This window comes from Polistes fuscatus, unplaced genomic scaffold (genome assembly GCF_010416935.1).
Source record: "Polistes fuscatus isolate 324 unplaced genomic scaffold, CU_Pfus_HIC Scaffold67, whole genome shotgun sequence".
Taxonomy (NCBI): Eukaryota; Metazoa; Arthropoda; class Insecta; order Hymenoptera; family Vespidae; genus Polistes; species Polistes fuscatus.
Genome location: NW_025113148.1, coordinates 9074 through 81162, shown reverse-complemented (window position 1 = coordinate 81162; position 72089 = coordinate 9074). Strand labels below are relative to the sequence as shown.

General features: G+C 43.8%; 3 protein-coding genes across 3 annotated transcripts; all 3 read left to right on the top strand.

The window, feature by feature from the left end:
• The first annotated feature begins 41548 nt into the window (after nt 1-41548).
• Nucleotides 41549-42688, top strand: LOC122523804. The gene has a single exon (XM_043645679.1). It carries the CDS (start codon nt 41549-41551, stop codon nt 42686-42688), a length of 1140 nt encoding a protein of 379 aa, XP_043501614.1.
• A 1341-nt stretch (nt 42689-44029) lies between these two features.
• LOC122523803 lies at nt 44030-44584 on the top strand. Its single transcript, XM_043645678.1, has one exon. The coding sequence runs from the start codon at nt 44030-44032 to the stop codon at nt 44582-44584; it is 555 nt and encodes a 184-aa protein (XP_043501613.1).
• Nucleotides 44585-46288: 1704 nt separating this feature from the next.
• LOC122523802 lies at nt 46289-46918 on the top strand. Its single transcript, XM_043645677.1, has one exon. The coding sequence runs from the start codon at nt 46289-46291 to the stop codon at nt 46916-46918; it is 630 nt and encodes a 209-aa protein (XP_043501612.1).
• The last annotated feature ends 25171 nt before the right edge of the window (nt 46919-72089 follow it).

Sequence of the window (72089 nt, the reverse complement as noted above, 5' to 3'; positions counted from 1 at the left end):
TCCAAAAAGCACCTTATAATTTCAATTTTTGCTCTATTTTTGTTCATTTGAAAACGTTTACATTCCTCATAGAAGGTCTCTATCTACTGTTTCGCATTTGGATTATTCCCAGTGAATTTTTCTAGTACAAATTCCTTTGCAACCGTTCCAAAATTATGAATTTCAATTCTTGACCTTTGATCTGAATCGTTACATATAGATTCTATGATGTTTGTTTTCTTTTCTAAATTTTCTTCTTCTTCTAGGTAACCGTCGTTAAAATGTAAGTATAACTCTGTATCTAAATATGTTCTTGATATGTTTTCGGTCAAGGATATCCATATTTTTCTTGTTTGATGTCTTTTTGTTAATACGTTTTTTATTTTTGAATACTTGCTAGTTTTCATAATTTCTCTGTGCTTACTTACAGGTTGGTATTAAGATAGTATTTTAAAAGTTTGTCCGTCCGGTGTTCCTATTGATGTTTTGCATATCTTGTATGATTTCCCGTCTGCCGTTGCTTTAACCACAAAATCAAATCTCAATTTTTCCATTTTCCGCAATAAATGTAGAAAATGTTGTTTTATAATGATCTTTATACTTTAACTAATTAATTAAAATGTAATTGCGTTTCTCTATAACAACAAAAGAAACAACATTTAAAGCTTTTATTTTTTGTATCTTCTGTATTCCAAAGCGAATTATAATCTCTCTCTCCCGAAAGGTATGTACATACTTATATAGCTAAATCTCAGTTGCCCGTCTCGACCTCTGATAAGCTTGTCGGTTATGTGGAAAATATAAATTAAAGAAAAGCATTTTGATATGTGTGACGTGGTTTCCTTCAAATACATTTCTTGTTATATAAATATAATAATTTTCAAAAAAACTACAATTGCTAAACGATGATCTGATAAACCGCAAGCATAAATAACAATTAGATTTATACACTCTTTTTTACACATTTAATACAATGCTAACACTTTTTAATTTAAAAAACAATAGCTGGGTAAAAAATGGTAGTTGTATTTTGCTTGCACTAACGCTTTATACACTAATATGCACATTGTTACTCATTAACTTTTTTTATAATAAAACTGATTTTCAAAAAATCTTAATTTACTAAAATATTATTTTATATACCGCAATCATAAATAACACTCAGATTTGTTCACTCTATTCAACACATTTACTACACCGCTAAAACTTTTTAATTTAAAAAACAATCGCTGGGTATAAAAAGTTAGTTGTATTCAACTCGCACTAACGCTTTATTTATTAATATGCACTTTGGTACGCATTAACTTTTTTATAATAAAACTGAATTTCAAAAAAAAATTGATTTACAAAAATATTATCTGATAGACCGCAGTAATAAATAACACTCAGATTTATACACTCTATTAAAAAAATTCAATACATTGCTTAAACTTTTTAATTTAAAATACAATGGCAGGGTATAAAAAGTTAGTTGTATTCAACTCGCACTAACGCTTTTTATATTATTATGCACTTTGTTATTCATTCACTTTTTTTATAATAAAGTAAATTTCAAAAAAATATTTTAATTCAAATTTGATTAGCTAAAAGATTATCCTATAGACCGCATGCATAAATAACACTTAAATTTGTACATTCTTTTCAACAAGTTCAATAAACCGCTAACAAATTTTAATTTAAAAAACAATGGCTGTGTATAAAAATGTAAATTGTATTCAACTCGCATTAAAGCTTCATATATTAGTATGCACTTTGTTACGCATTAACTTTTTTTATAATAAAACTGATTTTCAAAAAAACCTAATTTACTAAAATATTATCTTATATACCGCAATCATAAATAACACTCAGATTTGTACACTCTATTTAACACATTTAATACACCGCTAAAACTTTTTAATTTAAAAAACAATAGCTGTGTATAAAAAGTCTGTTGTATTCAACTTGTACTAACGCTTTTTATATTAATATGTACTTTGTTACGCATTCACTTTTTTTATAATAAAACTAAATTTCAAAAAAACTTGATTTGCTAAAAGATTATCTAATAGAGCGCAAGCATCAATAACACTCAAATTAATACATTCTTTTCAACAAATGTAAACGTCTTATGCAGGTTCGTGCACGTTGGCGCCTGCACTAGTGTGAGTGCGTGCGGATGTTTATTTAGGATATCGGTATTCTTAAGATTAAGTGTGGGGAACCGAGGCTGTATGCGTCACCCATGGAGGGGGGCCGATGCTCCGTTGTTCGACGGAAAAGTAAAAAAGGGCAGTCGGGATTCGGAGTGAGTAGTAGGAAGTAGCAGTTAGTTAATCTTATGTTCTTATGTGCTGGGTAGTAGGAAGTAGCAGTTAGTTAATCTTATGTTCTTATGTGCTGAGTAGTAGGAAGTAGCAGTTAGTTAATCTTATGTTCTTATGTGCTGAGGAGTAGGAAGTAGCAGTTAGTTAGTCTTATGTTCTTATGTGTTTGGGAGTTTACAAATTTCAGAAGTGGGATTCAAACTTGCTAAATTAGAAATTCGCGATTCACGCGTGTGTTATGAAAAGTGGGATAAGATTCACGTTCAGTTTCGAGTTAAGATTTAAGGTCAAGTTTAAGATCCTCTAAGTTTTATGGACGTACGGTAATTTTACGATTTATTGTGTTACGCGTCGTGTGTTAATAAGAGGTCTGTTAGTGAATTCGGGATCAAAGGATACTGGACGAAAACATTAAGATGAGTACACTGAAAGTGAACCAGCTTAAGGACATGCTCAGTGCAAAGAATTTAAGTACGACCGGAAATAAGACCGAGTTGGTTAAGCGGTTATTAGAGGCAGGAACGCCTGCTGCAGATTTATGTTTAACGTCGGGAGGCACTTGTGAAGAATCGGACGAGCAGACCGAAGTCATGTCGGTACAAGGTTTGAATTACGTACTACCCCCTAACCCCGCATCTAAGGAAATGGAATTGTTACGGCGGGAACGGGATTTAGCTGAGCGAGAAGCTGATCTCTTCTAAGGCCCTAGTTTGTAGCCGACTAAGAGGAAAGGCCTTAAAATGGTATCACTCGCGAGTGGATTGCGTTGATTTGAGTAGCAACGACCTTTTGCGCGAGCTTAGGAAGATGTTTGGGCAGCAAGTTGATCCCCTAATTTTACGGCGCAAACTCGAGGCGGGAGTGTGGAAGCCTACCGACAGTTTTACGGATTATATGCATGACAAGGTGACATTAGCTAATCGCATCCCGATTGATGAAAAAGAAATAATTAGCTACGTGATCGACGGTATCCCAAGCAAGGAGTTACGCACTCAGGCCAAGGTGCAATGTTATGCATCGTTGGAATCTATGATAACAGCATTCGCAAGTGTGTCGGCACCGAGGGAGACGCTTCATCGGCGGCCGACGGGAGAAGGAAAAAGAAAACCGATCGACCATAAGAGGCCGTCGGAGGAAAATTATGCCAGATGCTTCAACTGTGGAGAGACAGGACATTTTGCGGGGAACTGCCCCCGTCCGAAGAGGGAAAGAGGTAGCTGCTACAAGTGCGGTAAACATGGACATCTTAGACCGGAATGCCCGGAGAAGGGTGGCGAGGTCCACAGCGTCACCAGGAACGTGACCACCGATGAAGACTACATCAGGAAGATAACTTATGATGTCGATTCAGGCAATATACACTACATCTTAGTTTTAGACACCTTATTGGATTCCGGCAGCCCCGTGAGTTTCATAAAGAAAGGGCTAGTGATGGGACCGATCAACTCTGCGCCGGAACTCGGAAGTGAATATTATGGTATTAATCATAGTCGTCTGCAAGTACACAGCTCGATACAAGTTAGTTTAAAATTAGATGACGGTGAAAGGGTTGACACTCGTCTGTTGGTAGTACCGGATACTACAATGGTGAACTCCGTTATTTTAGGTCGCGACGCATTAAAAAGATGTGGATTAGTTTTTAGCAGGAAAGATAAGCGCTCCGAGGAAGAGGTAGTGATAGATCAGGTTATGAATATAGAAATAGATGATTCCACTGATAATCAAATTACCGATTTAGACATTAATCCCAAAATCGCGGTGGAAAAACAAAATGAATTAAAGGAAATCTTAAAGGTAAATTACTTAGATGCACCTCGTCCGGAAAAGCCTAGAATAAGCATGGAGCCGAAATTAACATTACAAGAGCATAAGCCATTTCATTTATCTTTCCGTCGCTTATCGTTTGTCGAGAAAAACCAAGTTTGAGAAATAATAGGAGATTTACTAGAAAGAGGGAAAATTCGACCGAGCGAATCAGATTACGCGTCCCCTATTGTGTTAGTCAAAAAGAAAAACGGTAAGAATGGGATGTACGTCGATTACCGCGCGTTAAATAAAGTCACAATAAGCGAACGCGATTTAAAAGCAATTAGGAATAAGGCAGAAGATAGAATGGCTGAGAAGCAAAATTATAACAAGAGGTATTATGATAAACGCCATCATAAGATACGGTCAGAATTTAATGTTGGTGATTATGTGGTGGTAAGGAATTTTGATAGCATTGTAGGGATTGGAAAAAAACTGATACCAAAATTTAGGGGTCCGTACGAAGTTATAAAAAAATTACGAAATGATAGATATGTAGTTGCTGATATAAGAGGCTTCCAAATATCTCAAAGACCGTCCCAGGGAACATGGGAATATTGTAACATGCGTCTCTGGCGAGGAACAGAACAGGCCAAAGAATAGAGAGAGAAGAGAACAATCTCGAGTTTATATTTAGTATACTTTATCCTTATGATTAAAACTCAATTGTATTATGTTTCATTTCATTTCCTTTTTAAGATTATCACCGATATCGCATCTCGCTTCATGTTTGTAAGAATGAATATTATTTTAGTTATTGATTAGATCAAACAAAAAAAAAAAAAAAGAGCGGAAAAAGGAGAGAGTAATATTGTATCCGAGTAATTGTATTTCTTATGTATAGATTATCTTATATTTTTACTCTTTCAGATTATTACTTTTCTTTATGCGTTAATTTTTAATCGTATTCTTGTGTTTGTATTCATGTACTTCTTATGTATGTATCAACTTTATGTTCATGTTCATTTTACGTTGCGCCTTTATGTATGTGTGATGGTCTACTGACCGAGGGCGGTCACCGTCAGGACTGGCCGATTGTAAACGTCTTATGCAGGTTCGTGCACGTTGGCGCCTGCACTAGTGTGAGTGCGTGCGGATGTTTATTTAGGATATCGGTATTCTTAAGATTAAGTGTGGGGAACTGAGGCTGTATGCGTCACCCATGGAGGGGGGCCGATGCTCCGTTGTTCGACGGAAAAGTAAAAAAGGGCAGTCGGGATACGGAGTGAGTAGTAGGAAGTAGCAGTTAGTTAATCTTATGTTCTTGTGTGCTAGGTTGTAGGAAGTAGCAGTTAGTTAATCTTATGTTCTTATGTGCTGAGTAGTAGGAAGTAGCAGTTAGTTAATCTTATGTTCTTATGTGCTGAGGAGTAGGAAGTAGCAGTTAGTTAGTCTTATGTTCTTATGTGTTTGGGAGTTTACACAAATTCAATAAGTGGCTAATAATTTTCTATTTAAAATACAATAGCTGGGTATAAAAAGTTAGTTTTATTCAACTCGCACAAACGCTTTTTATATTAATATGCCCTTTGTTGCGCATTCACGTTTTTTATAATAAAACTAAAATTAAAAACAACTTCCATTTCTTAGAGATGAACTGATAGAACGCAATCAAGAATAACACTCAGATTTGTACACTCTATTCAACACATTCAATACCCGGCTAACAATTTTTAATTTAAAACACAATTGCTGTGTATAAAAAGTTTGTTTTATTCAACTCCCATTAACGCTTTGTTTATTAATATGCACTTTGGTATGCATTAACTTTTTTATAATAAAACTGAATTTCAAAAAAAGTTGATTTACAAAAATATTATCTGATAGACCGCAGTAATAAATAACACTCAGATTTATACACTCTATTAAAAAAATTCAATACATTGCTTAAACTTTTTAATTTAAAATACAATGGCTGGGTATAAATTGGTAGTTGTATTCCGCCCGCACTAATGCCTTTTATATTAATAAGCACTTTTTTACGCATTCACTTTTTATATAATACAACAGAATTTCAAACAAGTTTGATTGGCTTAAAGATGATCTGATAGACCGCAAGCATAAGTAACACCTAAATTTACTCTTCTTTCAGAACAATCAATAAATCGTTAAAACGATTATTAAAAAAAAATTAGGCTAATCATAGAAAGATAACCATAATTTGCACGCTTTATCGCTTCTTATATTATTATGCACTTTGTAACTCAATCCAATTTTATAATAAAATTGAAATTAAAAAAAACTTTTATTGCTAAATGATGATTTTATAGACTGCAAGCGTAAATTACACTTAGATTTGTACACTTTTTTAAACACAGTCAATACACCGCAAACAATTTTTAATTTAAAGAACAATAGCTGGCTATAAAATAGTAGTTGTATTCTGCTCGCACTAACGACTTTTATATTAATATGCACTTTGTTTTGCATTTAATGTTTCTATCACACAACTGAATTTTAATGAAACTTGTTTTACTATAAAATGATCTGATAGACCACAAGCATAAAAAAAACTCTGATTTACTCCGTTTTCAGAACAATCAATTAATTAATTAATGACCTCTAATTCACACACGACGCGTAACAAAATAAATCGTAAAATTGCCGAACGTCCATAAAACTTAGAGGATCTTAAACTTGACCTTAAGTCTTAACTCGAAACTGAACGTGAATCTTGTCCCACTTCTGAAATTTGTAAACTCTACAGCACATAAGATTTCATAAGGCCGTTACTTCTAATAGCGGATTATTCCTAATAATTGTAATAACCCGTTACCGTAAGATACATTAGACTCATAAGAAGGGTCATCATAACTAACATAAGAACCGACAAAACTGAACTAAACTCCTTCACTCTCCTCTATAACTCTTCTATAACTCCTCTATAACTCCTCTGGCCGTATTCCCCGACTGCCCTTTTATACCTTTTCATCGAACGACGAAGCATCGGCCTCCCCCACGGGTGACGCATACAGCCTCTGTTCCCCACACTTAATCTTAAGAATTTCGATATCCTAAACAAACATCCGCACGCACTCACACCAGTGCAGTCGCCAACGTGCACGAACCTGCTTAAGACGTTTACACATTTGTTGCCTGAAGATAATCTTGTTTATATAGTGCAAGTTCATAATGTTTCAGACTAGATTTAATTATAATCGCTGTACCTCCATGTGCTTTTCCACTTGGATGATTTGTGCAGTAAACCTTAAAGCCAAAAATTTTGAAATAAGTTTTGTCAGTAATGTGTGTCTTAGATACCAGCATTATTTGACTGTCCATTTACTGGAGCCGGTGCATCTACATCCGTGAACTCAATTAGAATTGCGTACCTATTTGCTGTTAGTAACACTCCTTGCATTTCATGATTTTTATTAAAGATATCATCCTCTGCTTTTGGTCTTTTCTTGCTATAAGGAGTAGTCAGCCAACTGGATCCAGTAGTTATTTGCCACGGCGGTAGCCTGAATGTTTGCATATCCTAGTCAAGGGTATGCGAAAGGTTTAAATTCATTGACGTTACCGAGTCAAAAGATTTCAAATTTAACGGCTATCTAACGACCTTATTCAAACTATTAAATGTGTATAGAAAGAAGAATAAGAGAGAAAAGAGTGATAAGTAGAGGATTAAAGGGTAAAAGGAGGAGCAATTGGATTAGAGAAGGAAGGGTAAAGTAAAGGAAAAAGTTTAAGAGGTCTGGAAGGATAAAGAGAGTGTAGAGAGGAGAAAAAGGGTAAAAGAAGGAGGACGCCTAATAGAGTGGTTAGGATAGAGGATAAAGCGTTGGTAGAAGAGTCGATAAAGAAGATTTCTGTCAGACCAAGGAGATTTATTATGATGAACGGTAATACAAGCGGAAATATCAAAACAAGAAGTAAGGCAGACAAAAAGGAGATGGAAACAGTCGAGGTTATGCTTCGAAGGAGAACCAGGATAGTAGAGAGATGAATGAGAAGCGGGCAGAATAAAAGAAAATAGAAAGTTTGATTAGCATTTTAGAAAAAGGGAAGAGGAATGGAAAGAGGAAAAGAAATTGGGGGAGAGAAAGGCAACAATGGATGGAGGAAAGAAATCACTGGAGCAGAGAATATACAGGCTGGAATGGGTTAAGGAAAGAGGTGAGAGAGAAGAGAAGGAATAATATAGTGATAAGGGGTACAAACATGGAGAAGGAAAATTTGGAAAAAAAGGTGGAGGAGTTTATCGAAAAGAATATTAAAGTAAAGGTTAAAGTGGAGAAAGCGACAGAAGTAAGAGTGAGTAAGGGGCAGAGGGAGAAAAAATTAGTGGTAGTAAAGCTGGAGAATAAGGAAATGGGGATCAGGTAATGAGGAATAAGAAAGTACTTAGAAAGAGGTGTATATAGATAGGGACATGACGATAAAGGAAAGGGAGATCCAAAGGATGATTTTAGATAAGGCAAGAGACAGAGGTGTAAAGGAAAAGAGCTAGAGTAGGTTATATGAGGATTAATAGAGGAGAGATGGATGAGGTATGGAGTGGAGGGAGGAGTTTGTGGAGGAGGGAAAGGAGAGAAGGAAGGATTGAGGAACAGGAAGTTAGAAAGGAGGAGAGGGAGGAAAAAAAGAATGAGTATGTGTGTGTGGAATATAGCGGGGGGTGTTAAGTAGGACAAAGAAGTGTGGAGTATCTGAGTGGCTTGAGGTGGTAATATAGTAGAGACTTAGTTGGAGAAAGATAAATGGGCAGGGTTAGAAGGGAAATTGCCAGGAAAGTTTGGAGTGGAAATGTGTAGCAGCAACAAGAAATCAATAAAAGGCAGAGCAAAAGGAGGAATATAGTAAGGAAGTAGTAAAGAGGTGATGGTAGGAAATTGAGGTTTGGAGTGAGAATATAAGTTATGCAGGAAGACAGCAAGGAGGACAGATTGGAAAATAGTAGGAGTGTACAGCCAAGATAGTAAGGACAATGGAAATTATAAGAGGAAAAGTAAAGTCAAAGGAAAAAGGAATGTGTTTTGTGTGGTGAGATTGGAAGCAAGAACGGTAATGAGGGAGGATGGGTAGAGGAAAAGGATAGGGAAGTAAGAGGAGTGTAAAGTAGACAGTCAAAAGATGAACAATAAATGAGGAAGGAGAAGACTTGTAAAGGAAATAGCAGAAGAAGGATGGTGGCATAGTAAATGGGCAGAAGAAGAGGAAGGAGAGTCACATATATTGGTAGCAGAGGTGGAATCGGGTGATGATTAGCAAATTGGGAATCAGGAGGCTTTGACCAGATAAGGAAATGAGAATAGGGCATAGAACGGAGGCAGATCATATGCCGTTAGAGGTATACTTAAGGAAGAAGTAAAATTAAAGGTAGGGAAGAGAAGGTAGAAAAGGAGATAGAAAGAAGAATTGTGGTCCAGGGAGTTGATGAGCAGTATCATGAAAGTGTAAGGTTGGGTGGGAAAAGCAAGAGAGCTAGAGGGAAGGTGGGAAGAGATAAGGAAGGGTAAATAGAAGAGTAGTACCTAAAATGAAGAGCGAGTCAAGGCCATGGAAGTTGGGAGATAGAAATGGTATGGATAAGGAATGGAAAGGAAAAAGAGGGAATAAGGAAAATTCTGAAGTCATGGGGAAAAAGGAAGTACAAAGAGTTTTTATTAGGCAAAAAAAGAGAGAGTACAGGAATTGGTGTGACGCAAAAAGGAAAAGGTTGAAAGTTTTAGAAGAGGAAAGTTAAAAAATGCAACAGGTGAAGGAGAGGTATGGAGGTATATTAATAGGTTCAGAAAGAAGCGGAAAGAAGAGATAAGCAAAAAGATCAGGATAGAACATTGGAGAAAACATTTCATGGAAAAGTTAGGAGGAAAGGAAAGAAGGGGAGAGAACAGAGGGGAAGGAGGAGGGAAGAGGTAGAACAGCAGATAGAGGAGCAAGAAGAATTGGTCAAGGAAGAATTTTTGAGACAGGTCAATAAACTTAAGTTAGGAAAGGCACCGGGGGAGGATAAGTTAGAAAATGAAGTGTGGAAATATATGCCAAAAGAAGTGGAGACAGCGCTGTGGGAGTTGTTGAGGAAAATATGGAAAGAGGGGGAAATACCGGAACAGTGGAGAAGAGGGACAATGTGCATGATTTATAAAAAGGGGATAAAGATAGTATAGAAAATTACAGAGGAGTAACTTTAACTTGTACAGCATATAAAATATATGCTAAGACAGCGCTGTGGGAGTTGTGAGGAAAATATGGAAGCGGGGGAAATACCGGACAACAGTGGGAGGAAGAGGGACCAAACTGTGCATGATTTATAAAAAAGCGGGATAAAGTCGTATAGAAAATTACAGAGGAGTAACTTTAACTTGTACAGCATATAAATTATATGCTAGTCTGCTGAATAAAATGCTGAAAACGAAGGTGAGGGGTAAATTAGCGGAGAGCCAGTTTTTTTAGAGAGACGAGAGGCGTAGTAGAGGGCGGAAAGCAATAATCGTAATGAAGAATGCGTGGAGCATAGGAGAAAGGATATTAAAAAAAGCTACAGAAGAAGAAAGAAATTTTTTACAGCGTTAGTGGCGAGTGTAGCATTATTTGGAGCAGAAATATGGGGAGGGAGGAAGATGAGAGGCTGGAAAGTGTACAAAGAAGCTATATGAGATGGACCTTAGGGTTAGATATTAATACGCCAATTATATAGTGGAAGGAAGATATGTAAATATGAAAAAATGAGAATTAAAGCATTAGGAAGAGCGTTAAAATTCGAAGAGAAGATAAGGGATTCGGATATAAATTGGTGAAGGAATGTATAAGAGAAAGGGATAGAGATAGAGAAAGAGAGAAAATAGGGAAGAGTCAAAGATGAGGGTCGGAATAATAAGAAGAGAGAGAATAAAGGAATCAAGATATATGAGAGGTATGGAGTTCAAAGAGGAGGTAAGAGAAAAGATATTATTGAACTTAGAAAGGAAATTCAAGGAAGAGAGAAGAGATAAGATAGGTAATTCAAGGTATAATGAATATCAAGTATAAGAGTAGAGGAAGAACCAGAATATTTGAAAAAGGATATGTCAATGAGGGATAGGAAAATAATAGCAAGATTCAGATGCGGGAATAAATGCAAAAGCAGAGAGTTTTGGAAAGAGGAGGAAAAGAAGAGGTGTAGATTGTGCAATAAAGGAGAGGAAGATTACATGCACATACTGGGAACATGTGGAAGATTACATGCACATACTGGAACATGTGAAGTAACGAGAAGTGAGGTTGGAATAGAAGAGATACTGAGCAGGGAGGCGAAGGGGGCGGAAGTATTAAAAACGAGTGATAGGAAAGAGAAGGAAGCGGAGAGGGTTTGAGAGAAAAGTGTAAGAATTTTGTTTGTTTTTATATTAAGTCAGTTTTTAAGTTGTTAGTAGTAAGTTGTTATGTTGGTAATCTAGTGTATCTAGGATGTTTTAGGTAATATGTTCATAGTTTAATGGAAAAGTATTATAAGATAGTAGAAGGGAGATTGTAAAGGAAGTCCTCCAAACCCGGAAAGGGGCGGCGTAAGAAACATAAATAAATAAATAAAGTAGGATAAGAGATTAAGAACAAAATATAAACCACGTCCGTATTGATTCGCGGTGTATTGATCGCGACTATTTAAAAAAAACCATAGCTGGGTAAAAAAAGGTACTTGTAATCTGCTCGCAACTAACGCCTTTTATATTAATATGCACTTTGTTACGCATCACTTTTTTTATCATAAAACATTAACTTTCATAAAAACGTTAATTTGCTAAAAGATGATCTGATACAATTCAAGCATAAAAAAACACTTAGATTTGTACACTCTATTAAAAAAATTCAATACATTGCTAAAACTTTTTAATTTAAAAAACAAAGGCTTTGTAAAATAGGTAGTAGTATTCTGTTCGCACTAACGCCTTTTATTAATATGGGCTTTGTTACAAAACACTTTTTTAAAATACAACCGAATTTTTAAAAAACATTATTTGCTAGAACATGGTCTGTTAGACAGCAAGCAAAAAAAACACTTAGATTTACACTTTTGTCTTAACTATCAATAAAACGTAAAAACGATTATTAAAAAAAAAATGGCTAAAATAGAAAGATAACTATAACTTGCTCGCACTAACGCTTTTATTATTAATTTGCAATTTTTTACGCATTTAATTTTTTTATAAGACTGAAATTCATGATATCTTTCATTGCTAAAAGATGATCTCATAGACTGCGAGCGTAAATAACCACTTAGATTTGTACACTCTTTTCAACACATTCTATACACCCCTAAAACTTTTAAATTTAAAAACCATGGCTGGAAATAAAAAGGTAGTTTTATTCAATTCGCACTAACGCATTTTATATTAATATGCACTTTGTTACGCAAACACTTTTTTTATAATACAACCTAATTTTAAAAAACATTATTTGCTATAAGATGATCTGATAGACAGCAAGCAAAAAGAACACTTAGATTTACACTTTTGTCAGAATATTCAATAAAACGTTAAATGATTATTAAAAAAATGGCTAATAATAGAAAGATAATTATAACTTGCTCGCACAAACGCTTTTTATATTAATTTGCAATTTTTTACGCATTTAATTTTATATTACAACTGAAACTCAAAAAACTTTTATTTCTATAAGATGATCTAATATACTGCAAGCAAATAACACTTAGATTTGTACACTCTTTTCTACTCATTCACACACCGTTAAAATATTTGAATTTTTAAACAAAAGGTTTAGCATAAAAAGATGCTCATTTCTACTTGAACCAGCGCTTTTTTATATTATACGTACTATACTACACATTCAATAACTTGTTATATAAATAATTTTCAGAAAATTCTACCAATTGTAAATGTTGAAGAAAATATGAAAAAGTGAGATGGACTCAGAGCACTTTGCAATAGACAGGTTTAATTTTAAATGTTTCAGTTACAAACAGGTAGTTTTCACATGTTACTGTAAGTGTGACGGTGTGAAAAGTCGGCTTTTAGTAGAGTGAGACGGCTAAAGAGAGTTTCTGGATTGTATTAATCCTCAGAGCAAGGCTTTGAGAGATTGTCTTAATCACTTTGAGTGGTCAAACAAATGGTATAAGATCAACATGAGCAAACTGTGATTTCTTTCCGGTGAGCACGTTAAATGCGTAGAAAACTTCGATTGTAATGGCTGCCGGATTAGCCGGCGTTACGGCGAGTCTTCTGTAGTCGCTGGGGAACGAGGCCTGTCTTCATCGCGCGACAACTTTCGAGTGGCGCCGTCCGTCGGGAACGCATGTTCCCAAACATTCCGCCCGCTATCAGTAACGGGGTTGATGATTAGTCAGGAGTCTCCTTGTGGAGCCACCGGTAGTACGGCGAGCTTGGCGATTAGCCGGGTTAGCGTGGTGGTTGCAGTTTTTACAGACACCACCATTGTGTGTCTATCTCTCCTAGCAACAGCTTGAGTACTCTGGCCATTGGCCACTTTCCTGGAGGCAACCGCTTATCCAGTGAGTAGGACTACAGAGCCTACGTTTATGTTTTTGTGAGGGTGTTGTTTCTTGGAAATGGCTTGCAATCGTTGCAAGTACTTAGTTCACAACAAGCCCAGAACTGCTTCATCCGTTGATGGATAAATTGCAATTGGGACAGCTGGTTGACCGTGACGTCTTGGAATGATTACTCGGCTACCGCATTGAAAGCGGTTCCAATGAAAAAAAATGCCTTGGTGTTAGCGCTGTCGTGTCCTCTGGGTCATTGCTGAGCAGTTCATGAGGTCTTGAGTTGAGAATTGCTCTATCTGAGCAAGGAGCGTGGACCTCGTACGTAAGTAGGGTGTCTCCGACCGTGCGCTCGGCGTGAAACTTAATGATTTGACCGCTGCTTCCCACTTACTGCCCATGTGGAGTACGGTATGAGGGTTAAAATGCCACTGGATTTTGTCTTGCGCTAGTGCGGCAAATTTCGTGATGTCCAGGTTAGCTAGCAGCGAAGCAGTTTTTAGTTGCGCACCCGTTCCCAAGAAAAAATTTGTTCCATAGTCGAAATAGAGTGCGAACGTGATCCTGAGTCTGGAGGTTAACCGCTTGTACGTTGCGATGAATCCTTCAGCTGTGTAGTCCGGAGACCACTTCAAGGTGAGTAGCGATGTTGTGAGACAAACGAACCCGCAGATCCAACCTTTATAGGTTTTGACCCGCGGCCTTTTCAAGTTTTGAGCGTGAGTGGTCCATCGTAGTTGATGCCCTTGTAGAGAAAGTACGTGATGGTGTTACTCGCGCCAGAGGTAGTTGGTCCATAAATTGCAGGGCACGAATCCCTCTATAGCGAGCGCACATCACACCTGAGAACATGGGACTTGACTGGGGCTCTACCACCGATGATTAAGTAGAGTTGCCCGACAAACGCCAGAGTTGACTGAGTTCCTCCATGCATCGTCTGCTTGTGAGCGTGAGCGATGATGACTTCTCAGAGCCTAGAGATCTGGGAAGGATTGCAGGATGTTTTGTTTCCTAAGAGATTTCTGATCTTTTGAGACAACCGTTCACTCTGAGCACACCTTCATTGTCAATAAAGGCGGTGTGGCTGAGTGGGTGTGAGCTTTGCAGGTATTGTCTATTAAGCAGGCGAGTTATTCTTAGAAGAATGCTTACGTTGCGATGAATCCTTCAGCTGTGTAGTCGGAGACCACTTCAAGGTGAGTAGCCGATGTTGTGAGACAAACGAACCCGCAGATCCAACCTTTATAGGTTTTGACCCGCGGCCTTTTCAAGTTTGAGCGTGAGTGGTCCATCGTGTTGATGCCCTTGTCGGAGAAGGTACGTGATGGTGTTACTCGCGCCAGAGGTAGTTGGTCCATAAATTGCAGGGCACGAATCCCTCTATAGCGAGCGCACATCACACACCTGAGAACATGGGACTTGACTGGGGCTCTACCACCGATGATTAAGTAGAGTTGCCCGACAACGCCAGAGTTGACTGAGTTCCTCCATGCATCGTCTGCTTGTGAGCGTGAGCGATGATGACTTCTCAGAGCCTAGAGATCTGGGGAAGGATTGCAGGATGTTTTGTTTCCTAAGAGATTTCTGATCTTTTGAGACACCGTTCACTCTGAGCACAGCTTCATTGTCTAAAGGCGGTGATTTGGCTGAGTGGGTGTGAGCTTTGCAGGTATATTGTCTATTAAGCAGGGCGAGTTATTCTTAGAAGAATGCTGCTTGTATTGCCTTGACCCAAAAGAGTCGCGAGTCTTCCAGGCTGACAGCTGAGATGAGAACTGCTCTGGGGTTGAGTCGATCCTCCTTGAGAGTCTCTTGATGGCTCTACTACAGAGAGAGGTGACCCTGAGCTGCTGTTGAGAGTTGAGAGCTGTAGATGAGGTCTTATTAATATTCTGGAGGGGATCGTACTGCGTGATGTGTACGCTTGCACGAGCTTTTGAGCATATATGTCATCCAGAGCCTCGTCATCTGGAGAAGGCCATGAGGCTTCTGGTTGAGTCATCCATGATGGTCCCGTCCACCATATAGGGTGTTTTTGAGCTGATCTGTGGTTATTCCTCGCGACGCACAATCAGCGGGGTTCGAAGTGCCTGGTATATGCCTACAATAACACTCTCGGTGAGTACTTGGATTTGGTTACGCGATTGCGCACATAATCCTTCCACCTTGGGATGATCCTTATCTATGTGAGTGTTACTTAAGAATCGATCCACAATGTACATTTGTTATGCTCATGTTTAAAGTAGCGTAAAAATGCTTGATTAGCGTGGAGAGTAGCAGCGCTGCTGTGAGCTCTAACCTCGGAATTGTTAGCCGTTTAAGTTGAGCAACTTTTGTTTTAGAGCAGATAAGTGAGACGTTGGCGACATTGGACGCTGAGCTGACAGCCAGATACGTAACGGCTCCTATTGCGAATTGCGATGCATCAGCGAAACCGTGCAGTTCAACCGCTGAATCAGCGAACGTGTTGAACAACTGCGGGATGGAGAGTCTAGCCAGACTAGTGAGCTCCTGTCTGATGCTGAGTCATTGAGTTATGAGTAGTTCTGGAAGTAAGTCGTCCCAGTTAAGAGTGTGTACCCAAAGTATTTGGAGGAACATCTTAGCTTTGATGACAATTGGTGCGGCGAATTCCAATGAATCACAGATTTGTTCTACTTCTGATAAGATGAGGCGCTATGAGAATCTGTTGGAGTGAGTTGCTGAGATGGTTAAGATGTTGAACGTATCTTTTAAGATGACCATCGTATCCCTAGGATTTCTGTGTCGCAATCGTCGAATGAGATGCCTGAGTCCTTGCCATGATCAGAAGAGAGCTCTGCTAATAGCTGTTTTGATGTAGAATGCAACTTAGCCAGTGGGAAGCCGCCTGGCACAGCTGTATGAGTTAATAAGCGGTCTGAATCAGCTTTTCCAATGTATCCGCTCCTCCGAAAATGTCGTCGAAGTATCGCACGTGAGTGATTGGTTCCACCTCGAGCGGGTAACTTGAGCCTTCTTCTTCCGCAATTTAAAGCAGCGTCCTTACTGTTAAGAACGAAGCTGCCTTGGTTCAATACGTAACCGTAGCGAGTTAGAAGTGAAATTCATTGAGCTGCTCGTCTACCTACAATATCAGTTGGAGATCCTAATCATCTGGGTGAATCTTAATTTGCCGATAAATCTTTGTGATGTCCGTTACGAACAGGTACTTGCGGCGGCGTATTCAGATGAGAAGATCGAATATATTAAGCATTAAATTTGGACCAGCGTGCATTAGGTCATTGAGAGAGTAGCCCGTGGAGCTTGCGCTTGAGCCGTTGAAGACCACTCGGAGCTTAGTGGTTGAACTTTCTGGCTTGAAAACGCCGTGATGCTGCAGTTAATAGTGTGGCCTTCTGCACGTTGAGTTGTCGTCGAGCTTGGTCATGTGACTAGCCTTCTCCTACTCTCGCATGAACTGAGTGTACTGTTACTGATACTGACGATCTCTGCGAAGCCGTATGAGAGTTCTTTGAAGACATGCGTGAACCGTGTGCTTAGAGTCGCCAAAGAGTTTCAGGGACGAGTTGAGAGGTATTCTGACGATGTAAGGCCCTGTCAGGTCTCTTGCATGAGTAGTCTGGAAATGGTGTTAACACTCCAGTTCTTCTGGTGAGAGTTAAGCGTCAGTTGTCGTCATAACCTCTTCTTGATCTCAAAACTTGGTTAATAAGTCTTTCAGGTAGGAATTCGTTGTTTGTGAGATGCTATGATGTGCCTTCTTTTCCAGCATGACCGGTGCATGATTTGGGCCGATGACTAGCCACCCGAAGATAGACAGTTGAGCAATGGTGGCTTCAGCTGAATGCCTGATGATGGTAGGCCTGATAAGCTGTCCGTAGAAGTCTGCTCCAATGATCACGTCTACTGCTCTAGGGGTGAGAAACTCTGGGTCAGCGAGGTGTAAGCCCCTCAGGTGAGGCCATTAAAGTTCGTGAGAGATCTCGCCAGATGACAGGATGTTGGTGACCGTCTTCAGAAAATGAGCTGAGATTTTTACTGAGAGTGGTCTATATCTGGAGTGAAGGTCGAAGGTGACTACACCTCTAGTTTGAGATGTCCTTCTTACTTCAACTCCGTAGACGTCCAGCGTTGATTGTCGCTGCTCAAGATTCAATTGTCTGGTGAGACTTTCGGAGATGAACTAGATTTCTGACCCAAGAATTATGAACACGCGTACCTGATGTGACGAGGTCGATGAGAAGACTGTGGCTGTTGCTGTTCCCAGCAACGTGAGATGACTGAAATGTGTGAGTGGACACGTCGCTGTGCGATCGTGATTATTGACGATCCGTTCTAACATGCAGTTGAGGGCTAAGCATCTGCTATCGACGGAGCCCGGTAGAAGTTCCGGCTCAACGGACCAGCTGTCGCCTTATCCCCCAGAGAAGTCTGAGTGCGGTCTGGAGGTTTGCCGAAGATGCTTGAGACGTCGGCCTCATGAAGCATAGTGTGATGCGAGCCGTTGCAGGTCCTGCAATGCCTAAGGCTGTTGTATTTTCGCACGTTGTGCCTACCAAGGCAATTGCAGTAAATGCTTCATTCCTTCACGATCCATACCCGCTGATCGATTGAGTAGTCTCGCAGATTCGGGCACATCTCAATATAGTGATTCTGCCCACAGCAATCACACGGATAAGCGGAACGCGGCTCTGCTGACTGAGCTGCCTGTTGAGTCGACTGAGTAGCTGGCTTTGGTGAGTTGGCTCGGGACTGTTGAGAAGCCTGATGAGCTCTGACGCGCCTGGGCATAGTTGCCTTCGCAATGTTAAGTTGAGCAGTCGCTTGGGTCGCATTTTCCTCGATGTTCTTCCACGTACGCGCCCGGGCCATAAAAAACACTGTGAGCTTACAAAGAGGTAGAAGCTCATCGGCAGATGTGAGCGATGTTTAGCCTAAGTTGTCTAGTTCACAATTTTTACCAGCTTTGTGAGTGAGCTGGCTTGCTACTTCTGCATGGGCTTGAGGTTGTGTAGCCGTTCGAGATGAGATTTGATGATAAGACGTTTTTTCTCAAATCGAGTATTAAGCATTGACCACGCTACTATATACAAAGAAGGGTCTGGCGTGAGGTTGATGATGAGCACTGAAGCGTCACCCTTTATTGCTGCCTTGAGATATTGGAACTTCTCAAGATCGCTTAGATATGAGCGATTCCCGATGACTGAGAGGAACATTGCCTTAAAGTCTGGCCATTTGCGAATATCTCCACTGAAACTAAGCACTGTCAACTCGGGTAGGCGTTAGCGGATTCGAGCTCCAAATTTAGTTTAGGCGGCTGGCTGAGTAGGCTGCGTAAGCTGCTCCTTGAGACGTCCTAGTAAGCGCTTGACCTTAAGCACAGACTTGCTTTCGGTGAGACTGACCTTCCGGGTAAAGTATGAGTGATCCAAATGAGCAAAGGGCCAGTGGGACACCAACCAAGAGTGCTCTGTCCGAAAAGCCTGGTGCAGCTCTTTAAACTGGTCCAACATAATTGTCACTTTGGTCAACGCAATATCAGCTGCTGGCTTGGTGGCTTAGCTGAGCATACCCTCAATTGATTTAACTAGCTCATTTAAAGCATGAACTCGTAAGAATAGCTAACCGCTGAGCTTTGACGGCGACTAGCTTCGAGTTATCGCCCTAGACCTTGAGCTTGGTTTGAGATGTCGAGCAGATACGTCGATTGATTCTGCGACCCTGCTAGCGACGGTATTGAATCGGCTGAGCCCTTGAGGGCTGCATATTGATCGCGCATGAGAGGCATGTTCAACGATTGAATGAGCCGGTACGGCAGTTATTTTTATAAGCAGTCTAATGAGCAGGCTATGCCAAAAGCACGCACGCACCACACGCGCGGGAGAGTCAGACCTGTGACGCGCACGAGAGAGAGAGAGAGAGACAGCACTATACCTCGTATCGCACGAACGCAAGAGAGAGTTAGAGAGAGACGGCACTACACGCACTTCACACTGCTTTGAATTATTAGCAATTGTATATGCTCGATCTGGCTCGAAGGACTAAATGTTGAGGCAAATAAAAAAAGTGAGATGGACGCTGAGCACTTTACAATAGATAGGTTTAATTTTAAATATTTCAGTTACAAATAGATAGTTGTCAAGTGTTACCGTAAGTGAGAAAGGTGAGAAGTCGGTTTTTAATAAACTGAGACGGCTTAAGAGAGGTTCTGGATTTTAATAATCCCCTGAGCAAGGATTTGAGAGATGGTATTAATCACTTAAGTGGTAAAACAAATGGTATGAGATCAACAATTAGCAAACTGAGATTTCTTTTCGGAGAGCACGTTCTACGCCACCTGTCGGGTGGCGCCATCCGTTTGGAACGTTTGTTCCCAAACAATACTACACATACAAATTTCATATTATAAAAATAATTTTCCAGAAATCTACTATTTCCTAATGTTTAGGAATAAGTATTCGCAAAGAACAGCGCTAATCTACCGTTGTCGCACTAGGAAAACGCTTCGTTTCCGAGCGCCTTTTTTGACGACTCGCCGTAACGCCGGCTTTTTCAGCAGCCGTTACCCAGCAGCCATTATAGTTGAAATTCTCAAATGGTTACGACGTAATTTTCAAAGACTCTCTGATTCTTACTTGCGATCTCGTTCCGTTTCTCTGACCACTCAAGTGATTAATATAATCACTTATCGTCTACTATCGGGATTAATATAATCCTAATTATCTTTAAATCGTTTCACGTACAGTAACACTTGTCGACCACCTATTTGTAACGGAATTATATAAAATTCTAATCTGCAATTATAAAGTTCTCAGCGTTCATTTCAATTTTTATTTTATTTCCTCAACACTTAAAGATGATCCAAGGGACAACAAGAATAAACTGTACTAAGATTTGTAAACTTTTCTCAGAACATAAAATACACTCCTAAAACTTTTTCAGGTAAAAAAATATAGCTTTGGATACAAAGATGTTAATATTAAGCTCGCACAAATGCCTTCTATATTATTGAGCACTTTGCTACGCATTCCAATTTTTTATAGTACAACTGATTTAGAAGAAAACTGACATTTCTAAAAGATAATCAGATTATTTGCAAGAATAAATTAAACTTCAATTTTTACACTCTTTTGAAATCATTCAATAAACCGTTGAAACTATTTAATTTTCCAACTAATGGCTTAGTATACGAAGATGCTTATATTGTGCTCGAACTACAGCTTTTTAAATTAGTATTCACTTTACTACGCATTCACATTTCTTATATTAAAACTAATTTTCAAAAAACTATCATTAATGAAAATGATCTGATAGACTGCAGGCATAAGTTACACTTAGACGTGCAAACTCTTCTCCGAACATTCAATACACTCTTAAAACTTTTTATTTAAAAATTTAAAGCTTAGCATAAAAAGATTTTCATATTATGCTCGCACTAATATCTTCTATATTATTAAGCACTTTGCTACGCATTCACATTTTTTATAGTAAAACTGATTTCCAAAAAAACTGGCATTACTAAAAGATGATCTCATAGATCGCAAAAATAAATTAAACTTAGATTTTTACACTCTTTTAAAATCATTCAATACACCGTTAAAACTATTTAATTTTCCGAACAATAGCTTAGCATAAAAAGATATTTACATTCTGTTTGCATTATTTCCTTTTTGAAGTTATACTTCTTTTTGCGCGCTTGGGAAAATGTGATGGGAGCGATTCTTTTCTGAGCGACACCACGAAGTATGTTGATATTTACGATGCGCGGCAAAGCGATTTAAAATTTACCGTATAGAGTCGTTCCTTCTCTTTTTCTTCCTGTTTTTTTTCTCAAGTGGGTAACCCATCCAAGTACTAATTGTACTTAGCGCTGCTTGCTTTAAATGATCGAGCGGGAACTAGTGCTATCATCGCGCCATTGTCGTTGACGCATAAGGTAATTCGATATATCTCCCTTACATTCAGTATGGACTGATATCTATATTTTGATATTTATGTTTTTTTTTTTGTTTATGTATATAATATATCGATCGATTGAAAATATGATTCTTTCCTTTTTTTTGTTAAATAAATAAATATATAATAATAATTAGTAGCTTATCTTCTTATACTTCCCCTTTTCCCCCTTTCTACCTGGTCACATATATATATATATATATAAGACTATTTATTGTGTAGGTCGAATACAGTTAAAAACAAAATTGTGTTTTTGTAACGAGAAGATTTAAACTTTTATTTTCAAACTTATGTGACTAATATTTACATTTCTTACCTGTAACGAGAAGAAACGACATTTAGTGTTCGTTATAAACCGTATCGTCCCTACTGTTCAAGTAGACGCTCGCGACTGATCTCGCAACTCTTATCTATTCCCCCTCTCTTTTACTACAGCTGACTTGTATGTCAGGTACGTACCAACGATTTTGACTAACGCGGTAAATTAATTAAAGAATATTTCTTTACATCTTCCCTCCCGAAGGAGAAAATGTTTACATTTTCTTATAAATAATGTACAAATAATATAACTATTTTATAACTAAATCAGCAATTAACAAAAACCCTTTTTTTTCTTTTTTTTTCCTTTTTTTGATTTCCCGTTATTGCTGCAATTAATTTTGATATATGGAATAAATTTAACCTTTTTCTTTTCCGTCCCATATTAATTTCAAATATTTAGTTCGAAAATTTTCGCAATCTGATGTACATTTTCTTTATCTCCTACATTTTCCCTATCTTTTCTTGTTAAACACGTACGCGTATCCACTCTGTTAGCGAGCTTTAACTTATCTTCGAATTGATTGAAAGTAATCTTAAAAGAATCTTTACGAGTTTATGCGTTAACATTTTTCTCCCAGATAAATTTTGTATCATTTGTTTCGTTATTGAAATTAGATTTAATGGAAGATATAATTTTACCTTCTTCCAAAAAATCATTACTATGTATTTTAATTGATTCATTTAAAAATCATTTGTTTTTTTTCAGAACATTTATAGCTTTAAATTCGTTTATTTTACCTTTCCTTTCGCAAGGAGTACTTTCACGATCTTTCGAGTTCCTATCATACTTTCTATGTTTGGAATATTTCCTATCATCAGTTTTATAATTCGTTCTTTCATTAATTTTACTTCTACTTCTTTCATGTAATACAGATTTAGTGTCATGTAAACTGGAATATTCGTTTCCTCTACTTTTCGACGAATGAAAATCCGTAGTACCATATTTTTCATTAGGTCTACTTTTATCTAAATAAGATCTGTCGGAAGTTATTGAAACATTGTCTTCTTTCACTATCTCTGTATTTATTTCTGTAATTCTTGTTGTATCGATCATCATAATGTTTATATTTTCTGTCAGAGTGTTTCAAAACATGCGATCTATTTCGTTTATGACTATCTTTATTTTTTTCACGATAATGTTCGATACTGTTCGATTAAAGGTCGGGGTGAATACAGTTTTAACGAAGTAGTACAAAATATGGATCATATATTTTAACAAAATACAAGAAAATAGAACAAAATACAAGTAAAAAACTCCCTTTATATATATATAGTTGCACTTAAGACCTAAACACTTACTGACTTCAGGCTTATTATAAATTATTCGTACTTATATGCATCTATCTGTATATCACTCTTTATGTATCTTTTTATATAACTCTTCCTATATAACTCCTTATTCCGGTCTGGTGTTCGTCTTTTATACCCCGCATATAGTGGGAGGGGAAGGACTCTCTTTATCCTACAGAGCGTTTCTTATTAAATCACAGATTCCCTATTGGTCATCGATATTTCTTTCTTTTAACGCCTGTAACGTCTTAGCGAGAGAGTATCTTCCACAGCTATCGGAATTTTACCCGTTCAAACTTGCATTTGTTTACATAAAGGGGAACAAGCATGAGACCCTTTCTTTTGAGGAGACCGAATATCTTTGAATTATTTCTGTCGCCTGTAACCTGAGCTTTTAGAAAATATTACCTATTTATTTTGGTTTATATGTAGATTATCAACACCTTTAGAATTTTTTATCCCCATAGAATTCCAATACAAATAATTTTATCTCGTGCGGTAGGCTGCTCGGTTCGGCGTAATGTGACAGGTACTACCTTTGGAATAATTGTTATGATCATTGCTAGATTTTTTATAATATTCTTTTTCTTTTCTATAAGATGTGCTATGTGATCTTGAATCTTTATCATACTTCCTATTACTCTTAACATTTCTTTCTGTATAAGAATTCCTATTAAATTTATTTTTTGTACTCGCCATTTTAAATCAGAAACATACATTTTTATCAGAAATATTAGTTTTATCAAGAAAATTACATACAACTTCTTTATTTTCTGAAATTTTATCATCCACATTTGAATTCAGTATACTAGGGTATAAATGATTTTCTTTGTCATCGATATTAATATGTGTATTTTGTTTCTTTTCTTCTTCTTCTTCTTCTTCCATTATCTTCTTACGGCAACGTTCTAAATATATAGTAGTACTAGCAGTATGAGGTACTGGTAACTTTTTAGAATGATACCTTGTATTACAAAATTGATTATTTAAATGCTCGTAATCTTCTGCCTGATCCTCATTGAATTGATTAAAATTAACGCTTTTAAAATGTAGAAAATTTGTTTCAGAAGAATTACTGGCAACCGGATCATATTTATCGTTATTTGAATTAAAATTTGCTAACTTCGGCATATAAGTTTTCTCATTCGCAATGTACGTTTTCACATGATTATATTCGTGTACGTTTTTTTCAGATAATTGCTGCACTGATTTGTTACAATCTTTCACATTTTTATTAAAATGACCCCTCCTAAAAGTCATATCGTCAACTTGCTTCCTAAGCTCTGCTATCATTCTATCTTTACGTGAAATTTCAGAATTTGCTGTTTTAAGTAGAGAAGATAATTTAACCTTTAAAGTTTTCCTAACTTTTTGGGCGTTTTCTAGTTGTAATTTAAGTTCGCTAACTTCTTTTATTAATTTTTCACATTTTTCAAAAATATTTTCATTATCTTTAAAATCTGTTTTATCATTGTAACTAGGCAAGTCTTCATAAATGTCGATATCTTCGCTAATCTTTTGGTTTTTTTTTCCTCCACTTGACTGACTGTTAAATTTTCATCTTGCATCAAACGGAATTCTATGATGCAATCGAGTCCGATAAGAAATTCATTTTCGAACTTTTCTTCGTCTACTATGTAAACCTTCATTTGTTTTTCCATATTAAAAATTTTTATACTTAAAGTGATGAAACCACTAGCTCTTCTTATGCCATTGATCGTTTTAATCTTGTATTTTATGGACTCATTAGATTTTCCATTTTTGATAATTAACAGCTTTGAACTGATTAACGAAACATCCGCACCAGAGTCATAAATTCCATTAACCTCCATTTTATTATCCAATAATACTTTTACTTTTATCAGTAGCAGCAATACTAGTTTTTTTGGCTCTTTAACTTCCAGTATGAGTTATTAACTAATTTTATTGGATTCTATCTTCCTCTTTATCCGTTTTTGTTCTGAACCAGCAAACGCTTTCGGGGTGGTATCTATTTTTTTTACCCATTAATTCGCATACTTTACAGGGATTTTCTTTTTCTACTTTATTTTTGTAAGTTTGAGGTTGATTTTTTTTTCCACTGAAGTCCCCTTTTTCTACCAAGTATTCCAGACTTTTGATCCTGTTTAACAGATCTTTCGTTCCTTTGATTTCGTTTCGGTCGATCCTATCCGTGATGTAGTCTGGCAAACTAGTGGCGATCAATAATACCATAATTTCCGCATTCATATTTTTATCTACTTCCAGAAGTATTTCTTCTTTTTTTAATGCATAGTCCAGTAATGAGCTACCTATATATTTAAAATTTATAGCATATTTTGCTATTGACCATCCCTTATCTGAGTAAGTATCAACGAAATCTTTTTTCCAATCTGCCCAACTCGAATTTATGAAGTGTATCATTAACATCGAACTGTACCCGTCAACGCAAGAACCTTCTAGGAACAATCTCAGAATTTCTATTTTTGCTCATCTCGTTGCACATCCAGGCGTTCGCATTCTCTTTCGAATAGATCTATCCATTGGGTAACATTGCTCTTTTTGTTGGGTAATTTTTCTAGAATGAACGTTTCGGAAGATGACTTAATTGTCCACTTCTGTTCAGTCGTTGTTTGGTGATCACTACTTAAAGTTTGTTTCAGATCTTCTTTTGATAGGCCGTTTGAATTATTAGTCTTCGGTTCTTCCCATCTTTCTTCTAATAAAATTTCCCCGAACTGGATATTACCCCCTTCATCAATGTATTCAGCCCGCAATTCAGAGTGCAATGTAATCCACGCGTTTCTCTTCTGATTCCTTTTTAAGTTTATGTTTTTAACTTTCCTAAAAGTATCGGTCTTCATTAATTCCGTGTGTAAGTTCACATCCGGCAATTCTTCTGGCAGGTCAGAAGTTTCGCCGTCTGGTGTTGTAATGGAAGTTACTAATAGCTCGTTTGATCTCAATTCTGTTGCTGCTTTCATGATAAATTCGAAACGTAATTTCTCCATTTTTCTTCAGTCTCTTTTTGAATTTAAACGGAAAAAAATGTCGTTTTATAAGACTATTAATGGTGTAGGTCGAGTACAGTTAAAAACAAGTCTGTGTTTCTCTAACGAGAAGATTTAAACTTTTATTTTCAAATTTATATGACTAATATTTACATTTCTTACCTGTAACGAGAAGAAACGACATTTAGTGTTCGTTATAAACCGTATCATCCCTACTGTTCAAGTAAACGCTCGCGACTGATCTCGCAACTTTTATCTATTCCCCCTCTCTTTTACTACAGCTTACTTGTATGTCAGGTACGTACAAACGATTTTTACTAACGCAGTAAATTATAATAATTAAAGAATATTTCTTTAAATATATAATATGTTTGTGGGGTTTTGAATTGTTTAAGAAGTGTAGATATGAATGTGTGAATGGTATGAGTGTGAAAGTGATTGAAAGAAATGAAAGAATGCACCTGGTCGAGACAAAGGAAGAGCGTTAGATAGGAATGTTAGTTTAGGTTTAAGGTTACATCATCTGGACTTGTCGCTTTTGTATCGCTACATTGAAGTCTCCCGAACGTTCTTGAAAATGTGAAATAGAGGAAAAGCCTTTGCGCGTTGCTTGGAATGATCGGGAAGTTTTCAGGGAGATGACGAGAAACAACAGGAGACGATGTAGGGGATGTAGGATATAAGTAGGCGACGGGAAGGACAGTGCGTGGCGTTTTTCTGAGAGTTGAATAACATTTTGAGGAGTGATAAGTGTAACGGGAGGTACGAAAGGCAACGGGGAACGGCGAAGGATTACGATAGGCGACGACGAGTCGGATTCGGGTGTTCCTTGCGGTTGATTTCGGTACGTGGGGAGTTACACTTATTATTAGATTATTAGATTATTAGATTATAGATACTTACCATTTTATTTCGTACAAACATTATACCTTGTTAAGTATTTAATAACCCTTTCCCCTACGACCGAATTTCCCACTGTTCGGGCCTAAAGCGACACCAGTCGGTCGCGCGCAGCGACATAAACACAAGCTTGGCTCAGCGTTCGAAACTGTACTAATCATAAACTTCCTATGATTTGTATATACACGTGCGCGGTACAATTAACTTTGCAAGATGTTTGATAGATAATTATGGTTAGTTGGTTATTAAACAAAAAAGACTTATTGTTGCAAATTGAATAATCCATTATTAATAACATTTTTATTTTATTACAAAAATTTAGTAATCTTTAATACTATGATATCTCTCAAAATATGTTAGTACATGTAATGCAATTTTACTTTTTTTGCATTCTCACGTTGTCTCACTGCGTTTTTTATGCTTTGTGCAAACTATACATCTTCGTTTTAGGTGTTTGTTCGACGGCGTTGGATCTATATGTTTAGGACAATGACTTTACTGTTAAGCTTACAATCTTAGTGGTAAATTTTCACTTGACAACTGTCCTTTACGGTTGTAGTTCGGTAATGGTGTATTTTCCAATAATAATTCGGCTATTTTAATCTTATATTCTGCATATCCCTGTCTTTTTTCAATATTTATCATGTTATGCAAAATGAAACAGTTAAATAAAGCCATGTCAAACAGGTAAAAGAAAATTTTGCGATACCCCTTCATACACTTTCTCATCAGAGAAAAGTACGCTAACATTTGATCTTGTCGATCAACTACTACCATTCCTTTGTTGTATTCGATGATACACTTTGGTTTCCAAGTAGGAATGTTTTGCTTTTTAATTTGCTCAGTCATTTCTACTGTTGTATTTTTTGTAGATAAAATAAAAACGTCTCGTTTATCTTTCCATTTTATTGCCAGTAATCCATTGCAGCTTCTCATTTTATATTCCCCTATTTTTAATTTTTTTTTCAAGAAATCTTTTGGCATATTTTTTCTGTTTGCGCGCAATGTTCCAATGACATTAGTTTTACTGTTGAGTAGAGTTACAAATAGATTTGGTAAAGAATACCAATTGTCCAAATATAATGTGTGTCCTTTGTGTAAAATTTGCCTTGATAATTCTTTAACCACAGTTTCAGATGCATTTTCTGTAGTATGTATTTTCTCACAGCCGGATTGTATTGTTTATAGGATAAGCGTCCTTTAAATTTTATCAATGATTCGTCAATTGTAATGTTCTCTTGCATAGTATATATTTCTTGGAATTTTTGAATAAAATAATTTATTACGGGTTTTATTTTGCTTAATTTATCACTTCTGTTGACCACCTTATTATTTGCAAAATGCAAAAATCTACTTATTTTTAAAAATCTTTTGTACGGCATCGTTTGTCTAAATATTGGGGTTTCAATAACGGATCTCTTAGACCAATACATTTGAACTGAAGATTTCTTCACATCACCCATAATTATACATAGGGCAATATATATTTTTAGTTCATCACAGTCAATAGGAAACCAAGCTTCATCTATTTTTCTTCTTTTATTTCCATTGTTTATCACTTGTTGCGCGTATAGATTTGTCTCCGTCACAAGATTTTCCCAAAATATACTATTAAAAATTATATTAAAAACGCCCACTTCCTTCTTGCTTGTACTCAACTGATCTAATGTTGCCTCTTTTATTCCGGGAATTTCCATATATTGCCATATTTTTGGTTGGTTCTCGTTTTTTTTCCAGACCCACAACTCAGGTGGTTGATAATAATCTTCATTATCGGATTCAATGCTAATCACTAGTTACTTAGTAGTTTTTCGTACTAAACGTACAATGTTACTACCATTGTCGCTACTACTGGTAGCAATGTCATCACTATACTCGATACTAATTTTTCTTTTGGAAGACATAATGGGTGATTTTATAATACTTCTTACATAAGATGTAACGTCAAATGCGAATAAGAAGAAACTGAACGTCGCGTCCCTGGAATGTCTCTGTGACCTATTATATTCATGTAGTGTTCGAGAAATTACTAGTTTTGATAGAGATGCGTGAAGAGAAAGATCGGAGAGTACTAAGAACAAGGATAAGAGACGGACGAGATAGGCAAGTGGACTGTATTATGTTAATTTCTGGTAGAGTTTGTATGTAACGAGATTTATTAAAAATTTGTGAACAAAAGAAATAGAGATAACAAAATTATACTATGACTTAATTGTATATGGATAGAAATTAATGAAACGAGTAATACAAGAATGAGAGGTCAGAGGTTAATAGATTACCTGATATGTCGTTAATGAAAGATAGTGTAAAGAGATGATCAGTGAGAAAGACCCAACACAAGGCTGGCCTCGATGAGAAAAAAGAGAAAGAGTTAGATGAGATGGAACGATGAGAGATGGAACAGTGAGAGATGTAGTCTAGGAGATGATGCACAATTCTTTTTGATTTCGAAATGTACGTCCGCACAGATTAACTTATTAAATGATTCTACCTAGACCACGCCACTTTTCGGTTCGAGTCGAGGAACAGAGCGGAAGAGAGAAAAGGACGATACACCAATTAGCGCATTCCACGCTAGGAAGAGAGAACAACAAAACCAATAAGAGAATAACACGCAGAGGATGACGCCACAAGGGACCAATGATCTATTTACACGTTAAGTGGCGTGATCCCTTGATCAATAAGAACAATCGATGTGTCTTCTTTTCGATGATAACAGACAGCGTCTTAATCATGCTATCCGAGAGATGCTGTCATCTAGTTTGAGAGGCGCAATTTTCGAACATGTAGGATAAGAAAAAATGAACGCAAGAAACATGAAGATATGAATATTCGAAAACGATCGTAGCTAACAACAAGATTTAAGATTGTAAGATCAGATTGTATCTAATATTCTGAAATGTTTTGTTTTTTTCGCCCAATAGACTTACGACGCCTCTGAGGCGTCTTATTCGTTTTTGGTCCTAAAACCTTGCGACGCCTCTAAAGCGTCTTATTCGTTTTTGGTCCGATAACCTTGCGACGCCTCTGAGGCGTCTTATTCGTTTTTTGTCCGATAACCTTGTGACGCCTCTGAGGCGTCTTTGTAAGCTAAAGGGTTAATAAATACTTTACTGTTACCATTATAAATATATCTCATCAATATACATAAATCTTACATTTTTGGGTGCTCGTCCGGGATAGAATCGAAGTAACGAGCTTGTGAGTATCTATAAGTCTAAGGCAGTGAAAGTGAGTAAGTTCATCATGGAGTCGGGAAGGTCATTTCAAGAAAATCTGGCAAATGCGACAATTGTAGGGGCTGAACCAGATATTAGTGAAATGAGATATCTGGACTTGAGAGCCAAATTGAGGGAGATGGGCTAACGGTCGACAGGTAAAAAGAAGGAACTTGCGGAACGCCTGCGGGCAGCTAGGGAAAAGAAGCTTCGGCAAAACGATGATGACGATGATGATGATGATTCCGAAGAGGAAGAAGCGGAAAGCAGTGAGGATGAAATTTCAACGAAGGCAATGCAGATGTTAACTTTTAAAGATGTGGAAGAGTCGCTCCAAGCATTTAGTGGTAACGATACGCTTAGTGTTAAGCGTTGGATGAGAGATTTCGAAGATATGGCAGAAGTATGCCAATGGGACAGTACTCGGAAAATTATATATTGTAGACGGCTATTGCGAGGATCGGCGAGATCGTTCGTGCGATACGAGAAATGTGGTAAGTCGTGGAAACAGCTTAAGAAGGCATTGTTGAACGAATTTGCGGAAGTGACAAGTGCATATAAGGTCCAAGAGTTACTTAGGAAACGAACGAAGAAGGCTGGAGAATCCTATCAAGAATACATCTACACGATGTGCGAAATTGCTGCTCAAGGAGGACTAGAAAAGACAAGTACAATACAGTACATTGTGAATGGTATAGAAGATGAGCCGTTTAATAAAATGATCTTATACGGGGCAACGACGATTAGCGAGCTAAAACAGAAGTTTACGTTCTATGAGGCAATTAAAGAAGAACTGCGGAAAAAATCGAAGACGCCGAAGGTGCATAAGAGCAAGGAAACGGAGGAACTACTACGTGGATCATCTACGAGGGCCGGCGGTGGAAGCTGTTACAATTGAGGATAGTCGGGTCATCGGAGACGAGAGTGTCCATTTAGGACAAAGAGCGGTAAATGCTATCAGTGCGATGAATTTGGCCATGTATCAAAAGATTGTCAGAAGAACATCAAGCCTCAGGAGACGCCGAAGCAAGTGTGTAGTGTGAGTAAGGAAGCCGAAGAAAAGTGTGTTAAAGAAGTGCAATTAGGAGACAGTAGTGTTACAGCGTTGATAGATACAGGTAGCGATCTTAGTCTAATTACAGCGGACCAATATTTTAAGATCGGCGCTCCCGAATCGGGTAAGGAAATTTTGCGATTTCGAGGCGTGGGTTCTGACTTAATTAGTACGTATGGCGAAATAGAAGCGACGGTCACTATTGATAAGATGGTGTATCCGATTAGGTTGCATGTAGTTTCTGGTACTTTATTGGGTTATGATTTGCTTATCGGTAACGATTTTTTGAGAAGGGTAAGCGTAGTAATTGACGCAGGTGAAGTCTCTATCCGCGATACAAAGGAAAGTGCGGTGACGAACGATGATGTGCACGAAATTTTTAAAATGAATGTAATTAACGAACGTAACGAAATATATCTATCTCATGTTGCGAACGAAAAGCATAAGGGAAAAATAGAAACTTTAATAACGAATTATCGACCAGTGGAAGTCCGCGAAGAAGGTTTGGAAAAGAATATTGTTTTAAAAGACGAAGAACCGGTGTACGCGTGTCCGAGAGGGTTATCGCCAAAAGAAACGGACGAGGTAGATACTAATCGCAGGGGCGTACTAAGTTTTTTCGGACCAACGGGGTAATTTCGAAAGTTTGTGCTACGGTATTCGGTTATTGCGAGACCGTTGTCTAATCTACCGAGAAAAGAAATAGAATTTAAGTTCAGGCGCGAAGAGGAAGAATCTTTCAAGAAAATTAAAGAGATATTGTGTAGTAAACCGGTACTGCGACTATACAGGGTAAACGTCGAAACAGGGCTTCACACGGATGCGTCTAGTAAGGGATACTGGGCGAGCTTGATGCAGCGTGACAATACCTATGATATGTTTCACGCGGTATATTATGCGAGGGGAAAGACTACTACGGCCGAAGAAAAATATTCTAGTTATGAGTTGGAGGTACTCGCGATCATTAAGTCATTGCGGAAATTTTGAGTGTATCTATTAGGAATAGATTTTAAAATAGTTACAGATTGTCGTGCATACACACTCACCATGCGAAAAAGGGATATGTGCGTGCGTGTAGCGAGATGGGCTTTGCTTCTCGAGGAATTCCGATATACGATCGAACATCGGACAAGTAAGCAAATGGTGCACGCTGACGCGCTAAGTTGTAATCCTTTGTCGACAATTATGTTCATTCTCGAGGACGGAGGCAGGCTCATAGCCAAATTAAGGCGGGTACAGCATGAAGACGAAAGTCTGCGTAGAATAATGTTTAGTGTTAAGGAAAATAGATTAAGCGATTATGTCATAAAGAACGAAATTTTGTATAAGAATGTGAATGGTGACGTGTTAGTGATAGTACCGAGGGCATTACAGGTGCAAATCGTTAGCCGAGCACATGAACAGGGACATTTTGCGGTAGATAAACCTGTAATGCTAGTGAAGATGGATTACTGGTTCGAGGGAATGGGCAATGTTGCGGAGAGGGTGGTGCGAAGCTGCGTCAAGTGTATTCTAGCTGAGAAAAAGAATGGAAAATTGGAAGGATGGCTGCATCCTATTGACAAGGGAGAGGTTCTCCTCCACACTTTTCATATGGACCACCTAGGGCCTATCCCCTCCACTAGGAAGAGTTGCAAGTATATCTTTGTGGTGGTGGATGGATTCTCGAAGTTTGTTTGGCTGTATGCGACTAAGTCTACGGACACGGCTTAGGTGTTACGACACCTACAGAAGCAGGCACATGTGTTTGGAAATCCGCAGAGAATCATCTCCGACAGGGGGACTGCTTTCACCTCGAATGATTTCGCGAAGTATTGCGAGGAGGAGGGTATCGAGCACATTAGAATCGCTACCGGAATGCCGAGGGGTAACGGGCAGGTAGAAAGGGTTAACCGTACTCTTATACCGTTATTGACAAAAATGGCTTCACCGAAACCGGAGGACTGGTATCGCTATCTCGAACTGGCACAGCGATATTTAAATGCTACACCAAATAAGAGCATCAAGACGACACCGTTCAGGTTGTTGTTCGGTACATACATGAGGATCAGGGAGGATCCGGCCATACGCAAGATGATAGAGGACGAGTGGAGACAGATGCTTGAGGCAGATCGGGAGGAGTGTCGAAGCTATGCTAAAGAAGCCATCTTGAAAGCTCAGGCAGAAAACCGAAGGTCATTCAACAGAAAGAGAACTGTCGCAACGCGGTATGGTGAGGGTGATCTGGTTGTGATCTGACGGACACAATTTTGACCCAGTTTAAAGTTATATCCGAAGTATTTGGGGCCATATAACCAACCTCTATCTGCGAATGTTTGCAAAAAATTATTTTTCTATGTTGTCCACTCAGAGTTTAATGAATGTCTAATTAACATTGAGTGGAACCAATCCTTTATCGTATCATCTAAAAATAATCTTAAAATTTCAATTTTTTCAGCATCATTTTTTATGTCTAATCTGTTGCATTCACTTTCAATATTTGTAACCATTGGATCGCATTCATTTTCTTTCCTTCATATTTATCCAGCACAAATTTTTCACATAATTCATTTAAATTTTTCTTTTTATTCTCCTGTGTAGGTTCATTTTTGTATAACTTTTGAAGAAATTTCATTAGGTTTTCGTTTATATGTGTTGCAGGAATAATTTTTGTGCTTTGTTCTATGTTAGAAACATCTTCTAACAAAAAATCATTGTATATCATATTTCCACTTTCATCTCTATAGAGTTTTAAAATTTCATCGTCTAATGTTATCCAAACATTTCTTCCTTGGCCACGTTTTTCTAGTGATTTCTTAATACTTTTAAATTCGTTTAGTTTCGATAATTCTAGGTGTTATTTATAAGACTGGTAACATTGTGGCATCAAGAATTTTTTTTCATCTACATCTGTTATTGTTTTGATTATAATAACGTTAGATTTTTGATCTGTATAAGCCGTCAGTTCAAATTAAAAATGTAGCTTCGCCATGTCTCCTTTGTTTTCCACAAACATACTAATTGTTTAATTATAATATGTTTGTAATCCTTAATTTGTTGAGAGTAAGAACCACAATTAGATTCGTCTAAAATAAGAGTTATTTATTTAAACATAATAGATTAGATTAATAATTTTACAACATTTACACGTGATCAACTAACCTAAAATAAGAGAATCAACAATTAAAAGTTCATGCTTCCGTTTCCCTATTAATTGATGCTAATCTTAATACGTTTTCAATTAAATTTAATTTACAAGACTTTTCTACTAAACTTCTAAAACGCTCTTGCCAGATTTAAAGACTGTCACACCTGCAAGATTTAAACACCAACTGTCACTCCTGTTAGATTTTGTTTATCCGATGTATAGCGCCACATCCAAACAGCTAATCATTCAATGTACCGGCACATGTATACATAGCTTACATATATATGTAAAGAAATATTCTTTAATTAATTTACCATGTTAGTCAAAATCGTCGGTACATACAACTGACATACAAGTCAGCTGTTGTAAAAGAGAGGGGGAATAGATAAAAGTTGCGAGATCAGTCGCGAGCGTTTACTTGAGCAGTAGGGACGATACGGTTTATAACGAAACTAAATGTCGTTTCTTCTCGTTACAGGTAAGAAATGTAAATATTAGTAACATAATTTTGAAAATAAAAGTCTAAATCTTCTCGTTAGAGAAACACAATTTTGTTTTTAACTGTACTCGACCTACACCATAAATAGTCTTATAAAACGACATTTTGTCCGTTAAAATTCAAAAAGAGACTACAGAAAAATGGAGAAATTACGTTTCGAATTTATCATGAAAGCAGCTACAGACAAGAAATCGAACGCGCTATTAGTAACTTCCATTACAACACCAGAGGGCGAAACTTTTGACTTGCCAGAAGAATTGAAGGATGTGAACTTACACACGGAATTAATGAAGACCGATACTTTTAGGAAAGTTAAAAACATAAACTTAAAAATGAATCAGAAGAGAAACGCGTGGATCACATTGAACTCTGAATTGCGGGCTGAATATATTGATGAATAAGTAATATCCAGTTCAGGGAAATATTATTAGAAGAAAGATGGAAAGAACAGAAGACTAATAATTTAAACGGCCTATCAAAAGAAGATCTGAAACAAACTTTAAGTAGTGGTCCCCAAACAACGACTGAACAAAAAAGGACAATTAAGTCATCTTCCGAAACGTTCATTCTAGAAAAATTACCCAACAAAAAGAGCAATGTTACCCAATGGAAAGATCTATTCGAAAGAGAATGCGAACGCCTGGATGTGCAACGAGATGAGGAAAAATAGAAATTCTGAGATTGTTCTTAGAAGGTTCTTGCGTTGACTGGTACAGTTCGATGTTGATGAAACACTCCATAAATTCGAGTTGGGCAGATTGAAAAAAAGATTTCATTGATACTTACTCAGATAAGGGATGGTCAATAGTAAAATATGCTATAAATTTTAAATATATGTAAGGACAGTAGTTTTAGCTATATTAAATTTAGCGCGTAAATAGTTAGATAAGTTAGATCTCTGGATTAAGATAGGTTAAGGAATAAAACAGGTGACGTCAGTGCTACAAAGAAAGCAGGAGTGAAATGATGTAGAGATTAAGAGATATATGTAAGAAAATTAATCAAGAAATAGCGGTGTGGATATTAGCATTGAATGTTGTTTTATAATATTTTATTTATTGTGTAGGTTATGGGTAGATAATAGGTAGAATTGTTTCTCTGTAATAACAAAGATTTTATTTTATTTTGAACAAAATAATAATGTAACAACTTAGACTAATTATTAATCCTACCTGTAATAACAAAGAAACAACATTCAATGCTAATATCCACACCGTTGTTTCCTGATTAATTTTCTTACAGATATCTCTTAATCTCTGTATCTTTTCACTCCTGCTTTCTTTGTAGCACTGACGTCACCTGTTTTATTCCTTAACCTATCTTAATCCAGAGATCTAACTTATCTACCTATTTACGCGCTAAATTCAATATAGCTAAAACAAAATTCTCATTGGAATTCACAACAGAAAAAAAAAAGGGAAAAAAGAAATAAGAATAAAGATGAAGCAGTTGCAATTTACTTTTACGATTAAAGGGACAGATGATCAGAAAAAGAATGTGCTCTGTATAACCTCAATCTGCACATCGAATGGCCACGTATATGCAATTCCGGATAAGTATCAACCAGTTACACAACACAAAGAAATTATGGCACAAACGATATTCAATCAGATAAAAAATTCGTTAAGGAGAAGGCACCAAATAAGGAAAATATGGATCAATTTAACAGAAGAATTAGCGAAGGTTTACTTAGACGAAGGAGGGAATCCACACATAAAGGGATTGTTCCTAGAAGAGATACTGGAGAAACCGGAGGATAGGTCACAAACTTCAGAACAACCACTGATGAAAATGTTAGAAAAATTGTTTGAAAAGAGCCAAATACAGTCGGAAAGTACAGGAAAATGGGCAGAACAATTCATTATTGGGTTATTTGATGGAAGAAATTTAGACGCAGATCAATGGATCACGAGTTTCGAAGAAGAGTGTGAACGATTTGACATCTCTGAGGACTATAAAAAAATTGAAATCTTGAAATCATTCATGGATAAAAACGCCGCAGATTGGTACAGTTGTACATTGTTAAAACTTACGATTGAAGCAAGCTGGGAAGAGTGAAAAAGAATCTTCTGCAGAACATTCGTCAGCAAAGGTTGGTCTAGGATAAGATATTCTCTGTCGTTTAGATATCAAACGGGTCCTCTGCTTAATTATGCGATAAAGAAAGAGAAACTTTTATTAGAAGCAGGAAGATCGATGGGCGATGGAACGTTAATTGATTTAAATGCAACTTGCCTGCCAAATTTTGTAGCTGATAGGATTGATAGAGAAAAATTAAGAAAGACAGAAGATTTATATAATGAAATAACGAAATTAGAATATCTAGTTCTCAAGAGCAACCCTTGAATAAAAAGGAATAAGAATTACGATAACATAGAAAAGACAGGAAGAACACCTTGCGAAACTTGTAAAAAGAAGGCAAAGACGTACGCTTCCACCTTGCAGCCGAATGCTGGTTTAAAGATAAGAAATACGAAACGAAGCATACCAATAATACAGTATTAGTAGTAAAACTAAGTGATGAAGATCCAAAAAACTATTACCTCCATCATAATTCGAACTTAAAATAACACTGAACAACACGTTCGATGTAACCGCTATTTATGATTCAGGCTCAAACATCTAACTAATAAATGCAAGACTAGTACACTTGAAATATAGGAGAACTAATTTGAGACAAAAAGTTAATTTAAGAACGACTAACGGTGTGTATAAATTAGATGAATTAATAAAAAATCAAAGCAAAGATATTGAACATAGAAGAAGATAAAGACGTATTCATAATTAATGATGAAAATTTCAAATATGACTTTCTAATAGGATTAGATTGCATAAAAAAATTTAAACTAACACAGAATGAAAAATTAGAGATAGAACAAGAAAAATCCCATTTAATGGAGAAACAAGAATACCAAATGAACTTCCATGAACATGTAGATTTAGATAGTTTCCAAGTCTTAACAAATCACTTAAATCATTATGAAGAAAAAATAATAGAGAATCTTATAGACAAATATAAAAATATATTTGCCAGAGATAAATATGATATAGGCGTAGTAAAAGACTATGAAGACAGAATAGATTTTATATTAGATAAATACTGTAGCAAGAGGCATTACCGATGCACAATTGAAGACAAAAAAGAAATAGAGGAACAGATCTCAGAATTACTTAAAAGAAATCTAATAGAAGATTCATATAGTCCTTTTGCTGCTCCAGTTACATTGGCATACAAAAGAGATGAGAATAAAAAATCAAAACTATGCATAGATTTCAGAGACTTGAATAAAATAGTAGTTCCCCAATCACAACCATTCCCATTAATTGAAGATTTAGTAGTGAAAACAAGGGACTGCAAATATTTTTCAAAATAGGACATAAACTTAGCATTTTGGTCTATTCTTTTTCGAATTGAAGATAGAGGAAAAACAAGATTTGTTTCCCAAGAAGGTCAATTTCAATGGACGTGCCTTCCGTTCGGACTCAAGACGTCGCAAGCCATTTTTCAGAGAATATTAGGCAACATAATAAGAAAACATAGGCTGTCAGACTTCACGGTAAACTACATCGATGATATACTGATTTTTTCAAAATCTTAAAAAACATGTAGAGCATCTGTCACAATTATTAAGAGCAATAATGGAAGAAAGGTTCAGATTAAAACTCTCTAAATGCACATTTGCATTAGATTCCGTGCAATACCTAGGTCACATCATAAAACACAACTCAATTTCGCCAATAAAAGATAATCTAATTTCAATAAAAAAGTTTCTAATACCGAAAAATCAGAAGAATATCAGACAGTTCTTAGGGAAGATTAATTTCTATAACCAATACGTTCCGAAAATTTCACTAATTTTGGAACCCTTACATAACTTACTAAGAAAGAGACAAAAATTCATTTGGTCCTAAGAATGCCAAGAAGCCTTCGAATATATGAAAGATTTCCTCTGCACTCAACCAACATTAGCCATTTTTTATCCCGGTCTACCGATATATATACACGGATGCAAGTTTACAAGGTATAGGAGCTGTGTTAAAACAACCACAACTAAACGATGTTCAAGAGATGGAAAAACCAGTAGCATATTTTTCAAAAAAACTCAATGAAGCACAAAAAAGAAAAAAAGCTATTTACTTGGAATGCATAGCAATAAAAGAATCAACGAAATATTGGCTACATTGGCTTATAGGTAGACACTTTAAACTATTCTCAGATCACAAACCATTGGAAAAGATGAATATTAAAGCTAGAAAAAATGAAGAATTCGGCGATCTCACCTACTATTTATCACAATATGATTTTGAAATAATATATCACCCAGGTAAAGATAACTTAGAAGCAGACTGCTTAAGCAAAAACCCAGTATTAGAGTGTCAGGGTTGCGTCAGGGTTGCGTCAGGGTTGCGTCACGGTCCCCCCCGTGGGTAGGGGGTAGTAGAATACTCCACAGTATTCCCTGCTTGTCGTGAGAGGCGACTAAAAGGGATGGTATGAATGGTGTATGATTGCTCTCCGTATGGCTATTCCTATCTTTAATTCTTTCTATCCCCTCTTTTCTTCTCTTTTCTTCTCTCTTACTTCCTTCTTTTCCTTTCGTTTCCGCTGGCTTGTGCCATTTATCAAAAAATATGAAATGAGTACAAGTTCAGCGAAAACCCAGTGTGGAAGGGATACTCACACAACGGCGGTGATTGGTGGTGAGAGAGCAGGCCACCCATCGTCGACATCCGGCAACTGCTATGAGTCTGGGGTAGGCGACCTGGCCCCGACTCTGGATAGAGCTTTGGGAAGTTATTCGCGGGTTGGCGACCTGGCCCGCGAACGGACAAATATGCCAGGAAGAGAAGATATGGAATCCGACGCACCATCAGTCGGATCCTTCAGAAAAAGGGCGAGGCCGATCGCTTACACCTCGTCATCAGAGGACGAGGTGGTAGATCTAACGAGTATGGAGGGAGTTATAGCGGAGAAGCCATCAGTTTCCAATTTGGAATCAGGGAGACTGATTGACCTAATTCTAGACCATGTTGCCGAGGCTGAAATCAAAAGAAAGACCTGTGGCAACATTAAGGGAGAAATATCCGGGAAAATGAAGAGTTGTCACCTGGGAATAATAGAGGTTGCTAGGGAGCTGCAGGCTCGGAACAGGTTGAGTTGCAGTTCTGATATCCGCGAGACGTTGGAGCAGTTACGCTCCGAGACTAGAGCCACAAATAATCGGCTCAAACAAGTCGAGGAAGGTGTTCGCGTCTTAGACGCGAACTTAAGCGTAAGGATGCGCTCCTCGAGAGAGTTTCAAAGAAAAATCATTATAATACCGAAAACCCTCCAACGATGGAAGTAGCAGCATCAAATAAGCGGGCCCAGTCTTTCGCTGAGGAAAGACTGGTTGCAGCAAGGAGGGAGAATAAATTGGACGGCAAGGCGACGATAAAAATCTTAGCCGAATTATCCAAATCTATTACATCTATTCAACAGGAATTGAAGGCGATGAAAGAAGAACGGGGCTTTTACGCCCAGGTCGCGGCCCGACCACGAGTTGCCCCCTCGCCGGTGACACCGACGCCACTGGCCCACATCCCAGACAGGGATGGGTTTATAGAAGTTAGAAGGAGGGGCAGGGCTCCTGTGCCTGCTGGGGGACTCCTCCCTGTGCGAGCGAGAGTTGGAAGGATAGCTCCTTCTGCTCGACCTCGCGTGGGGGAGGGGGTCTCTGCCACGGGAGAACCAAAAAGAAATAAGAAGAAGAAAAAAAAGAGTAAATCAAGAAGAATCAGGGAAACGGCGGCAGTCTCCCTGACCTGTGAGGAAGGGGCCTCATATTTGAAGGCCCTTCAAAAGATTGAGGAGAACGTCAAGCTTGACGACATTGGCGTCAGCGGCTTGTCGTATTGGAGGGGCCTGACGGGCTCCTTCATTTGGGAAGTCAGGGGCAAGGACGCCAATGCGAAAGCGGACAGAGTCGCAGAGGCGATGAAGGGGGGTCCTCCCTGAGGCGAAGATCGCGAGGCCTCAGAGGACTGCCCCAATTAGATTGGTGGGGGCCTACCCGACTACCACCCTGACAGCGGTCAGGTGCGGGTTGCTGGGGGGTAGATCGGGTAAAGACCCAAATTTAATATCAATGGGAGAAATTCGCCTGGGCAGGGGCAGCCGTTACGAGGCCACTGTTGTGGCTCCGACGGCTCTAGCCCAGGCGGCTATTGAGAAAGGTACAATCGTAGTGGGGTGGGGGAAGGTGCGGGGTTTCCCCATTAGGCCTAGGCCTCTAAGGTGCCACAGGTGCTAAGCAAGGGGTCACGTGGCAGCCGCTTGCCCAGCTCCCAGTGCAAGACTTGATGTTTGCTTCCGGTGCGGAGAGCCGGGACATGTGGCACGCATGTGCGAAGACAAACCGAAATGTCCGGTCTGTGCGAAAGCGGGGCGTTCCCAGACGTCGCATAGGGCGGGCTCCTGGGAGTGCCCACTAGTTCCTCCTATCAGAGGGAAGGACAAAATTCTGGAGGCAGCCAGCCGACGGGTCGGCGATAAGGGTAGTGCGAGCGTCGGGGCCGACTCGGGCGCTGCCCCTATTGTAAATATTGGTGTAAATAACAATAACAATAATAGTATGGAGGTGGAGCAGGCAGACCCTGCCCCTCCATGCAGCCTTGAAATGGTTCTAAACTAATATGACGATGATCCAAATTAACCTCAATCACGCGCGTAGGGCCCAGGATTTACTGGGCCAGCGAATGAGGGAGGTTAAGGCGGACATCGCCATAGTGTCGGAGCAGTGGTGGGTCCACCCTGGGGATGAGAAATGGCTCTCATCCCTAGGTGGGTCGCCCCTCGCCGCGATTCTTGTGAGCAAAGGCGGAGGAACCTGTAGCCTAGTGCGCATGGGTTTGTTTTTTGTGGCCGCTAAATGGGGGGACTCGCTGGTAGTTTCAGTCTACTTTCCCCCCAGCGAGGATATTAGCAAATTCTGTAGACTCCTTGATGTGCTTGAAGAGCTCTTAGGATCATTTCCTGCTCTTTCAGCGTTGGTTGCCGGAGACTTCAGTGCCCGGTCCCATAGATGGGATCCGGAAGGCAGAAGCAACCTAAGGGGTGAGTTGCTCTGCACGTGGGCCAATAGGTCGAACCTAAGCCTGGGCAACCAGGTTGGCCACCCCACGTGCGTTCGGCCGCAAGGGTCGAGCGTTATAGACCTTACGTGGGGATCTCCGACAGCAATCTTCCGCTTATCGGATTGGAGAGTGGATGAGGCCGAGTCCCTTTCGGACCATATGTACGTTATATTTGAATATAGGCGTGAGGCTACAGGCTTCCGAAGCCTTTGCTCTAGATATAGAATTTTCCCTAGGTGGAATACGAGGGCTGTGGACGAGGATAGGCTCGCCGCAGCTCTCGTATGTGCTAACTGGACACGTGACTTTGGTGCCAGTTTGGAGGATAATGTGAAGTGGGTGAATAACATACTAGTAAGTGCGTGTGACACGGCTATGTCGAGGGTGAGATCCTCTGTGAGCTGGAGGCGTTCGGTGGCATGGTGGTCGCCGGAAGTTGCGGCCCTGCGAAGGGAGGCTATGGCGTCAAGAAGACGATACCAGAGGGCCAAACATAGTGGGGATCAGGCTAGGATCCGGGATTGCCTGGAGAATAGGAGGGAGACTAAAAGGAATCTGGTCCGTGCTATCAGGAGGGCCAAGGCTTCGGCCAGGAGGGACTTCCTCACTACCATCGAGGAAGATCCCTGGGGGAGGCCATACAAGCTTGTCATGAACAAGCTTAGAGCTCGTGGTCTTCCCCCCCTTACTAGGCACTAGACCCCTCCCTCTTGTTTAGAACTTTATCATCTTTGTTCCCGAGTGGTGGGCGACAAATTGCTCCAAATGCTAACGTGGGTGATCCGGACGGTATTGTAGTTACCACTGAAGAGGTACGCAGAGCTGCTTAAAAAATTGGTTCTGGAAAAGCACCGGGTCCCGATGGGATTCCTGGCCTGGTGGTGAAGATAGGGCAATCAACTGTGGCCGGGGAATTGCAGAGTGCTTCACCATGCTGCTGAGAAGAGGGGTCTTCCCGCGTGTGTGGAAGAAGGCTAGGTTAGTTTTATTTAAAAAACGATACAATAGTGATAATACGCCTAACTCATACAGGCCAATTTGCCTTGACGAGGTGGGAAAGCTCTTCGAGAGAATAGTGGTTTCCAGGGTGAGCGAGTTTGTTGAATCAGAAAACATTTTATCTTCGAGGCAGCATGGCTTCCGAGTGGGGTATTCTACTCTCGGAGCCATTGAAGAAGTGAAAAACTTTGTACAGGAGTGCGTGGGTTGTGGTCGAATGGGCGTTCTAGTCTCACTCGACATTAGTAAAGCGTTTAACTCGCTCCCCTGGGAAGTAGTTGTAACTTCTATGGAGAGAAGTGGCTTCACAACCTACATTGTAAATATTATAAAAGATTATTTTAGGGATCGGCTTCTGTCCTTCATAGGAGGACAGGGCCGGGTTCATAATGTAAGTGTGACGTGTGGGGTCCCACAGGGCTCTGTCCTGGGCACCACACTGTAAAACATCTCCCACGACCGTTTCCTTCGGGTCCCGCTGCTGGGGGGGTCTTGTGTTGTTTGCTACGCAGATGACACGGCCCTTCTGTCAGCGGGGCGGGACCCGGCTAGTTCGATGTTAGCGTGTGAAACGGACCTCGAGGTCCTTGTGAATGAGATAGAGAGTTTAGGCCTTAAAGTGGCGCCGCACAAAACGGAGGCGATGGCCATCCCTGCCTCTGCCTTCCGCAGACGCAGGATTGCTCCCCCCCCTGTGATCAGACTCAGGGGTGTTTGTATTGCGGTGAAGCCCAGCGTGAAATACCTGGCATAGCATTAGATCAGATATGACATATAGGCCCACTTCGAGGCCTTAATTCCAAAGTGCAGGGGATCCTTCGGTCCATTGGGAGGATCCTTCCGAACCTTCACGGGCCGAAGGAAAAGAAGCGACGCCTCTACAGCAGCGTGATCCACTCCGTGCTCCTTTATGGTGCTCCGGTGTGGTGGCGCGCTGTTGTGGAAGATCAGAGGGTCAGGCGGGCTGTTCGGGCCCTGCAAAGAAGATTAGCAATCAGGGTGTGCTGGGCGTATAAAACGGTGTCCTTCCAAGCGGCAATTATGGTCGCGGAGATTATACCTCTCGATCATCTGGCGCCGCAGCTGGCGGATGTCTACGCAGCGGTCCGGGAAGCGGAGGATCCCGTTTCCCCTAGGACAAGGGCCGTGCTGGGTGCTATTGCCAAGAGAATGGCAATTGCCTCATGGAAGGAAGAAGAAGAAAACCTCGTTAGCGCAATCGGAGCAACGGGGGTGCGCGTGAGAGCGGCCATTGCTTCCAGGTTGGAGGAGTGGGTTGAAAGGCCGTTTTCTTTGGAAACGACCTTCCACACCACTCAGCTGATGACTGGCCATGGCTGCTTTCCCGCGTACCTATACGGTATTAGAAGAGCAGATTCCCCGCAGTGTTTCCACTGCGGCGCGGAAAATGATGATGCCGAACACACCCTGATTGAGTGCCCTGCGTGGATGAATGAAAGCCTCCTTGGTTTGGGAACTGGGGGGGGGTGCAGCTCACTCTCCCAGGATAGTCGGGCGATCCCTGGATACCCCGGGGGCGTGGGCTGCATTCCAGTCCTTCTCAGGACTAGTTATGAAAGCCAAGGAGGATGCTGAAAGAGAGAGGGAGAGAGTTATGCGCAACAGAAGAAGGTTGAATGCTAGGCCGCATAGGAGAGTAGCTCCTAGGCGCCCCCCCCCGGGCGAGGCTCCGGGCAGCTTTGGCGGCGACTGGCCCGGTCTAGTGCGTCGCTTTCCCCTGATGAGAAGAAAGAGCATGCTGATGCATGGGTTGTATGAACCCGACCATTGCATCATGGGATGGATGGTCGGGTTAGTGTATATATAATTATAAATAGTAGGTTAGGTTGCGTCTCACCGTGAGGCGCAATAATTAGGTATAAGGTGTATTTGAGTGTGCGTGAATGGAGAGAGCCTGGCAAAACACGGGCCAGGCTCATCGGGATGGGAGCAGGTGAAGTATGTGCATGTAGCACGGTTCCGCCTCTCCACCCAACGAATGAATGTGTTTGCACCAGGGGGTTTTTTTTAGTCGGTAGAAATCCGACACTCCCTTGGTACCGGGCCCAAGGGCCTTTAAAGGTTTTTCCACTGACGAAAAAAAAAAAAAAAAAAAAAGGTTGCGTCAGGGTTGCGTCAGGGTTGCGTCAGGGTTCTAAGGGAGGCCATATAAGCTTGTTATGAACAAGCTTAGAGCTCGGGGTCTCCCCCCCCTTACTGAGGCACTGGACCCCTCTCTGCTGGCCACAATTGTCGGATCCTTATTTCCGGGGGACTGTCAACCAGTGTCCCCGAACGAAGACCTGCAGGACCTGGCTGGGGTGAAGGTGCTGCCGGAAGAGGTGCGAAGGGCCGCTGCCAGGATTGGCCTTGGAAGAGCACCAGGCCCTGATGGTGTGCCGGGACTGGTAGTAAAAAGGGCTGCTGATTTCTGCAGCGGGGGACTGGCTCGCTGCTTTTCTGGCCTCTTGGGGAACGGTGTGTTCCCGGAGTGCTGGAAGAGGGCCGGGTTGGTCCTCATAAGAAAGAGGACTGGAGAAGACGCCGCACCGAGTTCGTTCAGGCCCATATGCCTGCTAGATGAGGTGGGGAAGCTATTTAAAAGGGTGATCGTCTCCAGGGTGAGCGAGTTTTTAGAACTAAGAGGTATACTATCGCCGAGCCAACATGGCTTCAGGGTGGGCCATTCCACCCTTGGGGCCGTTTGGGAGGTCAAACGCTATATACAGGAGTGCGTGGGTGCGGGACGGGTTGGTGTCCTGGTGTCACTGGACATCGCCAACGCGTTTAACTCGCTCCCCTGGATGACTGTTATTGAGTCCATGACAAGGTGTGGCTTCCTCACCCATCTAGTTAACATTATAAAAGACTATTTTAGGAATAGGCTCCTGTCCTTTATAGGAGGACAGGGCACTGTACATAACATAAGGGTGACGTGTGGGATCCCACAGGGCTCTGTCCTGGGCCCCACACTGTAGAACATCGCCTACGACCGGGTACTTCGTGTCCCGCTGCCGGGGGGGTCTCGTGTCGTCTGCTATGCGGATGACACGGCCCTCCTGTCAGCGGGGCGGGACCCGGCTAGCGCGATGTTGCGTGTGAAAGGGACCTTAAGGTCCTGTGAATGAGATAGAGAGTTTAGGCCTTAAAGTGGCGCCGCACAAAACGGAGGCGATAGCCTTCCCTGCCTCTGCCTTCCGCAGACGCAGGATTGCTCCCTCCCCTGTGATCAGACTCAGGGGGGTTTGTATTGCGGTGAAGCCCAGCGTGAAATACCTGGGCATAGTATTAGATGCAGACATGACATTTAGGCCCCACTTCGAGGCCTTAATTCCAAAAGTGCAGGGGATCCTTCGGTCCATTGGGAGGATCCTTCCGAACCTTCACGGACCGAGGGAAAAGAAGCGACGCCTCTACAGCAGCGTGATCCACTCCGTGCTCCTTTATGGTGCTCCGGTGTGGAGGCGCGCTGTTGTGGAAGATCAGAGGGTCTGGCGGGCTGTTCGGGCCCTGCAAACAAGGGCAGCAATCAGGATGTGCTGCGCGTATAAAACGGTGTCCTTCCATGCGGCAATAATGGTCGCGGGGATTATTCTTCTCGACCATCTGGCGCCGCAGCTGGCGGTTGTCTACGCAGCGGTCCGGGAAGCGGAGGATCCCGTTTCCCCTAGGACAAGGGCCGTGCTGGGCGCTGTTGCCAAGAGGAGGGCAATTACCACATGGAAGGAAGAAGAAGAAATCTCGTTGGCGCATTGGAGCAACGGGGTGCGCGTGAGAGCAGCTATCGCTTCCAGGTTGGAGGAGTGGGTTGGAAGGCCGTTTTCTTTGGAAACGACCTTCCACACCACTCAGCTGATGACTGGCCATGGCTGCTTTCCCGCGTACCTATACGGTATTAGAAAAGCAGATTCCCCACAGTGTTTCCACTGATGTGCGGAAGTTGACGATGCCGAACACACCCTGATTGAGTGCCCTGCGTGGACGGATGAGAGGGCCTCCTTGGTCAGGGAACTGGGGGGGTGCAGCTCACTCTCCCCGGGATAGTCGGGCGATCCCTGGATACCCCGGGGGCATGGGCTGCATTCCAGTCCTTTTCAGGACTAGTTATGAGGGCCAAGGGGATGCTGAGAGAGAGAGAGAGAGAACTGTGAGAAATAGAAGAAGGATGAATGCTAGGCCGCGTAAGAGAGTAGCTCCTAGGCGGCCCCCCCGGGCGAGGCTCCGGGCAGCTTTGGCGGCGACTGGCCCGGTCTAGTGCGTCGCTTTCCCCTGTCGAGAAGAATGAGCATGCTCATGCATGGGTTGTATGAACCCGACCATTACATCATGGTATGGATGGTCGGGTTAGTATTATAAATAGTAGTTTTTAGGTTGCCCCTCACCGCGGGCGCAATAATTAGCTGTAAGGTGTATGTGAGTGTGCGTGAATGGAGAGAGCCTGGCAAAACACCGGCTAGGCTCATCGGGGTGGGAGTGGGTGAAGTATGTGCATGTAGCACGGTTCCGCCCCTTTCATCCAACGAATGAATGTGTTTGCACCAGGTGGGTTTTTAGTCGGTAGAATCCGACACTCTCTTGAGTATTGGGCTCAAGGGCCTATGAAGGTTTTCCCCCTGACGAAAAAAAAAAAAAAAAAAAAAAGGGTTGCGTCAGGGTTGCGTCAGGGCCCCCCCGTGGGTAGGGGGTGGTAGAATACTCCCACAGTATTCCCTGCTTGTCGTAAGAGGCGACTAAAAGGGAGGGTATTAATGGTGCGTGTATGTTCTCTGTGTGGCTATTCCTTTCTTTATTCTTGCTATCCCCTCTTTTCTACTCTTTTCTTTTCCTCTTGCTCTTTCTTTTCCTTTCCTTTCCTACTGGCTTGTGCCGAAAAATCTTAATAAATATGAAAGGTACAAAGTCAGTTGATAACTTGTGTGGGAGGGAGACCTACACGACGGCGATGACAGGTGGTGCGAGAGCAGGCCACCCATCGTCTTTAACATGCTACTGCTATGAGTCTGGGGTAGGTGACCCGGCCCCGACTCTGGAAAAAGCTACAGGAAGCTGTTCGCGGGTAGGCGACCTGGCCCTCGAACTGACTAATGCGTCAGGAAGACAAGGGTGCTCCTCAGAGGAGGGGCTAGGTGCAGAATGCACCGAGGAGATGGAGACTGGCATACTAACAGCCAGAACACATAAGAGGGCGAGGCCGTTGTATTCCTCATCCTCAGAAGAAGAGGTCATTGATTTGACAATGTGGAAGTGGTCTTCCCGGGGGGGCATCGATCTCCAGCATTGAATCTGGGAGACTGGTCGAACGATTCTTGGACCATGCAATGGAGGCTGAGTCCAAAGGAAGATATGTGGTAACATCAAGGGTGAAATCTCAGGTCGCATGAAGCGGTGCAACCTGGGAATTAAGGAGCTAGCAAAAGAACTGAAGGCAAGAATTAGGGCGAATTGTGGCCCTGATCTCCAAGCTGTACTGGAACAGTTAAGGGCGGAAACTAAAGCTACCAACGACCGGCTGAAACATGTGGAAGAGGAATGCTCGCGCCTTAGAAAGGAGCTGAGAAAAAAGGATGCGCTCTTTGAAAGACAGGCGACGGCAAAAGATGCTCCAGTAAGAGCATCCGTGACGGGCCAGGCTCGATCCATTGGGGAGGAAAGACTGGCTATGGCTAGAAGAGGGGAGGATTCGGACAGCGGGGCGACCACAAGGATCCTCGCTGAGCTGTCCAAGGCTATCGTTGGAATCCAACAGGAGCTGAAAGAGATGAAGGAGGGGCGGGGCTCATACGCCCAAGTTGCGGACCGACCGCGGGTTGCCCCCTCGCCGGTGACACCGACGCCACTAGCCCCCATCCCAGACGGGAATGGGTTTATAGAAGTCAGAAGGAGGGGCAGGGCTCCTGCGCCTGCTGGGGGACTCCTCCCTGTGCGGGCGGGAGTTGGAGGGATAGCTCCTTCTGCTCGACCTCGCGTGGGGGAGGGGGTGTCTGCCACGGGAGTACAGAAGAAAAAGAAGAAGAGAAACAAAAAGGGTAAGGCTAGAAGAATCAGGGAGACGGCGGCAGTCTCCCTGACCTGTGAGGTAGGGGCCTCATATCTAAAGGCCCTCCAGAAGATAGAAGAAAAAGTGAGGCTTAAGGACATTGGCGTCAGCGGCCTATCATATAGGAAGGGCCTGACGGGCTCTTTCATTTGGGAAGTCCGAGGGAAGGACGCCAATGCTAAAGCGGACAGAATAGCAGAGGCGATGAGGGGGGTTTTCCCTGAGGAAAAAATTGCGAGGCCTCAGAGGACTGCCTCAATTAGATTAGTGGGGATCTACCCGACTACCACCCTGACAGCGTCAGGTGCGGGTTGCTGGGGGGTAGGTCGGGGGTGGACCCCAATTTAATCTCCATGGGAGAAATTCGCCTGGGCTGGGGCGGCCGTTACGAGGCCACTGTTGTGGCTCCGACGGCTCTAGCCCAGGCGGCCATAGAGAAAGGAACAATCGTAGTGGGGTGGGGGAAGGTGCGAGTCTTCCTCATTAGGCCTAGGCCTTTAAGGTGCCACAGATGCCTGGCAAGGGGTCATGTGGCGGCCTTTGCCCGGCTCCCAGTGCAAGACTTAGTGTTTGCTTCAAGTGCGGTGAACCGGGACATGTGGCGCGAGTGTGCGAGGACAAACCAAAGTGCCCGGTCTGTGCGGAAGCAGGGCGTTCCCAGACGTCGCATAGGGCGGGCTCCTGGGAGTGCCCACTGGTGCCTCCTATTAGGGGGAAGGATAAAATTTTGGAGGCAGCCAGCCGACGGGTCGGCGATACGGGTAGTGCGGGCGTCGGGGCCGACTCAGGCGCTGCTCCGTTTGTAAATACTGTAAATACGTGTGTAAATAATAATAACGGTATGAAGGTGGAGCAGGCAGACCCTGCCCCTCCATGCAGCCTCGATATAATTCTAGGTTAGTATGGCGATGATCCAAATTAACCTCAATCACGCGCGTAGGGCCCAGGATTTGCTGGGCCAGCGAATGAGGGAGGTTAAGGCGGACATCGCCATAGTATCAGAGCCGTGGTGGGTCTCCCCTGGGGATGAGAAATGGCTCTCATACCTGGGGGGGTCGCCCCTCGCTGCGATTCTCGTGAGCAAAGGTGGAGGAACCTGTAGCCTAGTGCGCAGGGGTTTGTTTTTTGTGGCCGCTAAATGGGGGGACTCGCTGGTAGTTTCAGTCTACTTTCCCTCCAGCGAGGATATTAGCAAATTCTGTAGATTCCTTGACGAGCTCAAAGAGCTCTTAGGAACATTTCCTACTCTTCCAGCGTTGGTTGCCGGAGACTTCAATGCCCGGTCCCAAAGATGGGATCCGGAAGGCAGAAGTAACCTAAGGGTGAGTTGCTCTGCATGTGGGCTAATAGGTTAACCTAAGCCTGGGCAACCAGGTTGGCCACCCCACGTGCGTTCGCCGCAAGGGTCGAGCGTTATAGACCTTACGTGGGGATCTCCGACAGCCATCGTCCGCTTATCGGATTGGAGGTGGATGAGGCCGAGTCCCTTTCGGACCATGTATGTATATTCAATTACAGGCGTGAGGCTACAGGCTCCGAAGCCTTTGCTCTAGGGATAGAATTTTCCCTAGGTGGAAATACGAGGTCTGTGGACGAGGACAGGCTCGCCGCAGCCCTCGTATCTGCTGACTGGACACGGGACCATAGTGCCAGTGGGGAGGACTTAGTGCGGTGGTTAAACAATTCGCTGACCAGTGCATGTGACATTGGCATGTCTCGGGTCAGAACTGGAGTGAACAGGGGGAGAGTAGTGTCATGGTGGTCTCAGGAGATAGCAGCCCTTAGGAGGAGGCCATGTTAACGAGAAGACGCTACCAGAAGGCTCGACGCAGCGGCGACCTTGCCATGATGAGGGATTGCCTTCATAGCAGGAGAGAGGCCAAGAGGGGTTTGGTCCGTGCTATCAGGAGAGCCAAGGCTTCGGCCTGGAGGGACTTTCTCACTACCATCGAGGAAGATCCCTGGGGGAGGCCATATAGGCTTGTTATGAACAAGCTTAGAGCTCGGGGTCTCCCCCCCCCCTTACTGAGGCACTGGACCCCTCTCTTTTAGCTGAAATTGTGTCTGCATTATTCCCTGGGGACGGAAGACCGGTGTCCCCAAACACCGAAGTGGCTAATCCGGCGGAGATAAGGGTCTCCTAAGAGGAGGTGCGCAGGGCTGCTGCGAGGATTGGCCTCGGAAGGGCGCCGGGTCCTGACGGGGTTCTAGGACAGGTGCTACAGAGGGCTGCAAGCTTCTGTAACAAGGGACTGGCGGACCGTTTTTCCGTGCTATTAAGGAAAGGTGTGTTTCGGTGCGCGTGGAAAGGGCTAGATATGTCCTTGTGAGAAAGAAAAACAAAAATCATGACGACTCTCCGGGTTCATTTAGACCTATATGTCTATTGGACGAGGTGGGGAAGCTATTCGAAAGGGTGATCGTCTCCAGGGTGAGCGAGTTCTTGGAACAAAGTAGTGTTCTTTCGCCACACTAACATGGCTTCAGAGTGGGCCGTTCTACCCTCGGAGCCATTGGGGAAGTTAGAGATTATATACAGGAGTGCGCGAGTGACGGACGGGTGGTTGTGATGGTGTCGCTAGACATCTGCAACGCATTCAACTCGCTCCCCTGGAGAACTGTCGTGGGTACTATGGTGAGGAGTGGCTTCCCCGCCTATATTATTAACATTATTAAAGACTATTTTAGAAATAGGCTCCTGTCCTTCATAGGAGGACAGGGCATTGTTCATAACGTAAGCGTGACGTGTGGGGTCCTACAGGGCTCTGTCCTGGGCCCCACACTGTGGAACATCGCCTATGACCGGGTCCTCCGTGTCCCGCTGCCGGGGGGGTCTCGTGACGTCTGCTATGCGGATGACACGGCCCTCCTGTCAGCGGGGCGGGACCCGGCTAGCCTGAGGTTAGTGTGTGAAAGGGACCTTGAGGTCCTTGTGAATGAGATAGAGAGTTTAGGCCTTAAAGTGGCACCGCACAAAACGGAGGCGATGGCCTTCCCTGCCTTTGCCTTCCGCAGACGCAGGATTGCTCCCCCCCCTGTGATCAGACTCAGGGGGGTTTGTATTGCGGTGAAGCCCAGCGTGAAATACCTGGGCATATTATTAGATGCAGACATGACATTCAGGCCCCACTTCGAGGCCTTAATTCTAAAAGTGCAGGGGATCCTTTGGTCCATTGGGAGGATCCTTCCGAACCTTCACGGACCGAGGGAAACGAAGCGACGCCTCTACAGCAGCGTGATCAACTCCGTTCTCCTTTATGGTGCTCCGGTGTGGTGGCGCGCTGTTGTGGAAGATCAGAATGTCAGGCGGGCTGTTCGGGCCCTGCAAAGAAGGGTAGCAATCAGGGTGTGCTGCGCGTATAAAACGGTGTCCTTCAATGCGGCAATGATTGTTGCGGGGATCATTCCTCTCGATCATCTGTCGAACCGACTGGCGGAGGTGTATGCGACCCTTAATGATGCGGGGGGTCCTGTTCCTTAAGCCATTAAGGCGGCGCTGGGCGCTGAGGCCAGGCGGATGGCGGTCGCTGCATGGAAGGAAGAGGAGTTAGGTTTGACGGGGGCAACGGGGGAAACGGGGGCGCGGGTTAGGGCTGATATTGCCGATAGGTTGGATGAGTGGGTTGAAGGGCCGCACTCCATAAGTACGACCTTTCACATCACTCAGCTGATGACCGGACATGGTTGCTTCCCTGCATTCCTTTGTAGAATAGGGAAGGCGGTTTCTCCGCAGTGCTTTCACTGCGGAGCGAATGTAGACGACGCTGACCACACCCTGGTCGACTGCCCTGCGTGAATGAGTGAGCGGGACGGTCTTGGTGGGGGCTTGGGGGGGGTGCATTTCTCCCTCTCCGGCATACTCAGGGCATCCTTGGATATGCTGGGGGGGTGGGATGCATTCCGGTCTTTCGCGGGGCGCGTAATGAGGGCGAAAGAGGATGCGGAGAGAGAGAGAGAACGGAGTTATGAGAGAAGGTTGCGTGCGGTGCCGCAGAGGAGACTTGCTCCTAGGCGGCCCCCTCGGGAGAGACTTCGCGTAGCTGGGGCGACGAATGGCTGACGGCTGTGCGTCGATTCCTTCTCATTGTATGGAGTTTATATTATACTGGAGTGTAAGGGCTGTGTGTAAATACGGTATAAGAGTGGAGTGGGCCTGACCGGAACATTGTCTTATTGTAAGGTCAGGCCAGGAGTGAGTGAGTAGTCTGCGTCTCCAGTTGTATCTGTCGAGTGCGCCTAGGTATGAGAGATTGCGCTTTCGGGGAGGAAACTCTACCGTTGAGAGCGCCGGATGTAGGAGTGTGTATGTTTGTGCGGGAGAAAGCGTGGCGAACTTCCAGCCGGGCTAATTAGGGGAGAGGCACATAGGTTATTTGAACTGTACAGACTGTGCGTTGCGCCTGCCTCTTCTCCTCGCGGGAGACTTTGCACCAGGTGGGTTTTTAGTCGGTAAGAATCCGACACTCCCTTGAGTACCGGGCCCAAGGGGCCTTTTGAAGGTTTTCCCCCTGACGAAAAAAAAAAAAAAAAAAAAAGGGTTGCGTCAGGGTTGCGTCAGGGTCCCCCCTGGGGGGTAGTAGAATACTCCCACAGTATTCCCTGCTTGTCGTAAGAGGCGACTAAAAGGAGGGTATGAATGGTGTGTGTATGTTCTTTGTGTGGCTATTTCTATCTTTAATTCTTTCTATCCCCCTTTTTTCTATTCTTTTCTTCGTCTCTTACTTCCTTCATTTCCTTTCCGTTCTACTGGGCTTGTGCCTAATTCGATGAATATAAAAAAATATGAAAGACACAAGATCAGTAAATGACCCGTGTGGAAGGGACATCCACACACCGCCGGTGTTAGGTGGTGCCAGAGCAGGCCACCCTCCGTCGTCATTATACGACTGCTATGAGTCTGGGGTAGGTGACCCGTCCCTGACTCTGGTAACAAATACGGGAAGCTGTTCGCAGGTAGGCGACCTGGCCTGCGGATCGACCAATGTCTCAGGAAGGGATGATATGGAGTCCAACTCTCCAACGGTCGGATCCATACGGAAGAGGGCGAAACCGATGGCCTACTCCACGTCATCCGATGACGAGGTGATAGATCTAACGAGTATAGAGGGAATTATATCGGAGAAGCCATCAGTTTCCAATTAAAAATCAGGGAGACAGATCGACTTAATTCTGGACCATGCTGCCGAGGCTGAAATAAAAAGGAAGACCTGCGGCAACATCAAGGGGGAAATATCCGGGAAGATGAAGTCCTGTCACCTGGGTATAATAGAGGTCGCTAAGGAGCTGCAGGTTTGGAACAGGATGAGCTGCAGCGCAGATATTCGGGAGACGTTGGAGCAGTTACGCTCCGAGACTAGAGCCACGAACATCCGGCTCAAACAAGTCGAGGAGGAGTGTTCGCGTCTTAGACGCGAACTTAAACGTAAGGATGCGCTCCTTGAGAAGGCTTCTAAGAAGAATAATAATAACATCGAAAACCCTCCAACGATGGAAATAGCTGCACCAAATAAGCGGACCTAGTCTTTCGCTCAGGAAAGACTGGTTGCAGCAAGAAAAGATAATAATTTGGACAGCGGGGCGACGATGAAAGTTCTCGCTGAATTGGCTAAATCTATTACAGCCATTCAGCAGGAATTGAAGGCGATGAAAGAAGAAAGGGGCTCTTACGCTCAGGTCGCGGCCCGACCACGAGTTGCCCCCCGCCGGCGACACCGACGCCACTGGCCACCATCCCAGACCGGGATGGGTTCATAGAGGTCAGGAGAAGGGGTAGGGCTACGATGCCTGTTGGAGGGCCCTTGTTCAGCAATCGAGTGCCGTGAGGGTTGCCCCCCCCACTGTGGGTCCTCGCGAAGGGGCTGGAAATCTTGCGGGGAACACCTCAAGAGGAAAAAATAAGAAAAAGAAGAAGAACGCTGCCAAAAGGATCAGGGAGACCGCCGCAGTCTCCCTGACCTGCGGGAGGAGCCTCCTACCTGGAGGCTCTTAAAAAACTTGAAAGCAGCGTCAACCTGGACACCATTGGTGTCAAGGGACTATCTTATAGAAGGGGCCTGACGGGCTCCTTCATATGGGAGGTCGAGGGAAGGACGCGAACGTTAAGGCGGACAGGTCGCGGAGGCGATGAGGGGGTCCTCCCTGAGGCCAAAATTTTAAGGCCTCAGAGGACCTCCCCCATCAGGTTGGAGGGTTTATACCCAACAACCACCCTCACCGCGATTAGGTGCGCGTTGCTGGAGGGGAGGTCGGGCATTGACCCGAACCTTATAACGATGGGTGATATCCGGCCGGGCAGGGGTGGTCGTACGAGCCACGGTGGTGGCAGCCACGGCCCTTGCCCGGGCGGCTATAGACAGAGGTAGTGTACTTGTGGGGTGGGGGAGAGTGCGGGTCTTCCCCGTTCGACCCAGGCCCCTGAGTTGCCACAGGTGTCTCGCAAGAGGCAATGTTGCGGCCTCTTGCCCGGCACCCTGTGCGAGAACAAGTGTCTGCTTCCGGTGCGGTGAGCCGGGGCACGTCGCTCGCGAGTGTGGGGCCGGTCCCAAGTGTCCGGTCTGTGCGGAGGCGGGTCGCTCCCAGACCTCGCACAGGGCGGGCACCTGGGAGTGTCAACTGGTGCCTCCCATTAGACGAAGGGAACAATTACTGGTGGTTGCGGGCTAAAACGTCGCACCAGCGCGTACTAGTGATTTGCCGGCCGACAAAAGTGCGGGACCGAGTGTTGGACCTAACGTTGGTCCAGTGAACAACGCAATGGAGGTGGAGCAGGCGGCTCCTCCCCCTCCATGCAATCTCAACATGGTGTTGAACTAATATGGCGGTGATCCAAATTGACCTCAACCATGCGCGTAGGACCCAGGATTTGCTGGGCCGGCGAATGAGGGAGGTTAAGGCGGACATCGCCATAATATCGGAGCCGTGGTGGGTTCCCCCCGTAGGATGAGAGATGGCTCTCATCCCTGGAGGGGGCGCCCCTCGCCACGAGTCTCGTGAGCAAGGTGGAGGAACCTGTAGCCTAGTGCGCAGGGGTTTGTTTTTTGTGGCCGCTAAATGGGGGGACTCGCTGGTAGTCTCTGTCTACTTTCCCCCTAGCGAGGATATTAAATTTTGTAGACTCCTTGATGAGCTCGAAGAGCTCTTAGGATCATTTCCTACTCTTCCAGCGTATTTGCCGGAGACTTCAATGCCCGGTCCCACAGATAGGATCCAGAAGGCAGAAGTAACCTAAGGGGTGAGTTGCTCTGCATGTGGGCCAATAGGTCGAACCTAAGCCTGGGCAACCAGGTTGGCCACCCCACATGCGTTCGGCCGCAAGGGTCGAGCGTTATAGACCTTACGTGGGGATCTCCGACAGCCATCGTCCGCTTATCGGATTGGAGAGTGGATGAGGCCGAGTCCCTTTCGGACCACTTGTATGTCATATTCAATTATAGGCGTGAGGCTACAGGCTTCCGAAGCCTTTGCTCTAGGGAGAGAATTTTCCCTAGGTGGGATACGAGGGCTGTGGACGAGGATAGGCTCGCCGCAGCCCTCGTATCTGCCGACTGGACACGGGACCATAGTGCCAGTGGGGAGAACTTAGTATCGTGGATAAGACATGCTCTGACTTGTGCGTGTGACATCTCTATGTCATGACTTGGTTCGACGAGGTGCATGGAGCGTGCTGTGTCGTGGTGGTCGTCGGAGATATCGACATTGAGGAGGGTGGCCACGACGACGAGGAGGCGCTACCAGAGGGCTAGGCGCAGCGGCGACCCAGCTAGAGTACAAGAATGCCTGGAGCGCAGGAGAGAGGCCAAGAGGGGTTTGGTCTTGCTATCAGAAGGGCCAAGGCTTCGGCCTGGAAGGACTTCCACACTACCATCGAGGAAGATCCCTGGGGGAGGCCTTACAAGCTTGTTATGAACAAGCTTAGAGCTCGGGGTCTCCCCCCCCTTACTGAGGCACTGGACCACTCTCTGCTGGCCACAATCGTCGGAACCTTATTTCCGGGGGACGGCCAACCAGTGTCTCCGAATGAAGACCTGCAGGACCTGGCTGGGGTGGAGGTGCTGCCGGAAGAGGTGCGCAGGGCCGCTGCCAGAATTGGCCTTGGAAGGGCACCAGGCCCTGATGGTGTGCCGGGACTAGTAGTGAAAAGGGCTGCTGATATCTGCAGCAGGGGACTGGCTCGCTGCTTTTCTGGCTTCTTGGGGAACGGCGTGTTCCCGGAGTGCTGGAAGAGGGCCGGGTTGGTCCTCATAAGAAAGAGGACTGGAGAAGACGCCGCACCGAGTTCCTTCAGGCCCATGCCTGCTAGATGAGGTGGGGAAGCTATTTAAAAGGGTGATCGTCTCTAGGGTGAGCGAGTTTTTAGAACTAAGAGTTTTGTCGCCGAGCCAACATGGCTTCAGAGGAGGCCATTCCACCCTTAGGGCTGTTGGGGAGGTCCAACGATATATACAGGAGTGCGTGGGTGCGGGACGGGTTGGTGTCCTGGTGTCACTGGACATCGCCAACGCGTTTAACTCGCTCCCCTGGATGACTGTTATTGAGTCCATGACAAGGTGTGGCTTCCTCACCCATCTAGTTAACATTATAAAAGACTATTTTAGGAATAGGCTCCTGTCCTTTATAGGAGGACAGGGCACTGTACATAACTAAGGGAGACGTGTGGAATCCCACAGGGCTCTGTCCTGGGCCCCACACTGTAGAACATCGCCTACGACCGGGTACTTCGTGTCCCGCTGCCGGGGGGGTCTCGTGTCGTCTGCTATGCAGATGACACGGCCCTCCTGTCAGCGGGGCGGGACCCGGCTAGCGCGATGTTAGCGTGTGAAAGGGACCTTAAGGTCCTTGTGAATGAGATAGAGAGTTTAGGCCTTAAAGTGGCGCCGCACAAAACGGAAGCGATAGCCTTCCCTGCCTCTGCCTCCGCAGACGCAGGATTGCTCCCTCCCCTGTGATCAGACTCAGGGGGGTTTGTATTGCGGTGAAGCCAGCGTGAAATACCTGGGCATAGTATTAGATGCAGACATGACATTTAGGCCCCACTTCGAGGCCTTAATTCCAAAGTGCAGGGGATCCTTCGGTCCATTGGGAGGATCCTTCCGAACCTTCACGGACCGAGGGAAAAGAAGCGACGCCTCTACAGCAGCGTGATCCACTCCGTGCTCCTTTATGGTGCTCCGGTGTGGAGGCGCGCTGTTGTGGAAGATCAGAGGGTCTGGCGGGCTGTTCGGGTCCTGCAAACAAGGGCAGCAATCAGGATGTGCTGCGCGTATAAAACGGTGTCCTTCCATGCGGCAATAATGGTCGCGGGGATTATTCTTCTCGACCATCTGGCGCCGCAGCTGGCGGTTGTCTACGCAGCGGTCCGGGAAGCGGAGGATCCCGTTTCCCCTAGGACAAGGGCCGTGCTGGGCGCTGTTGCCAAGAAGGGCAATTGTCGCATGGAAGGAAGAAGAAGAAAATCTCGTTGGCGCAATAGGAGCAACGGGGGTGCGCGTGAGAGCAGCCATCGCTTCCAGGTTAGAGGAGTGGGTTGGAAGGTCGTTTTCTTTGGAAACGACCTTCCACACCACTCAGCTGATGACTGGCCATGGCTGCTTTCCCGCGTACCTATACGGTATCAGGAAAGCAGACTCCCCGCGGTGTTTTCACTGCGATGCGGGGAACGATGATGCTGATCACACCCTGATTGAGTGCCCTGCATGGACGAATGCGAAGACCTCCTTAGTCAGGGAACTGGGGGGGGGTGCAGCTCACTGTCCCCGGGATAGTCGGGCGATCCCTGGATACCCCGGGGGCGTGGGCTGCATTCCAGTTCTTTGCGGGACTAGTTATGAGGGCCAAGGAAGATGCTGAGAGGGAGAGAGAAAGAATAATGAGAGACCGTAAAAGAATGAATGCTAGGCGACGCTCCGGGCAGCCTTGGCGGCTACTGGCCCAGTCTATTGCGCCGCTTTCCCCTGAGGAGATGAATGAGCATGCTCATGCATGGGGTGTATGAACCCGACCATTGCATCATGGGATGGATGGTCGGGTTGGTGTATATTATATATATAGTAGTTTTAGGGTGCGCCCCACCGTGGGGTGCAACAACTTAATTATAAGATGTATGTGAGTGTGTGTGAATGGAGAGAGCCTGGCAAAACACCGGCCAGGCTCATCGGGGTGGGAGTGGGTGAAGTATGTGCATGTAGCACGGTTCCGCCCCTCCCATCCAACGAATGAATGTGATTGCACCAGGTGGGTTTTTAGTCGGTAAGAATCCGACACTCCCTTGAGTACCGGGCTCAAGGGGCCTATGAAGGTTTTCCCCCTGACGAAAAAAAAAAAAAAAAAAAAAAAGGGTTGCGTCAGGGTTGCGTCAGGGTCCCCCCCGTGGGTAGGGGGTAGTAGAATACTCCCACAGTATTCCCTGCTTGTCGTAAGAGGCGACTAAAAGGGAGGGTATGAATGGTGTGTGTATGTTCTTTGTGTGGCTATTTCTATCTTTAATTCTTTCTATCCCCCTTTTTCTATTCTTTTCTTCGTCTCTTACTTCCTTCATTTCCTCTCCTTTCCTCTGGGCTTGTGCCTACCGAAATTAAAAATTAATATGGAAAGTACAAGCTTGGAGAAAAACCCGTGTGGGAGGGATACCCACACAACGGCGGTGTTTGGTGGTGGTAGGACAGGCCACCCACCGTCGTCATCCTACGACTGTCATGAGTCTGCGGTAGGCAACCCGGCCCAGACTCTGGTTAATGCCTCGGGAAGTTGTTCGCAGGTAGGTGACCTGGCCTGCGAATTGACTAAGGCATCAGGAAAGAGGTACCAATGGAGGAGTGGCAGAGGAGGCCAGAGCCATGGAGGAGTTGCGGTTGACGGACCCGGAGTCACCAATCAAGACCAGGGGCAACAAAAGGTTGAGGAGCATCATCACGTCGTCGGATGAGGACGACTGCCTCATCGTGGAAGAGGACGCGCCGGGAAGAAGCCAGACGCCGCTGACACTGGAGGCGGGAAGGCTGCCAGAGAAACTCAGGGCATACCTAAGGGGAATAGAAAAGGAGAGAGCGAGATGCTCTAATATAAAAGGGGAAGTGTCGGGAAGATAAAGCGACTTATTAAAGAGTCGCTTATCATTGCCGACGAAATGGAGGAGAGGATGGAGAAACAATCCGGCTCCCGGTTCTCAAGGGCTGAGGCAGTATTCCAGCTGAGGACGGAAGCAAGGATCAGAGACGAGCAGATTCGTCAAATGGAAGGGGAAATTGCTAGGCTTCAAAGGGAGCTTAAAAAGCGAGAGGCAGAAAAGCAAAGCCATGGAGTGAAGGCGGTTGCTGCCCTGAATCAGGGAAGGCAGACGCCTACAATAAACAAAGTAACCCCATCTTTGGAGAAGAGATTGGAGGATGCCAGGATTGGGGATGGTATGAGCTGTGTGATGGCGGTTCTGAGGGACTTTGGCAAGAGCATTGAGGCCCTGCAGAAGACACAGCTCGAGATGTGGAAGATCTTCAGGGAAACCAACAAGCCACCCCAGCGGGAAACAGGGGGACTGCGGTGGGGGGGAAGGGAAGTGCTCCCGCCCCGGGAACCTCGAGGGCTCCTGCCCAAAGGGTTCCTACCGTGAATAATGTTGTCCCCCCCTCACAGGATGGGTTTGTCGAGGTAGTCGGAAGGAAGAAGCGACGCCAGCAGACAAAACCAGCTGTTAGACAGGAGAAGACCACCACGTCGGGGGATCGAGGTGCCACAGGAAGTGGCACCAAGAAGAAGAAGAAAAAGAAGAAGAGGAAGAATCGCAGCGGTGGGACCAGGGAGACAGCAGCGGTCTCACTGGCGTGCAATGAGACATTGTCATATCGTGATGCTCTCGCCAAGGCCAGAGAGAGCATTAGCCTCAAAGAGTTTGGGGTAGAGAAGGTGACAATGAGGAGGGGTCTAACGGGGGCCTTCATCTTCAGCATCAGGGGGAAGGAGGCTGCTATTAAGGCGGACCGGGTAGCCGATGCCTTGAAGAGGACGGTGCCGGAAGCCAAGATCGCTCGGCCACATAGAACGAGGTCCTTTAGGCTGGTGGGTATTGACCCAAGCCTGAACATGACCGTAATAAGGAATGCCCTCCTCGCTATAAAGGGGAACATCGACCCAAATAAAATTTGGGTTGGTGAGATCAGGGCGGGCAGGGGACGTCTCTGGGAGACGGTTGTCTCTGCCCCGGTAGAAATGGCCCAGGCTGTCATCAACAGGGGAGGGGTAGACTTCGGTCTATACCGGGCAAAGGTGGTCGAGCTCCGGCAAAGGCCACTGCGTTGCCACCGCTGTCTGGCCAGGGGGCATGTCGCCATGAGCTGCCCTAGTCCAACCTCTAGGGCGAACCTTTGCCATCAGTGTGGCCAACCGGGCCACAACGCAAAGGATTGCAGGAATAAGATAGAGTGTCCGGTATGTATAGACGCTGGGCACAGGAACAGGAGCCATCGCGCGGGGAGCTGGGAGTGCCCGGTGGTCCCTCCGCGAAGGGCGAACAGCGAAGCGTGCGCGTCCGCGGGTAGTGAGGCTCGGGTGCCTAGTGTTTCGGTGGGGGAAGAGGGTATGGAGGTGGACGCGGACCTATCCACTCCCACAGGAACAACGAACGATAAAGCTGCGCAGGGCAAGGGCTGCGATAGGAACAGGTGTGCGGGGCCTGCAGAAGTAGCGGGGGTCAGTGGTGTAAACACCAACAATGTCCCTTAGTGAGTGCTGCGTGCAAGTGAACCTGAACCATGCGCGGGGTGCGCAGGATCTATTGATCCAGCGTATGCGCGAGTGTGGGGCGGGGATCGCGATTATCGCAGAACCGTGGTGGGTTCCGCCCGGTGATGAGAAATGGTTCTCGTCCCTGGGCGGGGCTCCGCTATCTGCGGTATTGATGGGTGAAAGTGGAAGACCCTGCAGTCTGGTGCAAAGGGGTAGCTTCTTCGTAGCTGTTAAGTGGGGGGACTCGCTGGTGATTTCCGTTTACTTTCCCCCCAGCGAGGTAATTAGTAAATATTGTAAACTCCTGGACGAGCTCGAAGAGCTCTTGGGAAGATTTCCTACCTCTCCAGTGCTGGTGGCTGGCGACTTTAATGCCCGGGCCCACAGATGGGACCCGGGGGGTAGGAGTAACCTAAGGGGTGGGTTGCTCTCTACCTGGGCCAATCGGTTGAACTTGCACCTCTTCAACCGAGCTGGCTCCCCCACGTGCGTTCGGCCGCAAGGGTCGAGCGTCATTGACCTCACGTGGGGCTCGTCAGCTGCTAGTATCCGCTTATCGGAGTGGAGGGTAGATCAAGCAGAGTCCCTTTCGGACCATGCGTACGTAGTTTTCAAGTACTGCCATGAGACTGCAGGGGTCCGAAGCTTGAGCCGGCCCGGCAGGACTTTCCCTCGGTGGAATGCGAGGGCTGCGGACAAGGACATGCTCGACGCTGCCCTTATATCGGGCGACTGGACTCGTCCCAGTGGTGAGTGTAGTGCGCGGGATTTCGTTAAGTGGCTGCGCGGAATGTTAGTGCGTGCATGTGATATGGCACTGCCGAGAGCGGGGAACACGAGGAACAGGAGGGGGAAGGCATGCTGGTGGTCGCAGGAACTGTCTGCTATTAGGGCAGAAGCGACTGCGGCTAGGAGACGCTTTCTGAAGGCCAGGCGCAGTGGGGACCAAAGAAGAGTGGAACTGTGCCTGGAGGCCCGCAGGGAGTCTAAAAAACAGCTGAAGAGGGCCATTAGGAGGGCCAAAGCCGCTGCCTGGAGGGACTTCGTGGGGACGCTTGAGGCGGATCCGTGGGGCAGACCATATCGCCTGGTCATGGGGAAGTTGAGGCCATACTCAGCACCCTTGACGGAGGTACTCGAGACAGAAGTGATGGACCGGGTGCTGGGGGGCCTATTTCCCCAAGTGGAGCGGGACAACAGCGGGGACCTCCGCGGTGTTCAAGTGGATGGTGCGGCGGTAACGCTGGAGGAGGTGCTGACTGCGGCAAGGAAGATCGCCGGTGGAAAGGCTCCGGGACCGGACGGGGTCCCGGGCATAGTGATAAAGGCAGCAGCGGTCCACTGCGGGGTCGGCCTAGCTGAACTGTTCACGGAGTGTCTCAGGACCAGCAACTTTCCAACAGCCTGGAAGAGGGCAAGGCTGGTCCTGATAAAGAAGAAACTGGATGCCCAACCGGATCTGCCTGGCTCCTACAGACCGATCTGCCTGCTGGATGAGACCGCGAAACTGTTCGAGCGGGTAATCGTGGCAAGGATAAACAGATGCCTGGAGGCAGGGGGTCTGTTGTCGCAGGCGCAACATGGCTTTCGCGTCAGACGCTCGACGGTCGGTGCCATAATGGTGGTGAAAAACGTAGTGCGGGAGTGTGTGGACAGTGAGTGCGTCGGGATCTTAACTTCGTTGGATATCAGGAACGCTTTCAACTCGCTGCCATGGGAGACCATCTTTAGGGCGCTGGATGGGATGGGCCTTCCCACATACATAGTGAACATTATAAGGAGTTAATTGTCCAACCGAACATTATTGTTTGTCGGGAAGAGTAGACAATTAAATGAAAGACAGGTTTCGTGCGGGGTTCCGTAGGGTTCGGTGCTGGGGCCAACCCTGTGGAACATAGCCTAAGACAGTGTCCTCCGGGTTCCGATGCCGAGGGGGTTCCCGGGTCGCCTGTTATGCAGACGACACGGCCCTTCTGTCATCGGGGCGGGACCTGTCGGAGGCGATCGCGAATGCGGAACGCGACCTTGATGTGTTAGTGAGTGCGATTGAGGAGCTTGGCCTCGAGGTGGCGCCACACAAGACGGAGGCAATGGCCTTCCCTGCCTCTGCCCTCCGCAGACGCAGGAGTGTTCCGGCCCCCGCCATTAGGGTTAGGGGGTCTAGGGTTGTTATAGGTCCCAGAGTCAAGTACCTGGGCGTGGTGTTGGACTCTAATTTTACATTAAGGCCCCACTTTGCGGCCTTGATTCCGAAGGCGGAGGGGATCCTTCGGTCTCTTGGAAGGCTCCTTCCGAACCTTCATGGACCGGGGGAGAAGAAGAGACGCCTCTACAGTAGTGTGGTCCAGTCGGTGCTCATTTATGGGGCGCCGGTGTGGTGGCGCACTGCTGTGGAGGACATGCGTGTCAAGCGGGCCATTCGATCGTTCCAGAGGAGGGTGGCGATCAGGGTGTGCTGTGCATACAAAACGGTGTCGTTCCATGCGGCGATGATGGTTGCGGGGATCATTCCTCTCGACCATCTTGCGCCCCGGCTGGCGGAGGTGTATGTGGCCCTTAATGGTGCGGAGGAACCTGTTTCTCCGGCCATTAAGGCGGCGCTGGGCGCTGAAGCCAGGAGGATGGCGGTAGCTGCATGGAAGGAAGAGGAGTTAAGCTTAACAGGGGTAACGGGAGAAACAGGAGCGCGGGTTAGGGCAGCCATTGCCGATAGGTTGGATGAGTGTGTTGAAAGGCCGCACTCCATAGGTACGACCTTTCACACCACTCAGCTGATGACCGGACATGGTTGCTTCCCTGCATTCCTTTATAGAATAGGGAAGGCGATATCTCCGCAGTGCTTTCACTGCGGAGCGGATGTAGATGACGCTGACCACACCCTGGTCGACTGCCCTGCGTGGTAGTGAGCGGGACGATCTTGCTGGGGACTTGGGGGGGGTGCATTTCTCCCTCTCCGGCATACTCGGGCATCCTTGGATATGCCGGGGGGGTGGATGCATTCCGGTCTTTCGCGGGGCGCGTTATGAGAGCGAAAGAGAATGCAGAGAGAGAGAGAGCGGGGGTTGCGTGCGGCGCCGCAGAGGAGACTTGCTCCTAGGCGGCCCCCCCGGGCGAGACTTCGCGTGCCTGGGGCGACGAATGGCTGACGCTGTGCGTCGATTCCCCCTCATTGAATGGAGATTCTTGTATATTGTACTGGAGTGTGAGAACTGTGTGTTAATACGGTGTGAGAGTGGTGTGGGCCTGACCGAAATATTGTCTTATTGTAAGGTCAGGCCAGGAGTGAGTGTGTAATCTGCGCCTCCAGTTGTACTGTTGAGTGCGCCTAAGTATAGAGATTGCGCCTCCGGGAGAAACTCTACCGTTGAGTGCGCTGGATGTAGGAGTGTGTATGTTGCGGGAGAAAGCGCGGAAAATTTCGACCGGGCTTATTAGGGGAGAGGCACATAGGTAATTTGAATTGTACAGACTGTGCGTTGCGCCTGCCTCTTCTCCTCGCAGGAGACTTGCACCAGGTGGGTTTTTAGTCGGTAAGAATCCGACACTCCCTTGAGTACCGGGCTCAAGGGGCCTATGAAGGTTTTCCCCCGACGAAAAAAAAAAAAAAAAAAAAAAAGGGTTGCGTCAGGGTTGCGTCAGGGTTGCGTCAGGGTTGCGTCAGGGTTGCGACAGGGTCCCCCCGTTGGTAGGGGGTAGTAGAATACTCCCGCAGTATTCCCTGCTTGTCGTAAGAGGCGACTAAAAGGGAGGGTATGAATGGTGTGTGTATTTCTCTGAGTGGCTATTTCTACCTTTACTTCTTTTCTGTCCCCTCTTTTCTTCTCTTTTCTTCTCTCTCACTTCTTTCTTTTCCTTTCCTTTCCGCTAGCTTGTGCCATTTAAAAATAAAATGATGATGAGTACAAGTTCAGCAAAAACCCAGTTTGGGAAGGATACCCACACAACGGCAGTGATTGGTGGTGAGAGAGCAGGCCACCCGCCGTCGTCAGCCGGCAACTGCTATGGATCGAGGGTAGGCGACCCGGCCCCGATCCTGGATGATGCTTCGGGAAGTTATTCGCGGGTAGGCGACCTGGCCCACGAAGCGACCAAAGTGCCAGGAAGTCAAAGCGATATGGAGTCCGACATTGTACCGGTCGGATCCATGCGGAAAAGGGCGAGGCAGATTGCTTACTTCACGTCATCCGAGGAGGAGGTAATCGACCTCACCAACGCGGAGGGAGCAACAATAGATGTAACATCAGACTCCAGTATGGAAACGGGGAGGCTTCTGGAGCTCATATTGGAGCATACAGCTGAGGCCGAGGTTAGGAGGAAAACCTGCGGCAACATAAAGGGTGACATCTCGGGGAAGATGAAGAGGTGTAACCTAGGTATAGCTGATATTGCCAGGGAGCTGCTAGCTCGAGACAGAGTTAGCAGCGGCTCGGACATTAGGGAAAAGCTGAATCAATTGCGCGCAGAGACCAGGGCCACGAATAACCGGCTGAAACAGGTGGAGGAAGAGAGCGCGCGACTGAAAAAAGAGTTAAAACGTAAGGATGCTCTCCTTGAAAGAGCATCGAATAAGGTCGGCAGTGGAAATCCTCCAGCTGCACTAACAACAGCTACAGCCGCGCGGACTCAGGCTTCCGCGGGGGGGAGGCTCGTGGCGGCTAGGAAGGAGGAGAGTGTGGAAGGAGGGGCGACAATCAGAATGTTAGCGGAATTATCCAAATCGATTGTCGCTATACAAAAGGAGATGAGAGAATTGAAGGGGGAGCGGGGCTCTTATGCCCAGGTTGCGGCTAGACCGCGGGCTGCCCCCTCGCCGGTGATACCGACGCCACTGGTCCCCATCCCAGACAGGGACGGGTTTGTGGAGTTCAGAAGGAGGGGCAGGGCTCCTGCGCCCGCTGGTGGACTCCTCCCTGTGCGGGCGGGAGTGGGGGGGATAGCTCCTTCTGCTCGACCTCGCATGGGAGAGGGGGTGTCTGCCGGGGGAGAGCAGAAGAAGAAGAAAAAGAAGAATAGAAAGAAGAAGACTAGAAGAATCAGGGAGACGGCGGTAGTCTCCCTGACCTGCGAGGGAGGGGCCTCATATCTAAAGGCCCTCCAGAAGATAGAGGAAAATGTGAGACTTGAGGACAGGTGCGTGGTTAGGGGGTGATACGTAACTCAAACCTTGGAGCGACATGACTTTGGTCTGCTCGTCCGATTCTTCATAAGTGCCTCCCGACGTTAAACATAAATCTGCAGCAGGCGTTCCTGCCTCTAATAACCGCTTAACCAATTCGGTCATATTTCCGGTCGTACTTAAATTCTTTGCACTGAGCATGTCCTTAAGCTGGTTCACTTTCAGTGTACTCATCTTAATGTTTTCGTCCAGTATCCTTTGATTCCGAATGCACTAACAGACGTCTAATTCAAACACGACGCATAACACAATAAATCGTAAAACTACCGAACGTCCATAAAACTTAGAGGATCTTAAACTTTACCTTAAATCTTAACTCAAAACTGAACGTTAATCTTATCCCACTTCTGACTTTTGTAAACGAAAAAAAAAAAGAGAGAGATGATGATAGATCGTTCTTCTTGTCTGGATGCAAGGAGAAAAGGGCGTTACTATTTAGATAACAGTTTGTCAGGATTAATAGTTAGGAGTACACATATATTTAATCATACATAAAATCACTTAAACATAAGGCTTCAAAATAACATAATCATAAACGTTAGAAAACATAAAGCATAAAAGACGAAACACATAAGACATAAGAACTAATAATCACTCAATAAGAACACATAACCCTTCAACATAATACGACCACTTAATTTCTCGACATAATACCATAAGACTTCTTAATACTTAATCATAATACATAACTCCAGTGCAATCATAATACTTTTCGAAGCGCAATCGTAAGACTAACTCTATTTTTTTCTTATGCATCAGTCATACCGCCGACGGAGGGGTAAAGGGTACGCAAGGCGGTGCTAGTCCCTTTTCCGATCCATTATTGGTCATCAACTGTCTTTCTTTCAAATCCACGCAACTCCCTAGAGTGGGAGTGCGTACAAAGCGTTCTCGTAATCTCTACAGTCTAGACCACCAGACGTTACTTGATAGGAAATAAATATTATATTCCTCTCTTAAGAGGACCCTTCTTACGAATCCTACAGTTCCATAAGTTTCTATTCTATCGTAAAACAAACTAAGATTAGATTATCCTATAGCCTATCCTAAACTAATATTACTCCGTTACATACGCTATATACCATATATGTTATAGGGAATTTTGACCTGCCAAAATTTTGAGTTTTTCTATGCCGTTGTCCACAATGCCAGGCATTTTTAATCAACGTAGGATACAAAAAAAATTGTTATCATATCTGACTAATACATAACTAAGATTAGATTATCCTATAGCCTATCCTAAACTAATATTACTCCGTTACATACGCTATATACCATATATGTTATAGGGAATTTTGACCTGCCAAAATTTTGAGTTTTTCTATGCCGTTGTCCACAATGCCAGGCATTTTTAATCAACGTAGGATACAAAAAAATTGTTATCATATCTGACTAATACATAATTAATTAGACTATTACACAATTTAATTTATTTATTTATAACCTTTTTTACTGATTGTTCCTAATTAAGACTCTAACAACTGTACTTTTAATTTTATTATAATTGTGCAAAATCAATTTAAAAGAAATGAAGTTAATTGTAATAAAAATTTAGGACACTTTGTAGCTTTTGATCTTATAATACTTATGTATTTATTCTGCTATGTGGCAGAATCGTCATTATACCTAATGTAAAATAACAATTATTTTACATTGGAATAATATTTAAACGACTATAGAAACTATTTTAAGTTTTTAGAATAGCTTATGCAGTTAGATAGAGATATTCTTCTCAGTTAATATTTACTTCGTCACGTTTTACTATACCTTTTTAACAACTATAAATGCTTATACGAATGCTCTACATATTTAATTAAGCAAATATTAAATAAAATTAAAAAGTTTAATCTTAGGTTTTCTGGCCATAGTTTTTTAAGATCTTTGAACAAATGTAAAAGTTTTTAAAGACTATACATTGCACCATTAACGAAATACAGACAGCAAATCTTTTGCAAGAAAGCAGTAGTAAGCGAAAACCGATCGACGACGACTCGATGGCGTCTGTGTGAACGAGACCAGTCATTTTCCTCCCACAACCCACCACCCCACCCGCTCCCCCTCCCCTACGTGAACGTTTTTTATTTTTCGTCTATTCTCTTTTTCTCGCATAATATTTATTATTAAATAAATAAATATTAATAAATAATAATAATTATATATATATAATATATAATATAATTTATATATATTATTATATATATATATATATATATATAATATAATTTATAAATAAATATTAATTTATATTTGCGACTGTGTTTCTATCTTCCAGAATGTTTGCCACGCTTTTATCGTTATTTTTTTCTTATTTTTTATTTCTGATTTTTATTTATAACAAAATTGCAAAATTTGAAATTTAATTAAACGTTACGATGATATAAACTAATCTAACGGTATTATATAAATAAATTAATCGATCTTGTTTCTCGAATGTGTTTTATCATAAAAAAATGTCCTAAATAAATATCAACGTTCTCGAAAACGATATACTCCTTTATTTTGTTTAAAATTATTTTGCAAGATTTCTCTTACGTATCTCAAATAATAATTTATATACGCGTAACAAAAACGAATGTTCGAGGTTTTTAATCGTACTTTATTCTTTTTCCTTTTTCCTAACATAGATCCAACGTTGTTCGATTTATATATTTCGATCATCTTCGATATAAGTTCTTTTTTTTTTTTAATGAATTCACGCTAACGATATTGTTTATACGATTATCCACGTAGTTGGATATACATAATTTATAAATAAACATTTATTCACCTAAAAGATCGCATTGATCATCGATAGAAAAATTATGAATCGTTTTGTTATCATTATTACTGTCGTCTATTACATGCTCCAAATAAATAATATTATTTCTCGAATGAAAGATACACACACACATACATACATACATACATATACACACTCGATAACTTTAGGGTAGGATAGATAAGAACGGTACGTTATTTGCTTCTATCGATAAGTAGAAATATACTTTGCGAAGTTGTAGGCTTTTGAACGTTGGGGAACATCGAAACAACCGCATTGTATATGTGTAGTACTCGCGGGTGTATTGTAGCCATGTAAAAAGAAAAAAGAAAAGAAAAGAGTTAGAAAATGAGATGAAAAGACGAAGAGAGGAACAGAAAGAGAGTGAGTTAGTGGTGGAAAAGAGAAGAAGAGGAGTAGGAGAAAGATTGGAGGGGAGGTAGAGTACAGTTTTTTAGCGGCAACAGCAGCAACAGCGAGGCAACCAAGAGCTAGGCAGGCCGTGTATCGTGTATATAATACGTAGGACAGTAAGGAGCGAGAGAGAGAGAGAAGAAGGGTAAAGGGGGGTAAGAGGTAGCAGGAAGAGGAGGAGGAAGTGGTGGAGGAGGAGGAGGACGATGACGAAGAAAAAGAGCGAAAGAAAATGCGAATGAGTGTAGTGGTAAAGCAGCATTGGGAGGAGGAGAAGGGGGTTAGAGATGAGGAGAGGGGGTTGGGAGGGAGGAGTGACTATAAACAGAGTACTACTACTATTATATTACTTTTACGGCTGTCAGAAGAGTCCGGTACTATTATATCGGTCTCGGGTGCTGGCCTGGCGGTTTCCGCGCGAGGCGGCGTGTCGGTCGAACTACGACGTCGAATACGCGCCTCCCACCCTCCTCCTCTCCTTCTTCAATCCTTCTCTCTCTCTTTCTCTCTCTGTCTCTCTCTGTCTATTTTTTGGTCTCTTGCTCTCTTCATCCATCCGTTTTGCCCCCCCTCCCCCCGACAATACTCTACTCTACTCTACTCTACTCTCTACTCTCCTCTTCTCTCCTCTTCTCCTCTTCTCTCCTCTTCTCTTCTCCTCAGCATCAGTACGTGCTTTTTTCTCTGGTGTGCCTCCGAGCGAGCTTTTGCGGCAAAGTGTGTATAGTCTGTGCCGCCGTTCCTGGTTGGTGTTGGTGTGGTCGCTAGTGTCGCGGATTACCTCTCTCTCTCGCTCCTTCAACACGCGTTATATACCGTACATATATAGTACATATACTTGCACTGTGTCTCTCTCTCTCTCTCTACTGTCTCTCTCTCTCTTCTCTCTTACTCTCTCTCTCTCTTTCTCTCTCTTATTGTCTCTCTCTATCTTTCTTTCTCTTACTGTCTCTGTCTGTTTCTCTATGTCTGTTTGTCTCCGTCTCTGTTCCCCGAACATGCAGCAACTCCATCGTTCCTCTACTCTACTACCACCCAGCCAGTTCTCTTCTCTCCTCACACAACTACCTCCTTCTCGCTTTTGCCATCACCCTATGTACATCGCGCGCACGCCTCTCCTTTCGACCGGACGGTGCCAGTTTCACGACGACTATCGTCTCGTCCGAAGCAGTGCGCGCGCGCGCGCACGCACTACAAGCGTGCTTCTCTGTCTCTCTCTCTTTTTGTGTCTATTCTGTCTGCTGTCCATCTTCTACTTTTCCGTGCGTGTAATCTCTCTCTCTCTCTCTCTTTCTCTCTCTCTGTCTGTCTGTCTGTCTCTCTGAACGTTCGATGACGTCTTCTTCATCGGCTCGTGTATATCTCTCTCTCTCCTTCATTTTTATTCTTTCTTACGGTTTCTCTCTCTGTCGTCTGTCTTTTTCTATTTCACGATTTGTCATCCTTATCAGTGAATACGTTTATTATTTATATATGTTAAAATAATGAGGAAAAAATCTTTTTATATGAGTGGTAAAAGTTTAATATAAATTTATACTTTATATCTATTACATATTCTTCAGTGCCACGTGCTATATCTTCTTCTTTTAACTATCTAGTTCTTCTCACAGAGGGACGCTATACAGCTAGTCGCTGTCCCTTATATACTAATCTTACATGTACTATAGTGGGGAGACTTACATGTGTGCGTCCCTCCCACGAAGAGTAGTACATCAACACATGCTCTGCGCTACAGCACATACATTTAATTTTACAATGGAAATGTACACATCTCAACACGCCTCCTTACATTTATATTGCCATAGATTTTATAATTCTCAATTACTTAGTCCTATTCTAATTGTAATTCTTTCTTTTCAAATTTAATTCGTCCTAATGCTTTAGTGAAAATATCAGCAGGATTTTTATCTGTATCAATTTAATTACATCAATTATACCTTCTAAATAGTTTTCATTTACGAAATGATAGTGTGTTTCAATATATTTTGAATTTTTTGTTAGA

What these genes read in the sequence shown, in the direction of transcription:
- LOC122523802 (XM_043645677.1), top strand. Translation starts at nt 46,289, where the DNA reads ATGACATTTAGGCCCCACTTCGAGGCCTTAATTCCAAAAGTGCAGGGG.
- LOC122523804 (XM_043645679.1), top strand. Translation starts at nt 41,549, where the DNA reads ATGACGATGATCCAAATTAACCTCAATCACGCGCGTAGGGCCCAGGAT.
- LOC122523803 (XM_043645678.1), top strand. Translation starts at nt 44,030, where the DNA reads ATGGTCGCGGAGATTATACCTCTCGATCATCTGGCGCCGCAGCTGGCG.